Source organism: Idiotropiscis lumnitzeri, chromosome 1 (genome assembly GCF_059441095.1).
Source record: "Idiotropiscis lumnitzeri isolate Australia: NSW breed Sydney's pygmy pipehorse chromosome 1, RoL_Ilum_1.0, whole genome shotgun sequence".
NCBI lineage: Eukaryota > Metazoa > Chordata > Actinopteri > Syngnathiformes > Syngnathidae > Idiotropiscis > Idiotropiscis lumnitzeri.
In genome coordinates, this window is record NC_142391.1 from 23,618,195 (window position 1) to 23,678,581 (window position 60,387).

General features: G+C 40.7%; 5 protein-coding genes and 1 pseudogene across 6 annotated transcripts; 3 read left to right on the top strand and 3 right to left on the bottom strand.

Moving 5' to 3' along the window:
* Positions 1-373: 373 nt before the first annotated feature.
* On the bottom strand, positions 374-26,980 carry nf2a (NF2, moesin-ezrin-radixin like (MERLIN) tumor suppressor a). Its single transcript, XM_088290221.1, has 16 exons — positions 26,496-26,980; positions 25,078-25,203; positions 24,817-24,939; positions 23,406-23,489; positions 17,417-17,485; positions 17,253-17,335; positions 15,051-15,126; positions 14,508-14,642; positions 12,386-12,460; positions 11,832-11,945; positions 11,560-11,682; positions 9,842-10,059; positions 7,269-7,371; positions 5,544-5,662; positions 4,516-4,675; positions 374-943 (listed from the first exon to the last, which is right to left on the bottom strand). Exons 1-16 carry the CDS (start codon positions 26,607-26,609, stop codon positions 893-895), a joined length of 1,773 nt encoding a protein of 590 aa, XP_088146347.1. The 5' UTR covers positions 26,610-26,980; the 3' UTR covers positions 374-892.
* Positions 26,981-28,631: 1,651 nt separating this feature from the next.
* On the top strand, positions 28,632-38,806 carry fbxo21 (F-box protein 21). The gene is made up of 12 exons (XM_088290275.1): positions 28,632-28,912; positions 30,614-30,749; positions 31,239-31,348; positions 31,570-31,691; positions 33,046-33,192; positions 33,270-33,409; positions 34,162-34,298; positions 34,368-34,547; positions 34,788-34,920; positions 35,924-36,114; positions 36,202-36,359; positions 37,369-38,806. Exons 1-12 carry the CDS (start codon positions 28,656-28,658, stop codon positions 37,551-37,553), a joined length of 1,896 nt encoding a protein of 631 aa, XP_088146401.1. The 5' UTR covers positions 28,632-28,655; the 3' UTR covers positions 37,554-38,806.
* On the bottom strand, positions 38,644-41,720 carry LOC148343835 (uncharacterized). The gene is made up of 2 exons (XM_088290468.1): positions 41,567-41,720; positions 38,644-40,042 (listed from the first exon to the last, which is right to left on the bottom strand). Exons 1-2 carry the CDS (start codon positions 41,580-41,582, stop codon positions 39,039-39,041), a joined length of 1,020 nt encoding a protein of 339 aa, XP_088146594.1. The 5' UTR covers positions 41,583-41,720; the 3' UTR covers positions 38,644-39,038.
* A 564-nt stretch (positions 41,721-42,284) lies between these two features.
* Positions 42,285-44,912, bottom strand: LOC148343836 (uncharacterized; annotated as a pseudogene). The gene is made up of 2 exons (XR_015842513.1): positions 44,577-44,912; positions 42,285-43,986 (listed from the first exon to the last, which is right to left on the bottom strand). The product of XR_015842513.1 is annotated as an uncharacterized LOC148343836 (transcript).
* A 575-nt stretch (positions 44,913-45,487) lies between these two features.
* LOC148343837 (uncharacterized) lies at positions 45,488-49,502 on the top strand. The gene is made up of 2 exons (XM_088290454.1): positions 45,488-45,732; positions 47,674-49,502. The coding sequence occupies exons 1-2, from the start codon at positions 45,636-45,638 to the stop codon at positions 48,636-48,638; spliced, it is 1,062 nt and encodes a 353-aa protein (XP_088146580.1). The 5' UTR covers positions 45,488-45,635; the 3' UTR covers positions 48,639-49,502.
* A 644-nt stretch (positions 49,503-50,146) lies between these two features.
* Positions 50,147-53,236, top strand: LOC148343838 (uncharacterized). Its single transcript, XM_088290338.1, has 2 exons — positions 50,147-50,482; positions 51,025-53,236. Exons 1-2 carry the CDS (start codon positions 50,305-50,307, stop codon positions 52,152-52,154), a joined length of 1,308 nt encoding a protein of 435 aa, XP_088146464.1. The 5' UTR covers positions 50,147-50,304; the 3' UTR covers positions 52,155-53,236.
* Positions 53,237-60,387: the final 7,151 nt, after the last annotated feature.

Sequence of the window (60,387 nt, forward strand, 5' to 3'; positions counted from 1 at the left end):
ACCTAACCAAAGAGCCAACCAGATGAAAAAAGAACCCGCGCAAGCAAACAAGCGAGCATAATGATTGGATGTGATGGTGCATTTTGTGTTTTGCAGCGCTTTTGTTTTCAGACTCTTCTCAGATGAGTGCCAGTCGTGTCATTCAACTCTTTCACAACGCCTGTGACATTTTGCGTGACGTCAAGCACGATCCCCGAGACGATCGGCGCGCTTCCCTCCCAGCATTTTTGTCACGATTCCTGGTGTGCCCAAATCACAGACTGCTCTGATGTCACTGTACCTTTGCCGGTGGAATTGTGGCGAGAGGGTGGGGGGGCATTCCTGGCCCGAGGGAGCCTATTCACAGCAAAATAAACACATCAGTCACCCATGGTAGAGACACGGTATTTTATTTGAAAAATGGAGAGTATATGTTCCTGCATATATGCGCACACGCACACATGAGCATATGTACACTGTACAATTCAAGGGCACCCTCGTTAACTAAATAATGCTTCATTAATACCGACTAAAATGTCGTACAAGATTCATGATGAATTGTTGTTCTCTGTGTAATATACTATTTTTAAAATCTTACTTTTTTAAGTAAACAGGCAAGCAAGGCACACAATTTTATTTATTTTTGTTTTTCTAACCTGATCCCACCCGAAGGCATCTCCTGGAGCTAGATGGTCTTTGTTGCCCTGTACGTCGGTCAGCGTTTATCCATAGATATGCATTTGGATTGTTGTTGAATATGAAAAATATCATCTATAAATCCCAAATGAAGTGCAGGAAAATGAGCGTCCATGTTTGTGCGTCGTCGTGCTGTCGCTCTAGTGGTCTGGATTTTGTTGCAACCTACCAACTCAGCAAAAACTCAGTCGGTGTAGATGGACTGGAGACGACTTGTTTAGAGTTCCTCAAAGAAGGCCACTCGGGACTTGGTGCTCTGTAGTGTCAACTGCGGAGGAAATCATACAAAGTGGCGCCATTGCCAGCACGTCGCAATCAGTCACTGGTTTCTCGTGTTGTTATCATGCGTGAAAAGCTGAAATTGTAAAAATTGCGAAGAGTGATGACCCTAACGTTGTTTTAATGAACCAAGTGTCGATGACTTCCAGTAGCTTCAAAACTGTATTTTGAGCAGATCATTTCCAATGTCTGCCAGGATGTTCAAGGCTTGAACTTCATTTCTTTTCATTTTTTTTTTATTTTAAAGCAAGCAAACAAGCAACCAGCCGATCAATGCTACTTTGTTTTCATAAACCGAATTTAGTCGACCATGGTTCATGAACAGAATGTTTTGAATCATTTATTCTTGATTTAAGAAGTCTTAATGAGTAAATGTGACGACATGCAAAGAATCTCCAAAAAAGAGTCGATCACCCTCATTTTGTTTCAACGAACCAAGTGCGGGGGCCACATGCGGCCAGTTAAACGTTTTAATCCGGCCTGTCGAACTTGAAAAAAATTAAATGAATAAATCTTGTTAATGTTATATTTTTTAAATACTGAGGTTTTTCAAAGACATATACATTGTTGTAATGCTTTTGTTCACTTTCTTTTAAAATGAAATGTATTTTTTTTCTCCGATGAGGTGAGGTTACCAAAACACTCCATTCATCTGTTCCTGGTCCGGCCGCACTGTCAAATTTTAGAACCCATTGTGGCCCGCCAATCAAAAAGTTTGCCCACCTCTGATCTAATAACTTAATTTTTAAGTTCTGAAACGCTCACAGCTGTTCAATATATAAACTTGCTTCCTTTTAAGACAAGCAAATACCTTAAGGACAAAAGCCTATTGTCTGTATTTTGTTTGAACAAAACGACCACGGTTAATGTGCATGATATTTTGAGACAATTCTATAAGGAGTATCTTTGAAGACGAAAGAAGGCCCGACGAGGAAAGACGATCATGGGGGACCCGATCGCACTTACTTAGTTTGAATGAATCAGCTGTTGGTACCTTGTGAAAGTGAATGAGATATTTGATATAATAATTTAGGGACCGCTTTTTGAAGATGAGTAGAAGCAGTCGAGAGGAAACAATTATTTTGTTCTAACCAACTGAGTGCAAGCAGCCACGGAAAATGACATTTTGAGCAGATGATTGAACGAGCGCAAACATGCACAAAGTGCAACCGTAGTGAGTATGTTAGTGAGCTGAGCGAGACCCCACACGCGTGCTTGGAGGGTTCGCTTAGCTAATCAGAATAAGCGATTAGAAAATGGAGGATAATTGAAAGACCTTTAGAGCATTTTGGTGGGTTTACCCGTATTGATCGCCTCGAGGATGCAGACGGATGTACAATGTGGAGATCTATAACTTCACTGAGCAGGACAAGGACAGAAAATATTGATGGCAACCATCTTCACAACGAAACGCGACAGAACACGAAACTGTTGTGGTCACTGTCATGTCTAGTTGAAGTTTGAGACGAAACATCAAATCAAGAACTACACGATGTATAATTGAACCAAAGCTAGCAATGCTGTGAATGTGTGATATTTCATTTGTTGATATATTTACGCCATTCATTTATTTAATTGTTGTACTTTAAAATGACATTTTACTCAGACGTACCCTGAAATTCATTTTGCACGTGATTATCTTAAACAATATCTTGTTTCTTTAATTGTAAATGATTACCTATAGTTATTTTGAGCAGTTTGTAATTATATTTCTTTTGCATTTTCTCACATTTAATTTATTTAGTGAAAACAGAAAACAAAAATGATAATTTGCTATTTTTTTACTTTAAAATGAATTAAAAATGAAAATAGCTTACTTGCAATTCGTATTTATGTTTGTTATTTTTTAAATAAAATTCTGACGATAAAAAATATTTTTAATTTACTTGAATATAATAAGTATGTATTATTTTACTTCTCAAGTATATGCCTTGATTCTTTTGCAATATTTTTAAAAATGATTATTTTTATTATTGTGTTAAGATTGATTTGCATCATTTAATTTCAAAATTAATTGGGGAATTTATTCATGGATTAAACATATTTATGTGTTTCTAATAATTAATTTGACCAATTCATATTGTTTTGGGTTTTTGTGTACAATTTTTAAAAAATGTTTAATTTGACTTCAATTTCGACAGTGGTGCTTTCCGACTGTCCTGAGTGGGGCATTGGGCCTTGGAAGAGGCCTTCATTAATCATCCGGAGCGCTTGCCTGCGGCTTTGTGCTTTGTTCCACTTTTGTTCGTCTTCGTCTTCCGGACGTTTAACTCATGTTAAAACGTCACCGGTCTTCTAAGAGAGCAAGTTGAATGTTTGCCGCCTGCCTGCGCTTGAAATAAATCAACTTGCGCTCGCGCTAATCAGCATGGATGCAGAGTTTCTTTTGTCTTCTTTTTTTTTTTGTTCCTTATTAGATAATTGAGGAAAATGAAGTTAGATAATCAGAGCGAGAAGATAAAAGAGAAAAAAAAGCATAGCTTGCAAATTTGTCACAAGTTGGAAATAGAATTGACTTTTTTTTAAAATACTTGATTAATCGCATTGCCACATTCTTTTATTGTTCACTTTTAAGAGCAACAACTTGTTCTGAGTCGTTAAATAAGCAATATAATCACTCGTTAACAAAAAGTATTGTTGAATGTGCATTTCAATAATGTGGATTGACAGCATACGGTGCTCTGTTGGCATTTCAAGCAAGCATCAAGCGTCGAGTTTGAGGCTATTTGCCGGCCAAATTGCTAGGTAACTTCTCAACAAAGTGTGTTTTGAAAGTGTTTCAAATCATGAGCCTCAAAAAAAAAAAAAACATTTTTTTTTTTTTCAGGAGAAATGAAGAACTGAACCGCAACCTGGTTACAGGAATTAATAACTTCATTTCAGGGGTCTAATTGAATGATTTGTTTAACAAAAGAGGTAGCTGATTTTAGCACAGGTAGACAGCATTCTGAGATGAAAAAAATATTTTGGGGCAAAATATGACTAAGGCCAATATGGACGATATTTCAGTCCATCTGACAAGAAGGAGCACCAAATAATTATGTAGACTGTTACATTAGCATCTCTTATTAACTGAAAACAAAAGGAGAGCAACTATAGATGATGTTATCTTATTGCCCAGTGTCATAAATTGACTGTCTCAGTGGCTGAATTATTGCTTTCGCCACAAATGTTCATTTCATGCTTTTTGTTTTTAATCCATCAATTTATGTGTTCTGAGTGACCACATACTGAAGACTACGTGCCATGCTACATTAGCATCTCAAGCCCACTGATGGTTGGCAGCCAACAGTTGATAATGATGTTCAGTTACCACTATCAAGATGTGATTATAGCATAGGCTCGCAAAACTTTGGCAGAGGTCGTGACAGGACATGGTCAGCTGGCCAAAATAGTTTAACGGCGCACTTTCCACTGCTACATGTGTGCAGAGTTGTTAAATTGCTAAAAACAGCGCGCCGCCAGTGTAATCGGATTAATCAGCAGGTAATCAGATTAGTGGAGGCGAACGCACACAAACAGTTAAAAAGCGCCGAAGTCGTCGCATTAGCGTGAGTATACCTTCTTAAAGTTGCTGTGCTTGCTAGCTCCCTGCTCGGCGTTGTGGTCGTGCACAACGTCCAACGGGGTCTGGCGCTCCTTCAGCTTCAGGCTCTCGATTTCTGTCTTCAGCTCATTCAGCTGCTCTTGGAGGTGCTTGCTCTTCTCCATGTACTCCACCCTAGCACAGGGGAGATGTCTATGAAAGAAATGGCCGGTGGCCACAAGGGTTGCGCCAACTCGGTGTTCTTAAAAAGCTGATTAAGGCTGCTCTGCGTCGACAAATCAGTGTAGCGAGTTGCTAAATGTGATTTGTGTTTTTTATTTTGTTTTCTTCCGAGGATTGGGGTGCAGCAACTCTGCGGGTGTATTAAAGCGGGTGCACAGCAGCTCTGTAATGTAAAATCAATATAGGTAAATGTCAAACTGGCTGCATTAGGCATAGAGGTGTGTCAATTTTAATGGAGTGTTTAAGAAAGTATCTGTTTATAATATGCACATGAATTAATTATTTTTTATTTTTTTTTAAATAAATGCTCCAAAAAATTCACATTTGGACAGGGCTTCCAGTGGCATGGTCGCTTCAGAGCATCTTCTTGTCAAGGTGTGAAAAAGCCCTGCGACGACTCCATGGGATATGTCACAGCCGCTAGGGACTTTTGCTCATATATTTTTGCGTTAGTTATGTGTGGCATATGAACGAGGCTAGATGAAGCAGCAGGTTGTACGAGTGGTGTTTGATTGACAGCTGTCAGTTAAGCAGCGCAAGGTTTCAAGTTATTTCGCGAAAACATCCGCAGCACATTCGACACCAGAGATCAAGGCAGGATTTTTCATCATTTGTCTTTTTCGCCAAGTCTTGTTTTATATACTTAAAAATTTTTGAAAATTAAAATTCCAATTTGTCTAGGTTGTTAAACTCTCCTCTCGAGTGTCTCACATTACAAGATTTATTTTCATTTTACAGGGACTGGAAACGTTATTTCCCATTGTTGTTATCAGAAATAATGTGGCAGGTCGTCGTCCTGCCAATGTCGTCGGTGACTCACTTCTCTTTCTCGATCTCCATGGAGAGTCGCTTCATGTCGGTATCTTTAAAGTCAAAGCTCAGGTTCTCCTTGCTGAAGCTCAGCTCGGGAGGCATGCAGTCCACCGGCAGCCCGGGATACTGGAGAAGGAGGAGGACGAATCACCAAAAAGACAACCACAATAGGATATGAAAACACACTGAAAGCAGAGTGGATGAATATTGGAATTTGCGCATAGGCACGCACGCATGCTAGGCCATGTCTGCTCCTAAAAGACAATCTAAATGGAAATCCTACGCTCGTCAATGCAAAGTAGCGGGCAGGCGACGTGAACGCATCCTGGCAGAGCATGAGAGGACAATTTGACAGCCAATAGTGCGTGTGCCGCGTCACACACATTTGACTGCATGTGGAATGCGTTTGTGTGTGTGCGTGCGTGTTCTGTGAGAAAGAGAGAGAGTGCGTGCGCGTGTCCATGAGTCTTGGAGGAAAAAGGACTTTTATTTCTCTTCCGTGACGGCAGTGCATTTGAGTCCATTTTTTTTTTTTATTAGGTTGACTATTAGCGTCTGTGACTAGCCGCCGACTGGCGAGTTCACTTGTCAATTAACAAAAGATGAAATGTTATATGAGTGAAATCGAACTACAAAACATCAATCTTATTTTGGTGTGTGACAATTTTAATCAGCGGGGTCAAATATGTTATGATGGCACTCTGTAATGTTAACATCTCTTCACACACACACGTTGACAAACAGTTTATCCCACGGTTATAATAGTAAACAAAAAACAAAATTAATTAACATTTAATGTTAAAATTTTTAACAAAAAAATAGAAACAAAAATGCCTTAAAAAATGAACTGGAACTACAACTTAGGTTTGTAAAAGTAGAATTATTTGGTTTATTGCTTTAAAGGATATCCCTTCAGATGAGGGTGTTCGTCCAACACATACAAGTAATAATATACAAAATAAAGATCAAAAATGAATTCACCATAAAATATGAAACCACAAGTCAAATAAACTCACACCCAGTCACTCGCACTTAATGCTCCCTCCCCTATGTCTAGCCTCCCACCAATCATAACAAAAACATCCTTTGTTTTCAAACTTTTTCCGGCAACATCATACATGAACTTTGAGGGTTCATTTTAATATTTATTTTAGTATTTGCTGTGTGACCGTCCAGGAAACGGAAGGTCAAACAGTGCAAATTGTCGTTGACTTTATTACAAAATACCCCCAAAAATGAAAAAAAGAAAGAAAACAAACTAAAACAAATCATGTTCAGAAAAAATGAAAACAACAAAAAAATAAAAACAAACTATAATGAAAAAATTCTAGACTATGCTAACCTTGGTATTGACCAACTGTTTGTGAACAAAGGGCTTACTTTATTAACTTTAACGTGACTGTAGCTTCCACATTCAATTGTCGACTGCTCGGTTATGTGTGAATAAAAGGTTGTGTACAATAAGCGCGAATTGGAACGAGAGCAGAGGTTCATGTTGTGTGACAATTTTCATTGAATCGACCAACTATTTGTGAATTAAGTTAAGTTAAGGTTATTATATTGTAAACTGCTACGTTAAAATCTATAGCTAGCCGTCGACCGGTTAGGTCGCTTGTGAACAACAAACGCTCGATAATTCAATGTTTATAAGACGGTGTCGACCTCCTGATTATGCACAAAGTACTTTGATTTCCCGTTAATGTCTTGATTTTCTCTTCAGTAAGCGCATTACCGTGTACACCCTGCTGGTGATCTCCAGAAGTTTGTGCTTGGCCCTGTGCTCAGACTGCCTAGCTTCCAGCAGGTCCTGCTTCAGCTGATCCGCCTCCTTGGCCCTGCCAAAAAAACAAATTATTACCAGCGAACTTTGCGTATGTCACCGCTCGAGTGAAACAGGAACTGTACCGCCACAGTGGCACCAAAGTCACCGATGCACTTTCACATGTTTATTGAGCAGAACAAACTCACAAATAGAAAATGAAAACATTCACAAGGAGCTGCACACATGTGGAGTAAGCAGCCGGGTTGTGTTGTCACTCACTAGACCACTCCCCTTAAAGGCATACACATAAAACACTATAGAACAGGCATCACCAAATGGCGGACCGCGGACGGATGGTTCGGACCGGACCCATGGCCAATCTATGATGACTTTTTTTCAGGGCGCATTCGCAAACGTTGGCGCTGCAATTCTAGTAAATACGGAAAAGGCGTCACTGATTTGAGCCAATCAGACTCCGTTCCAACCCAGATTTAAGTCACTGGCAGGGCAGTCACAAACTCATTTTTCTCATTAAGAGAAGTTAAAAAAATATTCAAAAGAAAAAGTGGTGTCAAAGCTCATTTTGAATTAGTTTTTCACGAGGACAGCCATTTTTATTGATTGTGTACTGAACATGTTGACCTGGTTTACTTGGATAATTAGGCTTTCCGTTTTTTTAGGCTGATAACTCTTTGATTTAAAAAAATAAAGGGAAAAGATGTTAACTCAATGCTTAGCACTTGATATATTTCTGCAGGAGATATTTTACTGTTTTTTTCTGGAAGTGGCACCCTTAAATTCCTGGAGCCACATTTTCTTGAATGTGAAATAAACGCCTTATATTTGTTTGACTGGCAAAGGTGGTTAATGTGAACATTGCTAAATATTTCGTATATAAGTGTGCTCTGTTGACAATGACTAAATATGGAAACTATATAAAAATGTGAACATAGGCTAGACATTTCGGGAAGTTGGACTTTGGTTTGGACCTTTTAATTGGAAGAAATTTTAGTCATGGACCTCTGTGACTTTTAATTGAATACCTCTGCTATAGAAGTTGTTACGACTTTTGGCTCGCCCCAACATCCAGTAATTACACTTTTTTATTTTACATTCTCTTTTGTTGATTATTTAGGTTGAGGGCTGTCTTTCTCTATTAAAGACACATAAGCAAAAATGTGGTGGATCTTTGGGGGGCTGAAAATTAATAAATGGTGTTTAATATTTTTTTTCAATGGGAAAAAGTAATTTGATATGCAGTATGGGAAACACAACACGAGTCAAGGTACCACAACCTTAAAAGATGTTAAATGAATTTGGATTATTTGATCACATCTGAAGTGTTCATGTACATCCAGCGACCACTCTCGTTTATATTCCACTAACAGCCCAGTTTAAACTGAACCAAACCCCGGCGCACAAAGCTTATGTCTCACTCAAGATCGATCACTTGACGAGACATCTTCGCCACCAATTGTTATTTAGACCAAGCGCTTAGGTTTAAGTGGGGCTCTGGAGGGGGCACTTGCATGTGGAGTGGTCGACAACACTCCGAAAAATATTATTAACCGGCGAGTAGCTAATGGCGACCGATTAAAAATGATTGCCCTGATACAATTTGAAGTAGAGTGATATGGCCACAGTCCTGTCGTCAAAACACTTGAAAGCAGATATTCCCCACTATGTGAATGGAATGGTAATGAAAAAGTGCGTGCGTGTGTGTGTGTGTGTGTGTGTGTGTGTGTGTGTGTGTCGAAAGCCAAAGATGAAAAGTCATTTCAAGCCTGGCGGAGTTGTGTGAGGCAACACACATGATGCGATGAGAGCGAGTCGTGCTGTCAATTCATTTGATTAACCGGCGTAAAAGGCCGCCACTCTGACCCACAGCAGCGAGCGGCGGAACAAAAACAACGAGAAAGAACTGGTCGCAAAGGCGAGCGAGACGTTAACCTTGGCTGCATGAGATGAAGGATGTGCTTTTTTGTTCTTTTCAACACGAGTTTCAATCATGCGCCTATGTGGATGGTCAGACTGAAAATTGCATAATGTGGATGTCAATGGATATTTTATTTACAGTGAGTTTTGTGCGAGTATGTGCGAGAAAATTGCACATCAGGGTATGTGAATGGACGGACTGAAATTTGCATGCTGGCTGTGCGACTGGACAGATTGATAATGATATCGTGTGTATGTGAATGGACTGACATACTCTATGTTTACATTATGTGTGCGTTTACATTTTATCCAGAGTAGACGTGAATGAATAAACATATGTTACGATTGTGTGTATCCAAAACTGAAAGATTTCAATTAGATTAACTCGGGCTGTGTACAAATGGGTGGGGACTCGAATCGAGTAGCGAATTGGTTGAACGGCGATTCGGAATTTTCCCGTTCAATTCAGAACGCGTCATAGCATGTTGTCGCCAGAGAGGAATGTTTGGATGGCACATCAGTTGTATCGACACAGTTTATTTATCATTTTCATCTAATTGGATTCCCATTCAAGTTGATTTGCAATTACACGTAAAAGCAGCGGTCACCTGCGTTGGGACTGGTCGGCCATCTTGAGGGCCATTCTGTCGGCCTCCAGCATCTTGTGCTCCATGAGTCTCCTCTCCTCGTGGCCCCGCATGGCCGTGGCCTTGATGCGCTTCATCTCCGCCTCCGCCTCAGCCGCCTTCTGGGCCAGCAGCTTGGCCTCCTCCTCTGCGATCTGGGCCTTCTCGGCCAGGAGGTCCGCCGTCTGCTCCGAACGTAACTGCAGAGGGTGCGCGCGCACAGAATTGCATTTACAGTACTGACATGTTCCCTCAAATGCACTCAAAAAGCACTGCGTCATACCCTCGCAAAATGAGCCGCACAACATCAAATCGAATCGTAGTCCAACCGAATCAAATCATTACACTTTCAAATCGAACCATTCTTAAGTCATTTCCCACCGCAGATATCGAAAACCATATTGAAATCGTCTGTTATGGAGACATGGGCACACCTAGTGTGCTTAAAGATACTGAAATACGACATAAGAAATTTGCTGACAAGCTCACTAAAAGTTATCTACATTATCTTAAATCTAGAAATTACTAACTAAAGGTTACCTACTCTTAAATCTACAAAATACTCTCTGAAAATTACATACTGCTGGCATCAGCCCAAACCTTGTACTTTTCAGGAGACCCCAAAAACGGCGCGTTTGTTCAACCATTGAGATTGTATCATCAAAAGAGCGCGAGCCATTTTCACCACTTAGATTGATCAATCATTTGTAGAACTAACACGCGCGCACGCGCACACACACACACACACACACACACACACACCCCCACACACACACCCACACACACACAAGCATGCCGCATGCAGTCAAATGCGTGCAACATGAACACACACACTATTGGCTGTCAAATTGCCCTAATTACCCCACACTGCTACATTAGCAGGAAACATGATTAAAATATTTCCTCTGCTCAACTATAATGACAGGCATTCCCAAATTGTTAGTCTGTAACTAGCATATAAAGTAGATTTGCACTAACAGTTTCCATGTACGTAAACAAAATGCCAGTTTTGCTATAGTGGAAGTCCCACCCATACGTCACGTAAAAGCTCATGGGGCAAAGGAATAAAGTGGATAGATCTTTTTAAAAAATATTACATTTACCAAATTGTGGGGCCAGAAATATATACTTTTACATCAACTATAATAATCCCAGCAAGTTACCAAAATACGTTTAAATCGGTTAAAGTTATTTGTTATATTGCACAGAAGAGGGGAGCGCTAAAAAAACTCAATGTACACTGAGTACAATTACAATAAAGGGCATTCTGATTCTGATAGCTAATTACTCCTAAACTATCAAAATAGTCTCTAATAACTACCTAAATACTCCTCAAGCTACAAAATAAACTCCACCTGAATACTCTTAAAAGGGCAAGTCACCAAAAAATGGTCTTTACAAAAATATGTTTATGCAGCCCCACTAGTGTAAACACAGAATTCTGATTAATACTGCGTTCCTGGAATCTGAGTTAAGTAACAAAATCCACCCGTCGTCAACCATCTCAGGGGGCCTTTTTGCCACTTGCTTGAAAATGACATCATTGATGCTCAGGGCTCAGGAAACTACCAATCGTCACCCGAGCCCTGAGCAACTGGGATGTGATTTTCAGTCGAGAGCAATTGTCAAAATGGCCACCTCCTGAGATGGATAAAAATGGGTGGATTTTGCTTTGATTAGGCCAGTCGTTTGAAACCTACCAGGGCCTCGTTGGCCATGCGCGCTTCATCTTGAAGCCGAACGAGCCGTCGCTCCAGCTCGTCTCGAATGCGTTCCGCTTCCTCGCGTCGCTGCTTCTCCTGGTTCAACCGCTGCCTCTCCATCTGGACAGCGCGGGTGGGCGGAGTCAATGCCACAATGAAACCAAAGATGCTCACGTAGAATACAAAAGGCCATCTACTGGCTCACACAATGTACTTTAAAAATAACAAGGCACATATTTTTCACGGAGCGCGTGGTGTATTCTTTGTACCTGCCTGCGGGCCCTCTCCTCCCTGGCCTGAGCCTTCATCTGTTGCACCTCCAAGGAGTCCACACGACGTCTGCGCATGAACAAGTCGTGGCTCCCCACGCACAGCTGCAGGATCTGCGGAACGGCGTTCCGATCCAGCTTAGTAGAGTTAACCAAAACTATTTTTTGATTGTTTGTGTCATTCAAAAATGTCATTTATGAAATAATATAAAAATGAAAGTGCTTTAGATAGATGGTAACTAACCCAAACTGCAATATAAGTTGGTAAAACTAACTGTCCTTCATTTGTGTCCGTGTCAAATTAAATAATTTATGAGGGGCTTATTTGAAATGAATTTGAGTGTGGCTGAGCGGCTCTACTAAAGGACTTTAAAAAACTCAATATATATATATTCCAAAAAATAAATTAAAAAAATAAATCAAGCAAGCGCAAATAACAGCAACAGTAAATGAGTCGTTTCACAGCAGTCATCAGAAAAACAAAACACTCAAGTAAAGTAGAGAAACAAAGTATTTGTACGAGTTACTTCCCAGTAGTGGCGATCGCAACTCACCAATTTGTTGACTCTCAAGCGTGACGAGTTGAACTTGAAGACGTTGGCTTTCTTGTCCAGAGGTTTGATGGTGAACTTCAAGCAAAAATCACACCACAATAATGTCACACATTTAGTTGTTTTTTTTAAATACAAACAGAAATAAAAGCTTAAATAAAGTTGTAGCTTTTGAATAGTTCTGTGATGTGTTTGGGATTCATATTTTCTAAGAATGAAATTTGTATTTTATTTGGTGAAAAAGTTGCCGTTTTACATGAAAAGGCTTTTATTTTATTTTATTTTTTCAAGAAAAGTTCTGGATATTTGTGCAAAAACAATGATAGACAGTATAGTGCTTGTGGAATAAGTAAAAAAACAAATAAATAAAAATCACAATTTTCAGGACTAAAGTTTTTTTAATATGTTTCTGGGAATTTGGACAACTTGAAAAAGAAAACTAATGATGAAGTAATTTTTTGTATTTTCAATTTCTTTCTTTGCAAAAAAATATGCCCTTTTTTCTTTCATATTGGACCTTATCGTCAATGTTGGTCATTTAAGTCAGATTTTTTGCAAGAAAAAAAGTCTGAAAAAAATATATTCAAATCTTTTCAGAAAAAGCCGAAATTTTGCACAAAAAAAGTTTTCCGATTTTCAAAAGTTGCAGTCTTACAATAATAATGTTTAAAAACTTGAAAAACTATGTTGTAATCATAGCCATTCAAGTAAAGTTTTTGCAAGATAAAAAGCTAAAGCTTAGTCTGAAAAAAAGTTTAAAGAAGTCTAATCTAATGCATAAGAAGCGTTTTTTTTTTATATAACAATTTGAGTTCTGTTTGTGACAAAATTCATATTTGACGAGGACAGAATTTGTATCTTGTGAGAACAGACATTTTCTACATGTCTACATTTTCTAAATGCAAATTTTACATTATCATATTAAAAAAATTAAGAGAAAATTCAGCCATTGAAAATTAATCTATTAAAAATAGAACTTAATTCTCTCACTATATTAAACTAGGCTTGCGGGAAAACATAAGGTCAATGTGTTTTCCCATTCCGTGTGGTGTCCAATTGGAAGGTGCGCTAAAAGCCTGAGAACACGCTGGCATAATTGACTTCAGAATCAAGCGCAGGGGGTGGCCAAACTCGCTGATAGGGATTATTTCGTTTGACCTTTTGCCAAAAATGTCGGCGTGCACAAACCGCCGTTATAAGGCCGCCAGTTTGAAAAAATCTGCAGCCGAAAGGCGGAGGACGTCATTTTCATTAACATTTGATGAGGAAAACTTGTTACAGTGCGACCTTGACTTAGATTTAAATCCAATGATTTCGCTTAATTTAAAACAGTCCAATTCATCTGAATTTCAGCCTCTCAATGATAAATATTCTCCAATTTCTGTTGTTCTCCATTTTATTTTGGAAAATAATAAAAAAAAATTTTTGCTGATTGTAACCGTAGAAGTGAATCTTAATTAATTTGTTTGTACAATTTTTCCACTGTCAATTTGAAATGAGCTTGCTTTTTAACATAGGGAGGAAAATTAAAACTTTTTTTTCAGATTCATCCATTAATCGACAAATTAATCAATCATTAAAATAATTGTAAATTACAGCAGGAATTTACAAATTGAAAAATCTGAGGATAATAAAAATATGAAAAACTTCTATTCAAGAAAAATGTTCAATTTTACTGAGAGGTTCCTTTGAAAGTCATATGACAAGAAAAATGTTTTGGGTTAAAAGGTAGATTCACCCAAACATTTTTTTTTTGTTTTTTTTTCTCTCAGAAAAAAGTAGAACTCATACAGACTACACTCATAATAAGAGAATCAAATAATTGTAATATGATATATATATATATTTTTTTAACTAATGTTACAAAGTCAGACTTTTAGAAGAAAATTTACAAATCAAACGGCGTAACTTCCACTAGCCTAATGCTGACAAACAATGCAAAACGCAATTGAAGGGCTAACAAAACTAGCATTGATGTTGCAGTACTAAGACCTTGGGGAAAGATGATTTGGGGAAAAAGGCGTGTTTGAAGGTACAAACATGATCTTTGAACAAATTCAAGTCGTATCATTAGGTACAATGATTGAACAAAGAAACGAAAAAGGAGATGACGCGGCGCAGGCACCTCTTTGTCGCTGTACGAGATGTTACGGATCTCATTCCAGGGGAAGGAGCACTTGGGGGTCAGCCTGTTGTCCGGCTCGTATATGTGCAGGCCCAGGGCGTCCACACCCAGCAGAAGATCTGTTCCCTTTTTATTCTAAAAGACAAAAATGAAAGCATTTTTAGAGTAAACATGGAACAGAAAATGGTGCAACACACATTTGTGTCTTGGCTAATCTGTACAACAGCCCTAAAAAAAACAATAAAGATAACATTGCGTTAAAAATCCTGCTTCATTCTTGTAAGGACACAGGGTTGGCACTTTTTTCCTCCCCCCCCAAAAAAACTTAATGAAAAAATAAATAAATAAAAAAATTAAAATATCCTGGCACCCGACTATCTGTGAGCAGGCGCCATCCCCCCTCGCCACTTTGCGACTCCTCGATGGCACCTGGAAATGTCCAGGCGTTTTGGAGCACACATCAATCATGGCCAAGGGGAAGGCGACAAACCCGCTGGCCGCGGCGGTTCACTCCGATGGGGAAAATAAAAGAGAGACGCTCACCCGGATTGAGAAGTAATTGACGCCGTACATGTCCAGGTCCTGAGCGATCTTCAGGTACTCCATCTCAGCTTCCTCCCTGCCAGCAAGAGAAACGATCGCATCACTTCAAGTTTGCACTAAAACAGAAACTCCAAGACGGCCTTTGCCCGAGGAACACGGTAAAAAAAAAAAAAAAATCCAGCAGGAAAATCAAATCACTAAACAAGAATAGTTTGTTTGAGGAAAAAAGCCCTGAAGAAATAATGCGGCGAGAATAAAGGTGAATTAAAAAGTCCATTTTCTTTTCCCAGTTTTGTATTAAAAGATAAAATAAGTAATAAATCCGAGAATAAAGTCTGGGAAAAAATTGGAAGGAATGTTTTTAAAAATTTTCAACTAAAGTAATTTGACAATTAAAGACTTATTTGCTTCAGAAAATATGACCTTGATGAGAAAAAAAAAAAAATTCCGAAAGTAGTACATTTTGGCGGAGGGGAAAAAAATTTAGTAATTAGAAATATAAGTCCGTTTTTAATGTAATTTTATTCACATGTTCATTTCTTTGGAAAAGAAATGAGTCCCACAAATTATGCACATAAAGTAAAATAATTTTTTTTTCCAAGAAAAAAGCCTGCCTGTTTTTCATTGAAATCACAATATTATTATTGAAGAACCCGACGAATGTTGAAGCCATGGCAGAGGTATCCCAGCTTGTCATGGACATACACATGGACTGAGACATGACTGTGGACACACACACACACACACACACACACACCGGTTCCAGTGCGCTGGGCTTGCGGGCAATCATCTCCCCTTTGTGAGCGTCTTTCCAAGCAACGAATGGTATCATCAAGTGGAGAATGGAGAGTCTTCTCCCCCTCCACAGCCTTTGAAAAGCTGATGGATCAGCGCCAGTGACTGACTCAATTATTACGGCCGGAATGGGCTCGCCCAGTCATCCGAACCCAAAACCACTCTACCGCACCTCCACCTCCGCCTGGTCCTCGTCCTCCCACTCGCCTGCCGCTTCTCGTTTCGCGGCTCATTTTGGAACGCATTCGTTCATTTATTCATTCCGTCATCTAACTGGTGGAAGCCATTCAACCGTTTTCTATGATCACAACAATCTCTGTACACCTCCGTTGCATTGGATGGAAAATTCCGCCACAGCCCGTTTAGGCGGCTCAGCACGTTAAATTAGATTTTTCAAGTCTGAGATTAATTGCTGTCATATGAGCAATCTGGATGAGACGCATAACAAAGCGCTTTCTGATACTTTGTTTGGCTTCCTGCTGCAGCCCGTTTAGGCTGCCTTGCATGTTGAATTGGTTTTAAAATGTTTAATTCCAAACGAGCATTCTGGAGAATATCTACATCACACCCTCTTCCTGTAACTTCCTTTTTAGATTTCTCCCACAGCACATGAAATTAGTTTTTCTCAAGTTCAATTAAAATTGCTGCCAAATGCGCATTGTGGATGGATCACAGCCCACAACAAACACTCTCCCTCAAACTTAGTTTTTATATTTCTACCTCAGTTTGTTGAGGTGGCACCACAAATTAAAATTGGATTTTGCATGTTCCATCTGAATTGCTTCTGGATCAGATGTGCAACAACGCTCTTCCTGACACTTTATTTTTTGGCTTTCTGCCACAGCCTGTTTAGGCAAACAAGCAGAGCATTCTTTTCAAGTTCAATTCCAAATTTTCAATTTGGAGAACATCTACACCACACTTGCTTCCCACAAAACATCACGTTGATTTTTTCAACCCAAATGTAAACTGCTGGCAAATTTGTCATCTGGATCACATCTACAGCATGACAAACACTCTTTTACTTCATTTTAAAATTTCTACCACAGCCTGTTGAGGCAGCCACACTAATCCAATTGGATATCGCATGTTTCATTATCCATTACTTTGTTTTTAAATTCCTACCACAGCCTGTTTAGGTTGTTAAATTCAGTATGAATTGTTGCAAAATTTACATTTCATTTATGTACATTGATGTATATCTAAATTTATATTTATATTATTCCTTGTAAATTATTAGCTGGTCTACCTACTGCGATCAGACCATCAATTACTACTAATTCTAAATCGTCCCGTTTAAGCAGGTTCGCATGGTGAAATTCCACTCGCTCAAAATGGATTGTTCAGACCCTTCATTAATTGTAAGCGTGCAGATGATATCACTGCGACGCATGCGAGCACACGTGCCTCGTCCGCCCCCTGTGCTCGGCGTAGCAAGCGGCGATCCTCTCTTCCCACATTTCTGCCGTCATCTGGTACAAGTTGATCACCTGCAAAGCATGCGCAAAAACCTTGATCAGAACCACAATTGCGTTGATCACACCCAATGTGGACGGGAGCCAACCACTCACCCTTTTAGGCAGAAGCTCCTCTTGAGCCAAAAAGCCAGGCTTGTGAACGTTTGGGTTGTAGTCGCCATACTGTAAAATAATGTGAGGTTTAAATGTGTTTTTCTTATCAAACAAGGACAATGAAGTCAATCGCCAGTCATCAAATCATCTGATTAAACATTCCAGAGCTTGGAAATGAGTACATTTTGGTGACGGACACTCAGACGGGAAACCAAACAGTAATTTTCCTCTTTATATCGGCTACCTGATATGTGACTTTTAGATGTACATTCTGTCTAAGCACAAGACCAACCTCTATTCCAGTGACGTCATTTCAGGATTCCTACCACAGTCCGTTTGGGCAGCTGCACACATTGTATTGTATCTTTTCCCCGAGTAAATATCTGAATTTGTAACAGATGGTTGGCAAATGCCGCATTGATGTGAGCCTGGTGGTGGGCGGGGAGTGTTCGGGGGAGGAGGGTCGAAAGAGCAATTTTCCCTCTTGCTTGAGGGCAACTCCACTACCCGAGTTATGCCACTCAGATTATTTCGTTGCCCCAGGAGAAAATCAGATTCAGAGCCTAACCAAACCTTCTCCCTGTTGCAGCATTTTAAAGATTTCTTCAGCAGCCACATACGTTTAAATTGCTTTTTTAGGTACGCCATTCAGATTATCACATCCCCTCTGCATACAAAAATTTGTAACATTCCAACTGGCATGTGACTGTGAAAACCTCATTCCATCCATCATTTATCACACTCACGCTCTTTTAAAATAATGCACAAGATTTACACACCCAACGGGTCCCAGGAGGCAAAAAGGCAAATGAATGACAATTAGCAGAAATGTGTTCCTTTCAATAAAATAAATAAATAAATAAATAAATAAAATGTATAAAAAGCTGATTTCACATTGACAGGTAACCTGCAGTCGCTGCCCTCACTAAACGGCATTCACAAGTTTATTTTAAACCAACCAAAACGTGACAACTAACAACACAATAAAACTTTATCGCAACAAACCAAAAACACAAACTCGGCTCAAAATGAAAATGGAGAAAGCAGATCTTATTGTATCATTATCTGTTCCTTCAAAGAAAAACAGCAATGCAACAAAAATTAAAGTCATACTTATCGCTCTCTGAAATCCGCCTTCCTCATGGCAACAACAAAAAGGAAAAAAGGAAGAAAATTAAAAAAAAAAAACATCGCTTGAAACAACCCCAAAAATATTTGTAATGTGTTTTTCTTTCCTACACGAACAATGGCACTCAATAATATTATAATTAAATCATTGCATTAATCACAGAATTAAATGCAAAGCAAAATCACTTTTTTTTTGCTTCAATACAAGGGACTTTGCACTGCACTTTCTGGTGGCCTTCCTTGGCCACATGGGGGCAGTATAACACAGCGAAACAGATACACATGGGATTATTTTCTGTTCTTTGCAGATGATAAAGAAAACTTCCACATTTGTAATGAAATAACCGTTGCTTTAAGGATACTACATTGCAACGCTGAAGCAAATTATCTGGAAGTTCCCATTATATGTTAGCAAAAAGCTAGTAGGCTGAAATGGATGTGGTTATTTTAAACACACAATGTGTAACATTGTAAATTTTAGGGTTTTAGGTTTGCTTTGACTGCAAACTCCAACTGGGAGTTAATATATCTCAAATTTTTTAATTGGCCGAATGACGGCTCATATCTCGAAAAAGACAAGTTGGCTGACTTGTTTCTAAAGGCAGCACTGAACCATAATTCGACTGCAATAGGTGAAGAAATCGTGCCAAGCCAAATGTTCCTGTTCTACTGAAAGATAATTTTGCATAATAGATTTTCACTCCCTTATTCTTAAGACTCGTTCTTGTGGCGTAAATGCTTTAAAAAATAGTGGATTAGTATGATCAATGCAACTCGTACGGTAGACTAATCCAATGGCTCTTTTTGGCAGTACGGACAGAAGGAGCAAGCTTTTTAATTTTCATTAGGGAAAAGGTCGCTGCTGACCACAGTTATCAATAATCATCTACCGCAAAGAAATGAAGAATTATGGATTAGAACACCAGAATGGAATCTGCAAACAAATTCAGTCCTCAAAAACGGTTTCACTTAGCAATAAGAAATTTGGTAGGCATCTCCACCACAAGGAAACCGACAAAAAAAGTTTCAGAAAACTGTTGCAGGCTTCTTTCCATTTGTTCTTCAAATATGAAGGGCTTTTTTTTTTTAATTCAGCCCCTGAAGCCTGTTTCACTTGGCAACATGAAATTTGGTAGACGTCTTAATACGAGTAGACTCACGAAAAAGTCCAATTTCACTGTGGAACGTGACATTAGGTAAGCATGTCTATCATGAGGAGATCCACAAAAAAGTCTCAGGAAGACATATAATATCTGACATTTTCTTTTGGAACCGACATTTGAGGGCTAATTTGTTCGACTTGACTGGAATTATTATCACTCTTATTTTGAGTGGAATCACAAAAAAGTCCACAGAGATTTTGTCTAAATCAAGTCCATGAGACAGGTGATTAAACCTGACAGATGGATGACGCAAAATTGAGTGGCAGAGTATGATAGACCCTGGAGCAAACCTCCCCGGCCCAAAAGGAGAAATTCTGTCAGGAGCGAACTGCTAATTGCTTACAAAGCGCGGATGACACAGAGGCCTCTGACTGCCTGGTTTTCCCCTCCGACTTCTTTACATCCTCACTGCGTCCCCTTAGCTCATCACCTGTTGCCAACAGCGCTAATGCGCCATCACCTGAGCCACATTGTGATTCCACACCTTCCCCCTACTCCCACTTACTGCAGACAACATTACGGGCGGTAATTGATCCAAGGAGGACCGAAGCATGTCCCCGTTTGAGCGTTTTCCAGACTGCACTACGCACTTTGCCCAGGCTAAAAATACAACCAAATGTGTCTGACTTGTGACTTGAGAACTCGGCGTCTCACTTCAGAGCCCGTCGTCTCGCTTCCCACTCAGCCGGACTCGTCCAGCTCACGCTCGACCGGGCCTCTGCGCCAGTGAGACGATTCCCTCTGTATTCCCACCCCCACACCACCCCCGGAGTGGCTTTATCTCCAAAGCGGCCTGTCAAAATCCACTTGTGGCGCGGTGCACTCTTGGAATACAAAACAGCAGAGCAGAAGACACTGCGGATCCGCTGAGGCAGGATGAGCGTAGTAAGACAAAAATCGACCGTCTTATGTTGCTGGAGCAAGACTCTTTGCCGCAAAATACTATGTACAAACATTTTAGTCAGCCACGCACTTACTCTAATCACCATTTTAATGACATTACAGGTTTGTCTTAAAGGAGACGACATACATACTAATTTTTTTTTTTTACATGTCACAAAGGCTAGGTGCACACTGCAGGCAAATCCAAAAGCAGATCAGATTTTTTTCCGCCCGTACGCGACCTGCATCTGATTTTTTTGTTTTTTTATTCGACTGAACGAACGGCTCAATTCCAATTTTTTTTTTCATATCCGACCGTGGAGGGCCACTTTCATATGTGATCGGATATGTATCTGATTTTTATTTATTTTTTTTACAATGTGACCGCAGTCTGAACAGCCAGGTCGCATATATCAGACCTAGACGTCACTGAAAGTCCAAGATGCGCTCCATGCAGGAACGCGCTTGGGAGAGAGATTGACTTTTGACGTTTAATTGTCCGTGAATTTGCGAAGTTGTTTTGCGTAACAGTATCATTTGATTTTAATTCATTCCCACTTGAAACATGAAGCATAAAGTGGACATTTGTGGTGATAGTAGTACACAGACAAATGGGTTCGGAGAACGAAAAGCGTCACCTCATTTCTCCAAAATAGATATACCTCCTCTCGCATTGCTCCTCTGTAGATATGAGATGATAAAAAGAGAAGGCCCAACATGCTGGACCAGCGTAAACATTAAGTTGTGAGTGACATCGTTGGTCTTCAGCGCATGCGGGTCACTTCGGGAACACATATGTTCACACACTAGACCAGGCGTGGGCAAACTACGGCCAGGGGACCACATGCGGCCCATTAAATGTTTTAATCCGGCCCGCCAAAAAATTAAATATATGAACCTTGTTAATGTTTTATTTTCTAAATACTGTGGTTCTTCAAAGACAAATATATTGTTGTAATGCTTTTGTTCACTTTCATTTAAAATTAAATGTATTTTTTTTTCTCAGATGAGGTGAGGTTATCAAAACACTCCATTCATCTGTTCCTGGTCCGGCCCCTTGGTCAAATTTTAGAACCCATTGTGGCCCCCCCAATCAAAAAGTCTGCCCACCCCTGCACTAGACAGCCCAAGCTTGCATTAATATGTAATGGGAACTCTTACATTTAAAAAAATAAAATAAAGATTATGAATTGAGCATTAAATCCTGCTGTGTGAACTAGTCAAAAATCTAAAAATCTTTGGATCAAAGTGACACTTTTTTTTCATGTATTTTCTCCGCTGTTTGGTCAGAAACGGTTGTTTTTGCAGAAACCAACCCATGTTGTCAATCTGATTACTTAAGAACGACAAAAGCTAGAAACAAACGTTTCTCTGGTAAAAAAAACAAAAGCAAGTGTACGCTTTATTTCTTTCTGTAGGTGCATATGGAGACCTCTGCATTGAAGAAAGCAGGAAGTGAATGATGAATGATGAAGCCGCCTTCCTCCATAACATAACTTCTGGTTCCATGTCATCACAGTACCCTTCTGTGATGGCATCAGACAAAAAAAAAATGCAAAGGAGAATAGCTCAATACACTTACTTGCTATTGATGTGCAACAGCGTGTAGACAGCATGTCTTTTTACGATCGCCTGTGAGTAATGCGCCACTTTCGGCAATGAAATTGTGTTCCTGTCGTGTCATGCAGAAAAAAAGTCTTAGAACGCACTTGACGGCGTCTTCGGGCTTGCCTAATGATCAGCGAGCACCGGCCAAAGCTTGCAAATCAAATGAGCGACATTCCAGCCAATGGCTAAACAAGGAGGTGTTGACACAAAACGTATTCAGCGCCTCTAATCAAAGGCGGCTGCTGCTTAAAGCAAAAGCGAGTGCGGAGCCCAGACTTTATGCTGAATCCTGACTGTGGGCAGCACAGAGCTTATGTGCTTTTTTTTTTTTTCTTGATCCGCACTGCAGCTTCTCTCAGGCCGTTAAATTGGCGAGGAGGCGAGGGGCAAGCTTCTCGGGGGTTGTTACCAAGGTAGAACTCACCGCCTCTCTGGACCCTGTCCACTTGTCAAAAAGATACTCTTGCTGTCAATTTAAGCCAGAAGGGTTCAGTCAAGCCTTACATCTCCATCGCGGAGGGATTGAAGTAAACTTTTCTTGGACTTTGGCAGTTTTTAGATTTGAGGATCCATTGATTTTCAAACCACAGCCCGGCAAAGTTTGGCAAGATGTGACTGAATCAATGAGAGATTTCACCCAGTGGGTTTGAAGTAACAGGAGATTACTGAATTGTGAAATATGGCGCTTTTGAGAGGGGGGGGGTACAGGTTCAAAACATCGAAAAGCATCTGTCAGCAGTATGACATGTTTTGTGGGGTGATTAGTTTCAGCCACTGCTCTACTAGCCATTTAAAAGTTGTCCGGTTAAGAACACCACCTGTGCTGAGTTAATTTGCCTCTTTCAGTAACACTTCCAATTCCATCACCTCAAACTTCATTTTGCCCTTGGAGTGCTCGCCTAACTTCACCCTGGTGAAAACTAGGCCCACTCCATTTCATATTAGGTGTTTTTTTTTATGACCACTTGATCGGCAGATTTTTTTGCCAATTGTAGTTTTTTTTTTCTTCACACTTTAACACATCAGAAGCCAACAACATTGATATTTGCAAAAAGTCAAGCGCTTGAAAGTGCAAAACCCTCTTTTAAACGTGTCAAGCGGTCTTAACCACTTTTTCACCTTGAGCCAATTGTGAGGTAATGGCTTGGAGTCAACACGATCTTAGTAAATCAGGCCCTCGGAAAGTAACGGTCCGAAGCGATCCTGACCTTGGCATGTACGGCGTAGGAGGCCAACAACACGGAGGCTTCAGGAGGACAGTGAATCTCCTCCTCGAGGATCTTCTTCTTCACCTGTGAAGTGATTCAAAAAGAAATATGCAGTAATCCCTCGTTTTTCGCGGTTAATTGGTACCGTTGCCCCCCCCCCCCTCAATTGGTACTGTTTTATTTTTTTGGAGGGGGTTGTCGGGGGGGAATTAACGCCTCTATTACGTCATTATGTGAGTGAGTGAGTGAGCGAGCGAGCGAGCGTAGAACGCTTGTGGCTAATCCTTCTGTTGTTGTGGCAGGAATTAATGGCGCAAAAGGGAGACATGCTTCTACCCCCCCCCCCCCCATCCTGAATAACGAGAAGTGCTGCCGAAGGGCGGATTAAAAGCTACACAGGTGCCACTCTCTACTCGAACTAATCCAAGCACAGAGGGCAGGACGTGACGCGACTCCTGTGGAGAATATGTTATTAACGGAAGCTATAACACAGCCGGTAAAGCCTAATTGGACAGTGATGAATTGAGAAGGGGACAGGGAGGTTGGTCACCCTCAGCTACTGCAGCTACATTTTGTACATTGACTCCACTTGGATGCACACGAATAGGTGGGGGAAAAGGGCAACCTCGCCCCCTGCAGGGCAAAGCAGCTAACCACTGTTTATTTGGGAGAATAATACATTATACATTATAAATAAACATAACGTGGTTCAGGGCACCCAGTGAACCCACACAAGGTTTTTTATACCGACTACAAGTACTTGCCAATACTTTATAAAGCAGATGTCTTTCATTTGTGATTAAACAGTGATTTGTTTAATCAAATATTGTATAAAAACACCAACAAACATACTAAAGCTGCAACTATCAGTTATTTAAATAATAGATTTATCTCTTGACTATTTTGTGACTCATTGGATAAATCTAATTTAAAAGTTTTGATTTCCATTGCTTTTTTAAAAATTGGACAATTTCTAATTGACTTCCACAAACACTTGAATCATGATCCAGTTACTCGTCTGATCTGTAGCATGTCAGCAAAAATGCAAAACAAAAAATTGACCATTCTTTAGCAAAGTAAATGTCTTTTTTTTGGTCATTTGCATGTATGTGTTCATTAGTCTTGTGTGAGTGAATGAGTTTCACTCAAATTGCACAATTTAGTGTAACCACTTGTCATGCCTGACATGTTAACGTCCAACTGAATGTTTTTTTTTATAACACAAGGCATTTTAGTGACGTGACATCATTGTATGAACACAAGAGGGCACCGTGGATAAGGAGTCCATGGATGAAAACAAGTAGGAATACATATGCCATATGGGCAGCAATTTGCGTTGTGTTTTGTTTTTAAAATTTATATTTATTATAAAAAAAAATAAAAAAAAGAAGAAAAAAAATTCTTAGCAAACCTGCAGGAAGAAGAGATGCTGCGTGATGTCCTGCACCAGCTCCTCTTCGACATTCTCCGGGTAGAACTTGGCCAGGAAGTGGAGTGTGATGGGCTCCTCTTTGGGTACTTCCTGATCCAGCACCTGACACACATAAATTGGCCATCAGCCTTGAAACGCCAAAGCGGCTTTGCTAAATAGAAATGGGAAATGTGAGCTCCTTCTCTGACTCGAGAAGGGGAAATCGGGTGTTAGGACGTTGTTTTTGCGAGGCCGCCTCACCTTCTTGTCCATCTTGAGCCAGGCGACTGTGTCTTTGACGTGGTACCTGAGGCCAAAGAACCAGGTCTCCCTCAGGCCCAGAGTTCTGCACACCAACTCCAACAGCTCCTTCCCCTTCCACTTCATCTGCATCACACAGAGCAAAAGGCATCCACGCTCACTCATAAAGGCGCATGACAGAATACTTTTGTCAGTTTGGCGTGACAGCTCGCCAGCTCATAACTGGACCCGAAGGGATTATTTATTAAAGCTGCACTCAGCAGGACAGGATTTTCCCCCAAAATATTTTGACAATAGCCTTTTCATTTGCTCATTTATGACTCATGTGTCTTATAAATAGCAGATTAACACTTCAGGTGTTCATAATGCATATTCTTGCAAGCCTCTGGTCATAATTTTCAGACTGGAATCGGGTTTGAATTTCCCGCACTCTTTCTGCGGATGTGACGTCATCGCGCTCTTGTCATTGCAACCAGAAATTTGAATGGTGGAGAAGTACTGAGATCGGACTTGGGCTTGAAAAGCGACGCACAGATGGTTTTCTTTCTACTCCAAAGGCAAGAAGTTTGATATTGTCGCTTAGGACGTGGAGCGTGCAGGCGAAGGAAGGAGTCTGCAATTTCATTTTTTGGACGCAGGTTACAGTTGCGATTAGAAACTCAAAATCGTGCAGAGGGCAGCTTTTACAACAAATATTATATCATTTATTCAAATACCTCTGCAAGCAATGTATAGTGACAGGTAGAATAACTTGATGCCTTTTTCTACAGTTTGATACGTTCCTTGTTGTTTCATAAAAAAAGATGGAAAAACTTCAAATCATTTCTCTTGTTTAATTTCATTTTATTGTTGCTTTATTTATTAATTGCAATTACATATTTTATTTAATGCACGAACATTGATTCTGTTATGGATTTAAACACATGAAAACGTCAAATTATGATGATGTGACGACAGTCTCTTAAATTGTATTCCATATGTTATATTTTTGTGTTCAGTGTATATAAAAACATGACACAAATTTACACTTTTTAAATAGTGGCTCTGTTAAAAACTAATGAAAACATGAAGCAAAGTCATGTTCATCTCACATTCATTAAAGGATTAGTTTGTTAGTTTTATTCTATTTCTTTCATTTATTGGTATATTTAAAAAATCCCTCATGTATGCAAAACAATACAATCTAAATATCTACTAACTGTGTAATGAAAATTTATCAAGCAAATAAAAACATGATTGAAACATTTGACGTGTTTAAACATTATTATTATTATTATTATTATTATTATTACTACTACTACTACGTCCGCAGCTTTCTGCTGCCATCTAGCGTCTTAACATGACTTTCCCCACAGTGGCGAATTCAACCGAGTTTGTGTTTTTAATTGTTTCTTTTCCTTCTACGTCTGGCCACTAACCTCGCAGCTGAACTCCATGTCCGACTCCATGGTGCAAATCCTTACTTTGAAGCTCCTGTTTTGCTTCCTCACCAGAGAGTTCCATCCCAGTTTGGCTGCCAAGTTGCTCGCCATAGCCACGAAAGATGTCACATAAAAACAAACAACCACTCAAGAGTCCCCAGCGAGTCCAAGGTGGCCGTGAACGCACATTCAAGCCATTTTAAAGCACATTCCGGCGACTTCGGTGTGGGGCAATCCAGGTTCCATACATGCTAATTTCAAGCTAACAAACCAAAAGTTGGAGCAAAATTGAGGTGAGGTTGGCACAATCATAATCCAGGGTTAGATGTCCAACATAATATTATCAATATTAAAGGGTTTTCCGCTTGTGAATGTAAACATATTCCCCGCAGACAATGTTAAATGTTCATTTAGTTTTAACAAGCGGGCAGCAAGCTATCATTTTGCTAACCATCTCCATGTCCAACTTGGGGAACACTGCCACGTTCAGGTACCCTCGAAAAATGCCCATACTACGCTGACAAAAGGCACAGTGAAGATGGTAAATGGACGCATAGAGACACGAGTTAGTGAATTATGTTATAAAATAAACCAATAAAATGTGTTGTCGTTCTCACGTATTGTTCTCGTGTATTGTTTTGCCTTTTAATATCAATGAATTTTAATTGGGGATAAGTTTTATGAATTCCGGGGTGAAAACGCATCGCACATTTTCCCGCCCTCCCTCAGTAGAACGAGCAAGCAAAGCAGAAGCGTGTGGCGTTCGATGACCGTCGAATTATTTTACAAGACAACTTTATTTATATAGCGCATTTCGCGACAGTCAATTAAAATTTATTTATAAAGCATTTAATCACAGGGAAGTCTCAAAGGGTTTCACATACCCACAGTTCACAAATATTAACGACATTCCCCAGGAGGAAGAAGAAAAACTAAAAAGAAAAAAAGAAAAACATGCCCTTAAACGCTAAGGAGCGAACGTACTATTTTGAATTGAACATTACAAAAAAAAAAAAAAAAAATCGTACATTGTATAACTAATGCAAATTTGAATCCACGATCTAAATCAGGAGTGTCAAACTCATTTTTGTGGACGGGCCACATCGTAGTTATGGTTTCCCTCGGAGGGCCGTTATGACTGTGAACTCATCTAAATGTATGATCATCTTGCGTTATCACATACACTCAACAAATTGATGCAAAGCCAGTTTTGAAATCAGAAGCCAGTAAGTAATTGTTTATTCAACATTTTTTCAATTTATTTTAAAATGGGGGGGATTGGTAACAAATAAATGGCAATATCTCATATCTCAATGTTGTTAAAAGTGAAGAAAATGTACTACAAATGGAAAGTTGACACATATGATTTGCCCTTCGCGGGCCACATAAAATGAGGTCGCGGGCCAGATCTGGCCCTCGGGCCTTGAGTTTGACACCAGTGATCTAAATCGTACCACACATGCTTGTCAGAATCAGAAATCCCTTTATTGTCATTGTACTCAAGTGTGCAACGAGATTAGAGAGCTCCCCTCTCCAGTGCAATACAACAATAATTCAATATAAATTAGATAAATAAGAGAATAGTTAGTGCAATGGAAAATAATACTGAATAGGATATATAAAAACACATCACGTTGCTGTTCTGCAAGGTAAGGGTGGTCGTGTGTGTGTGTGAGAGTTTAGAATGGAGATGGCTCTTGGAAAGAAACCGTTTCTCAGTCTAAACGATTTAGTAACCACAGTACTTAGTTTAGAGTCTGAAGGCATCATGCCTCACCTTCTTTTGGCAAACAACCAATCGAGGAATAGCCCTTGTAAAATGGGTTGGTTCACCTATATGACGTGTACAACGACTGCCAGAAAACATTGATGTGTAAAACGTACAATCATTCCATTTTAAATAAAAAAAAAACTTATAAAAGAACAATTGTCAAAGCATTGTTGATTGCTGGAAATTGTGCGGCACATTCTTGTGTTTGAACTGATTAGGTCTGCTTTGTATTCAGTCTCAAGTCTATCACTACATCTCGTGCCGCCTCCTTCCTGAAACAACCAATCAGAAAATCTAGCTCGCCTCCGCCCCGATTTCTAGCCCAGCCCCCTGCGCCATAAGGGGGCGGGGCCAGGGCGATGAGGTAATCTGGGTAAACAGAAAAGATGGCGGTATGTGTTGCCGGAGAAAGGCTATCGAGCCCGACCGGGACCAGGGCCGGGAGCGGCAACGAAGCCGGGGCCGCAAGTCGCGACCGCCGCGGCGACAAGTTGACTGATTTGCCTACCGAATTATTGGAACACATTTTGTGCTTGCCGGTGCTCGAACACGTCGACATTTGTAATGTGTCCTGCTGCTGCTTGCGCCTGCGCGACGTTTGCCACGGCCGAGGGAAGGTGTGGGGGCACCAGTACAAACTCAGGTCATTATTATTATTGTTGTAAGATGATTATTGTACATTAGTAACATTATTATCATCATCGGTCATGTTCTCCATCTGAGGTGTCGTCTAAATGTCTTCTACCTGGTTCAGTGCCCAGTCAACTGTCATTGCTTTACTTTTCGATTATGCTTCACTTCATCACTATTATGGATTGATTAGCCCTATTTTTAATAATTAAAAAAAATATATATATGTATATACTATTTTAAATCCCATTGCAGCCAAGTTTTACACAATATAAATGTTTGACCTTGAATAACAATCACTTCTGAAATAATCCCTCCATTTCAGATGTGTGCTGGTTAAATTGGTCAGACAGTTTTTATGAGCAGATAATCGTCATCTTGCATCCCCCTGCTCCTCTATACAGGAGCCAAAGAACTAAATAACCAAATTTCAAAACATTCTACGAAATATTATTCACACCAACAAGCTTATTGTACATGAAATACAAAGGAAGCCAAAGGTGCTTAATTAATTAAAAAATGCTCAGATTTTGCTTCTCAATTATGAAGAATTATCTTTTTTTATGTCACATACTCAAAATATGACCTATCACAGTGAACACACATTGAAAAGGGGGCTGCTTAAACTGCCCAGGAGGTAGTTTGGTGTATCAGTGTCTCAAATACATGGCTTGAACCGAGGTCCATAGATAGATTCCCCACTCCCTCCTCACTAAACCCAACTCTTGCCTTGTTACATAATTAAATTGTTTTCAGTGCAGCCCGAAAAGTCAGTTTGGAGATCCAGAAGCTACAGGTCGCTTGATTAACATTTATCAGGTACACACAATGACAGTGGGCCTATTTGTGTTCTGCTTTTGCCCCTTCCTGACCAAGGATGCCCAACGCCCGACTTTATGTCTAAGATATAATGTTTTCCTCATCTCTGAGATGTGTTAAGAGTGGATTTGATCTGATAATAGGGTCCAAAATGAGTCATGGCTCGTCAAGCAGGCCACACACAAAATATACTAACCAAAAGTGATCAGTGCCTGAGTTTCTATCTTTATTTCTTTGTGTTATCATCTCACAATTCAAACATCTTTCAAAGAGGTCATACTCTTTTGTTATACTAGTTGTGACACTTTTATAAATTGATACATATGTGAGAAATATTTGTTTATTCTTAAAATTAGTTTTCCCTCTGCCTTTGTGTGAATTCCAAATGGCTGCCTCATCCTGGCACTGCAGATCACAGGTCCCTCTGGTGTATTGCAACATCATGAGGCTGAATCCAGTGGCATTAACAGTAATTTGTAAAAGAACAAATGACCAAAAATAACTCTTACGACACTGAGATGCATTTGCGTTAGTTGTCGTGGCAAAGGCCTTTTTGACAATAGAGGGGGGGGGGTTACGGTTACAAATTGTGCATCATCACAGAACAGTTATGACATTTTGACTTAGAAACAATTATTACACTTTGAATAATAACTGCTAATTATTCAAATACTAATATTAGCAAAACTGTCATTCAAATGGAAATGTATTGGTTTATGTCTTTATTGTTCTGAATTCAGTTGTATCGCAATGACCCAAATACATTTTCATTTCCTCAGTCCTCCGTGAGGGCATTTAGCAATTTCCTCAACATTTGCCTTTTTGCTGTTAAAGTTTTGACTTCAAAGTTGTAGGTTTCATTTCACCATTCCTTTCTCACGACGCCACTTTTCAGATGGCCGCGGCTGCAGAGGTTTTACCCGCAGAACGAGAGCTGCGACTGGCTGCGCGAGTACAAAACGCGCCATCGGGTGGGCATCCAAATCCGGAAGACGGTGGGGTCCATCTCCAAGCGCTTCTTCATGGAAGTGGTGAGTGGGCAGTCAAGAGAATTCAACTTTGCAAATGTATATACTAAACCGCATAATAACAAACGTCCACAAACTTAATGCTAACGTATAACTCGAAACGCCAGAGACGGGCTAACACAAGTTAAGGTAATTGTACATTTTAAGCAACTGCTTCTTGAACACACGTGGAGCAATACCACACACAAACAGAACATACATTAAAAGAAAATTAAACACTGTTAATTAACAACCAAAAAGATTTTTTCTTCCAGTCAAGCTCAGTTCTGCCTGGCAAATTGTAGCACATCCTGGTACTACACTGAAGGTGGAAATCTCTTAATTGGGACATGTCTGAGATAAATGTAAAAATAAAACCCAAAAAATGGAAAACAATACCTTAAAAATCCAAGACATTGCAAAACTAGAACTGCGGGGGGGGACGCTGTACTTCCCTAAACATGAGTAAAAATAAGCAAAATGAGTCTCTTGAAACCAATTTTTGTGTTCCAGCCATGCATTGGCCAGGTGCTGGGTGACACTTTTGCCGAGATCGAGTCGCTTGGGATGCCCGAACATTTCTGCGAGGACGAGCTGGTCTTCATCCTTCACGCCGAAAAGAGGTTAGACGGCTCTTCATGTTTCTAACCAGCGGCGGCAAGAGAGCAATTACAAGTACATTGGTACCGTATCTCGGCTTATGAAAGTGCTATTTTTCATTATTAGAAACAATTAAGAAAATTCATGGTTGTTGTTTAAGAAAAAGAATATTACGAGAGTATTTGTTTCAACGGGCATCTGCACTCTGCCTCCCTCTTACGCCTCTTTGTGGGTGTCCATTAAGAAAAAGCCTGACGTTGAAGTACTATGCAAAGAAGATCCTTTACTTCCTGAGACAGCAGAACATCCTGCGTGCTCTCAAGAGCTTCCTCGAGCAGCCGCCGGAGCAGCAGTCGGAGCTCGCAGGTGAGAAAACAACCTTTGACCAAGTCTCAAGAGGCTGTGACCGAAAACACTCGGGAAGTCAGACATTTTGTTTAAAATGTCCATTTTAGAATCCATTTCCAGAGGTACTACCATGGTAAACTCCCCCAGGTGTGTTTTTGAAAATTAAGCCCCTGCATTAGTCACGATAACATGACCGAAATGACACAGGATGTTGTGAGCCATTTTGCTTTGAAATTGCCATTTCACAGGTGCCTTATTTAAGATGCGATCCTTCAAGAGTGTTTTCAAAAATTCACGTCCCCGATAAGCTGTTTCGCTTTGACATTTGTTAGTCGTGTCTATCATATCATGAGGAGACCCACAAAAAAGTCTCAAGATGCTGAAAACATGCAGAAAGTCAGACATTTTTGCTTTGCTTTAAGAAGCCATTTTACGGGCAGGGGTCCGATCAAGAAAAACTCCACCTGGCGAGTTTTTGAAATTCAGCCCCCAAAGCCCATTTCACTTAAAGTCGGTAAAAATTCATTAATCGTGTGTAGAGCCTATTTTGCCCTTCTATCCTCCATCCGCGACCGGGACACCCTTCCGCCATCCTCCCTCATATCCTTATTCATCAAATAATCGTCCTTTCATTTCATCAGTCTGTCTTTCAAGTGCCCATGCTTGAAAATGGACAGCAACATGCAAATTGCTTGTCATGCCGGTTGTAAGTACAGTCAACTAAAAAAAAAAGACTCAGAAAGCCAAATTACACAGATAGTCTTCCATTTCGTTTTTAAGGGTCCCCTTTTTCATTTTCCAGAAGTGCAACTAATTTGAGTCCTCAAATCTAGTTGCATTTAGCAACATGAAATTTGGTATATGTGACTATCATGAATTGACCCACAAAACAACTCAAGAAGCCTTGCCCTGAAAATGCACAGGAAGTCAGTCATTTTTGTTTGCCGCAGCTGTTTTACAGACCCTACCAAGACAAAGTCCTCCCAGTTTTGGAGAATTCAGCCCCTAAAGTTTATTTCACTGGACAACCTGACATTTGGGAGGTAGATGCGCACAAAAGTCTCAAAGAAGCTATCACTGAAGATGGCATTTTAAGGTCATTTTCCAGGTGTCTTTTAACCAAGACAAACTCCCTCAAGGAAATTCAGCCCCCTAAAGCCCGTTTGAATAAGCAACAAGAAATTTGGTAGAAATGTGAATCCTGAGTCGACTCACCAAAAGTCACTAAGACACATGAATTCTACTTCTTTGTTTTGACCATTTTTTGGTAATTTTCCACAGTTCCTTCAATGGGGAACCCCTCCTAAAGGGGACATCTTACTTGTAAATGACAAATTGTAATCCTGCAGCTACAGTATGCACGTGTCTCCAGGTGCTGTCCTGGTGGACCAGTACTGCAACCCACTGGCCGACATCACGCTGGACGGGATTTCGGCACTGTTGGACGACATTGCGGAGAAGGTCAAGAAGACGCTGCGGGTGAAGAATCCATCCCACCCCAGCCTTCGCGTGGCTTCAGGTGACTTTGCAAAAACAACAAAAAAATCCCTCAAAGCATCATTCTTTGGTTCTGATGCCCACTTCTTCGTTTCGCAGGGGGTGAGCAGCTTCCGCTGGAAGACTTTGAGCACCAGCGGCAAGTCTTCTGCGCCCTCAACGCCGTCTTGTACGACCAGCTGCAGTACAAAGGCGACCAATTGGACTACTACAACCCGCTCAACTCCTACATCCACCAGGTGGAGTTTCAGACATTGGAAATTGTTTAGTTTAGCGTCAACAAAAAGAGCTTTCAAGCTGTGTGTCACTCCCAGTTCAATTTTCCTGTCAAACTACACATCAAACCAAAGAGCACATTGCATACACGTTACGTACTTCAACCGACCACACCACTTTGCCCACTAGCTTAAGGCTAACACAAAATGCAAAATCACATAGACGCGCTGACAAAAAGCATTGACAGGTTCGGTTATAATCCCTTTTATCAACAGATATTTGTACACAAACGATGCATCAACACATGAAGACGGACAATATAAAAATACTCAGACATTTTCTTTGTCCTCATTGGGGGGAAAAAGGCGAATCTATACAGCGGTTTATAGAGTCGCTTAAGGTTGTCAAAGTGGCAGAGTACCCATACGGGGAAACCAAGAATGATCCAAAAACCCGGCGTCCGAACCGAAACTCTGTTTCGCTCCCGGACCCACACCTCAATGAATAGAGGTGTAGGCATACGAAACTTACTTAAGTGTTTTTAGTTTGTATCTTCATGACTGTATTACACTGCCCCCCGGTGGCCAAATGGTGTGCACTACAAAGATTTCAAATATTTCTATTTCTATTTAATGAAGTTATGTTCATGAATTAATATACATGATAAAAACCACTCCTTTTATTAATTGGGTAATATATATATATATATATATATATATATATATATATATATAAAATTATTTAATAACATTTGACCCAGTATTTTGTCTTGCAGGTGCTGCTCCGCCGCAAGGGCATCCCTATAAGCCTCTCAGTGCTCTACATGACGTTGGCCCAGAGGTTGGGCGTCAAGTTAGAACCGGTCAACTTCCCCAGCCACTTCCTGCTGCGCTGGTGCCAAAAAGAACGAGGGTACTTGAAGGCAACACTTAGTTTCCAGCCAAGTTTTGCGCTCTTTTAACATTCAGCGTACCCCCGCAGGAGCAATGATATCTACGACTATGTGTACATCGACGCCTTCGGCAAAGGCAAGCAGATGACAGCCAAAGAGTGCGAGTACCTCATCGGGCACCAGGCCAGTGCCGACTACTACGGCGGCATCAGCACCACCGATGTGCTGCTCAGGATGGTGGGAAACCTGCTCAACATCGGGAAAAGAGGGTAAGTGTTCACTTGACTGCCTACGTTTCACGTGTGTACACTAAAGCAACAGGGGGCACCATGACTATTGTCGTAATGCAGAATTCTAGCCAAGGGGGTAACACACGAATTGGGAAATGTAATTGGGAAATGAATGTCCACCCGCTTCCTTGCCACAAGAGGGAGCCGTGTCCCAGTAAAACTCAAACCTGAACATGTTGAGAAGGAAAGAAGACCAGATTGTTTGTTTTGTTTTTGGAGGGAAAGCAACGAGAAGTCGTATCAGCTCCTGAGGGACACGCTGGACCTTTTCCTCACCATCAACCCCGACAATGTCCCCTACCTTCTGCTGCAGGCCAGGCTCTACTTCCACCTCGGCATCTGGCCCGAAAAGGTTGGGCGCCCTCTCACACATCATTTCTACTTGAACGCGGTCACTCTCACTTTTGCACACCGCATTTGTTCACACGCTCCCTTTGTCTCCTCCACACTCACATACATACTCCCTCTCGCTCTGTCTCTCATTCACACACTCTCTGTCTCCATTAAAAAAAAGATGTCTCACATAGTCGCTCAAGCACACTTTCTCACACATGCCTACATTCACTGTCTCACAGTCCCGCATTCACGTATGCTCTCAGGAACTCTCGCTCATGCATACACATTGTTTTCACACACATACACTCACATTTACAAACACCCTCCCGCCCGCTCTTATGTTAAGACATTTTCACACTCTCTCAAACACTCACACATGCACTCCCGCTCTTTCTGTCACCCTCCCTTATTGTCTCTGTTATTAACTCACTCTTTCTCTCTCTCACTCATATGCAAATGCACTCTCACCGTCACTCTTAAACAAACACACAATCTCCCTGAGACTCACGCTTCGTTTCACACAATGTTCACATCCTCACACACAATCTCAATTACATTTTCTTTTCCATACGCCTTCCCTTTAGCTCTCTCACATGATCTTTTCACTCTCTTTCTGTCAGACACTCTCTCTCATGAAAACTTTCTTTCACATATCTTTCTCTCTGTTACACACACATAGACATACAAAGTTTTTCTTTTTTGACAAATTGTCACCTTTTCGCAAAAGTACAGACTCTCCCTTTGACACGATGGTCTCACTTTCACACTCAAACACACACTCTCTTAATCGCTTATGCAATCGCACTCACACACACACATGCCCTCCGTCTCACTTTCTTGCTCACACAGTCCCCCACAAACGTTCTGTCGCTCGCTTCCATACACAAACACTCTCGTCCTTCTCATACATTCACACTGTCACTTTCTCACTGTGACACACTCTCATAGCTTGTCACACAGCTCCTTCCACACGCTCACGCACACATCTGTCAGTAACATACCTCTGTCGATCCCGGCAGGTTTTGGACATCCTGCAGCACATCCAGGCGCTGGACCCGTCCCAACACGGCGCGGTGGGTTACCTAGTGCAGCACACGCTGGAGCACATCCAGCACAAGAAGCACCCCGGCGCCCCCGAGGTGAAGCGGCGCGGAGCGACCGACCACCGGGACGTCCGCTACTCTGTGGGCCTCGTCATGAAACACAAGAGGTGCGTTCGGGAACAAAGTCCATTCCCACCACCGCCGACCCCTCCAAGCCCCAGACCCATCAATTTTCCCACCTTCCTGCATCACAGATCAGGTTACAACTGCGTTATCTACGGCTGGGACCCCAAGTGCACCATGAGCCAGGAGTGGATCACCACCATGAGGGTCCACCAGCTGCCCGATGGTGCCGAGCAGCCCTTTTACAACGTCTTGGTGCAGGACGGCACCTGCCGATATGCCGCGCAAGGTAAAGCTGACTCATTAAACCCTAAATCATATTTCATGTCATGTATCGGAACAATGTCACGCCTTGGAGCAGAGTAGTATTTTGTGGACCTTTGGTTACGTGGCTATCCTTATTAATTTTTTAAAGCGAAACAACACGCTGAGTATTTCATTGGTAATACAATTGATGACATATTCAAAAGCTATGAGCGCAATGGGGACAAAAATGATAAAAAATGTTTTATTCCAAAACAGAAGGAGGGTTTTGTTTTCCTCAAGAATTTAATTTTAAAAAAATACAAGCTGATTAATAATAATAATAATATTCCCTTTATTAGTCCCACAATGGGGAAATTCGAGATTCGAACCCAGGCCTCCTGGGGAGACTGGGTTCTGAACGCGGCGCCTTAGACCACTCGGCCATCCTAATGAGGGTCCAATAGTGAATAAAACTTTTGAAAAATAGTTAAAATACAAAATTATATAGTTTTTGTTTAAAAAATAAAAAAGGCAAGTTGGTGGAGACTTTAGATTCATGACATTCATTTTTTTTTTTAATTGGGGAAAAATTAAGGACTGTCATGAAAAACATAATTTTTTTTTTCCTTTTAAAAAGGAAGTCTTATTGCTGTTTTTAGTTTAAAACATTTTTACCGTGTCATGTGAAAATAAATACTTAAAAAAATATTGATTAAAGAAATTTGAAAAAATAATTTTAAAATGATTAGACCATGTTTTAAACACTTTAAAATGAATAAAATGACATTTTTTCATTCATTAATGAGTGTATCTTCTGGATTACAATTCTGTATTTTTGATTGGAACAATAACACAGGCATGCTATTGTGAAGATTTAAAATCAATAACATGAAATTAGAAAAAAAAAAAAAGAAAATTATGGATGTTGTATTGTCAAGACGTTTTTTGGGGAGAAAGATTTATAATAAAAGAATGGTCAAGACTATAAATGTACCAAATGTACATTTTCAAATTTATAATCCTATTTGCTTTTGGTTGTGAACGTATTCCAGAGAATCTGGAGCCCCACTCGACTCCCCTGGAGATCGGGCACCCCGAGGTGGGCCGCTACTTCTGCGAGTTTGCCCACACGCACTACGTGGCCAACGACGAGTTGCGGACGCGCTATCCGGACGACTCGGACCACACAGGGGAGACGGCGCGCCACCTCTACCCGCACCCGACCACGCCCATGTAGCCTCAACGTTTGCCGTAGAGTCAGGTTCAACGTGGAGATAAGAACACTCGCCTGCCACTTTATTAGGTACACCCTCGCTGGCTCATGACGTCGTCCATGCAAAGAAGTCTTTGTTTGGTTTGTTTTGTAGGATTCCTTTACCAATGCGGTTCTTTTTGTTGTTGCAAGAGCTTGTTTTTAATATTCTCGTGTAGAGAAATTAGCAGCCAAAACATTAGGAACATCAACCGTCGACCATCAATCATTAGTATTCAACATTTGTGCCGCTGAGTATGGTTATGGCAATTTTGCATGTATTGGGTTTTATAATGTTCAACAATCAGAATTACAGTAATTCTTTAAAAAGAAATCTTAACCACATTTTAATTATACTTATTATCCTTAAGGCAAATTAAAAACAATTATAATTATTTTTTGTGTTAAAAAAAACTTAACTAAAAAGGGTAAACAATTAAGTCATTATCTTAATTGTAATCCTGAAGAGAAATTCAATGATAATAGTTTAATCATACTTCATAATTATTAGCCTAAAATGTCTAGAAATAAGTTGATTATTCTTCATTATTTTAATTGTGATACTGAAGAAAATATATCTGATTATAATTACCGTAACATAATGTTTAAAAAATAAAATTCATATTTTTTTTTTTTAACTGCATATAAAATTTATTTAAAAATATAATTTGGATTATTGTTTCTGGAGTGAAATTTTAGGATTATATTCAGTATAATGAGTTTTAAATGTGAATTAAAAACTGGAAATACATTTGTAATCATATTGAGTGAGTATTATTAAAATAAATTCACGGATTATGAAAATATAAAATTGCAACAAATATATGTATGCGTATGCATATGAGCCATTGACCCTGTTATGCCGGTTTTATAGTCAGCGCTTGTTTACCAAATCTGCCCTACAATGAACGCGATAACACGGCATTAGTAACAACAAATGCACTGCAATCCAATACACTAATGACACCGTAGAGCCCATTGAGACTATGCAGGTGTACCTAATAAAATGTTTTGGGCAGTGTAGAATTGAATGCAAAAAGACAATAGTGTTCCAAACAAAATGAAAAGAGGACAGTCGATTCCAGGTGCTGTTAATCATCTTAAAAACAAAACAAAGGAATGCTTGTGGGAAAGCATAAAAAATTGTTTGCCAAATGACTTTTTCCCATCCACATTTTTATCTGTGACATCATCAGCCTAGTACGGAAAAAAAAACAATAAAAACATGAAATGACAAAGTGACCTTTCTATGGAAACCCTTTGAGCATTTATTCCATATTCTTGATAGAGAGGCTCCTAGTGTGCGTGCATGTGTGTATTGTCTACTAGTAGGTCAAAAGTGGCATAACTAGTGGGGAAAATGTCACTATTAAGACAGTTGCTCTACCAGGGGCAGAATTGCATTTCAGGTCAAACGACAGACTTGGGGGAAGGGGAAAAAAAAAAAACACACAAAAAAAAAAAAAATATTTAGTCTCTTTTGTTGTGTGTCCTCATGTGTGTCATAAAACTGTTCCGATTAGTATAGCTTCTGCCACAAATAGAGCAGCTGAAGGGTTTCTCTCCAGTGTGTGTTCTCATGTGTGACTCCACGCTGGTCTTTCGAGATAACGTTCTGCCACACACGGAGCAACTGAAGGGTTTCTCTCCTGTGTGCTTGGTCATGTGTCTCACCATATCAGACTTCTGCGCAAACTCCTGACCACAAACGGAGCAACTAAAGGGTTTCTCTCCTGTGTGTGTTCGCATGTGTATCGTCACATACGACTTTTTATTGAATCGTTTACCACACAAAGGGCAACTAAAGGGTTTTTCTCCCGTGTGCGTCCTTGTGTGTGATTCCATATTTTGTTTATCAGTGAATTTTTTACCACACACTGAGCAACCGAAGGGTTTTTCACCAGTGTGACTTCTCATGTGCTTTATCATCTTTGCCTTTTCAACAAATGCTTTTGCGCAAACTGAGCAACTAAACGGTTTCTCTCCTGTGTGTACTCTCATGTGTTTGACCATATTGGACTTTTGAGTAGCTGTTTTACCACAAACTGAGCAGCTGAAAAGTTCTTGTCGTGTGCGACGTCTCCCGGATACTCGAGTCTTCTTTCTGGAACTTTCTGACTGTTCGTCATCACCTTCTCCAGCAACATCACTCAAGTCTTCTGTGTCATCAGCGTGTGACAGTGGCGCTAAGAGTTGGTCTGGTGACGCTGCTCCGTGGTGCTCTCCGCTCGGACTTTGACGAAGCCGTGACCACTCGGGTGATTCGTCGCCATCGTCTTCACACTTCACGACGACGACCTTCAGTGACAACTTGCTCAATTGCTCGTCTTCCTCTTGAATGGAGATGGGCTGTGGATCCTCTTCTTCCTCTTTCACACAGAGGGGCTGTGGACCACTTAGCTCCAAACTGGAACTTCCTCCCCCTTGCGGATGATGGGGAAGTTCTACCTGGCGACCAATGAGTTTATGGGTGTCTTCAGGACAAAAGGAAGTCATTTCGGTTACTACAGTGCAATTACTGACATACAGCAAGATTATTAACAAAAGCTACTGAGAAAGTTTTAGTTGTGTACCCTTCAAGGACATCAGGGATGGCTAACTTTAATGCTGAAGGGGGCCACATAAGACCACAGACTTCCTAACCACATTAATGACAAAAATGCCATTTTCAATAGAAAAAACATGTGCAAAATAGACACTCTTAATATATTTCATTTCTGACAGTACATTTCTCACTGCACGTATAAAAGATCCATTATCCTAATCAAACAACAAAATAACCACATACTGTTATTTTTCCAGGCTATCATGCATAAAAAAAAATATTCAAGGATGGTGCAAAATTGCTCAACAGCAAATCAACTGAAAGACTTCCATCCCTTGCCTCAGACATCACATAAGAGACAACCCTGCAAATTTAAGCATATCAGTAAGGGTAAAAAGAAAGGTTGGTTGATAATTTTATTTCTTGTTACTTGGCTTTTTCTATACCCATGTGACCTTCTTGAGGGAGTTTGTGTTTCTAATTTGACTTGAATTGTTGGATTTAAGGAAATGAATCACTGTTAGTGGGCAGTTTAACAAAAAAATATTTGAATGGAAAATCGTCTTTTTGATTGAAAAGATGGGTGTTTTGAATTGTTCGACTTTCAAATATCTCAAGATGTATCGAATCATCATTCATTTGACAAAGATATCATTGGGAATGGCATATTTACAGAACTGAGTATTTATATGTATATAAATTACAACCAAAAAACCATTGCATCGCACTTTCTCTGGTTGAACCATGCCATATCTAATCAAATCAAGTCAAACCGAATGGAATCGTTTCACATTCAAAGCATCCTTGAGTCTTTTCGCACTCACGGATCCTTAACAAATCGTCTTTTGCAGTGTGACGCACACCCCTAGTAGATAATTTAACATTTCCAACGTCATACATAAATATATGACAAATACTGTCAAATTATCTGAACTAATAACTTTTAATGGACGTTTTTTTTATTGTGGCCATAGCATGGTTATTGCAACAGCAATAAGGTCGTTTTGGGATGTAAACGTTGGCTGGACGGGGAGCGAAGCGAAGCTTACTGTAATACCGTGATCTTTTGACACGATAAATATTTCGTGACCGAACTGAGATCAAACCAAACCATGCCCCTTTAATATCATTTAATCTCTACTGACGACATAATATTTTTTTGTAGGTGAAAGCAAGGTTTGTCTAATGAAAATGTAATTTCGGCTAGGGATAAAATTAACCGGGCTTTTGAAATGTGCCAGAGTACCCTGAGAAAACCCACACAGGCGCGGGGAAACATACAAACTTCACGCAGAAAGGCAGGAACCCGGATTTGAACCCGCAACGTGTGTACAGCGAGGCCGACATGCTTACAAAACGCCCACCGTGCCGCTCGTTTTTTTCCAAACACAATAAAACAATGTCGATATAAACTTCAATCCGTAATATAAATCGCGTGAGCACAGATAAATACCTCGTAGGCTGCACATGCCCCAAAGGGAAGAGAGTCCAAAAGTCCAAAACTGATACGAAACAAAATCACAACAAGAAGGAGCATCCAAGTACCTTCGACTGAGTGGTTAAGTGCCATCAGTCACGCGCGTGTAACCGGATGTGCCCTAGCTAAACTTTCCCCACTTCCTGTGTAGGTAACCTACGAAAACTGTTCCTCTTCCGAAACTTTTTCTTTTTAAATCTTGTTTTTTTTAACTACAATTGTTGCTTTTATCAGAGAGGAATACAAAACGCAAACAACAACCAGTATACAATGTAAAATAAAATACAATTACAAGAGAAAAGAAAAAAAATCAGCTCGGGCATTTCACATGACGTATTTTTCAATTATTCAAATAAGATTATTTTTTTTCTATTTGTCATAAATCTGAGGTCCATGGAAAAGAAACAAACTTGTTTTACATATGCGTACAAAAAGATTTCCAAGAATAAGAAGTCTTACCTCGATCGTCATTATTTGTATCTTTTAAAACACCAAAAGAAAAATCTAGAGAAAGGTTTAATTGGAAAACGTTTGGATGAAACCAATTATGTAAATCGTACAATGTTTGTGACCACATACAATTAAAAATAAATAGATGTACAGTCGTTTCCACTCCATCCGAAAAAAAAATTATAAAGTGAGAATTTCATTGAACAACATCTATAGGTTTTAACAAACATATGACATAAAATGATAGTTTTGGCACACGTTTATTTCTTTGGTTGCATTTGAGACAATAATATAATAGCTTGGATTTATATGGCGCCATTCACAGAAACAAAGGCAGCTTCACACCCAGACGCCGGCACACTACTCCAGAAAACTTAAATACACAGAATGAACTGTTAGTAAAAACTAAAATGTTACACACATAAATATTAAATGGAAAAAAAATATTAGTATTCCACAAACTGAACTCAACGGTTCTTTGTAAAAAAAAAAAAAAATTTGAGGAAAAAAATATTTCTCCGTTTTTCGTTTCACGCCTTACTTTTTGCAAAAAGCCTCATGCCCACAACAATAGCTGCCCTTGAAAACATGGCCCCACGTGTTGTGTTGTTTTATAATTATTGCTGTTTTGTTCTATTTTGTCACTGTTGATCTTGGGAAGTCCACGTATGACTTGTGGACATTCAAGTTGAAAGTCGAGGTCCTCGGATGGTGCAGAACTGCAAGGGGACTTCTGGAAAACATTTACTATCCACTGAAGTGTGTCCGCATGTGTGTAATCAATCTGCTCCAGCGTGCAAATTTTTCACCACAATTTGAACAACTATAAGGTTTTTCTCCCGTGTGTTCTCTCATGTGCACAACCATTTCTGTCTTTCGAGTGTATGCTTTACTGCAAAGTGAACAACTAAAAGGTTTTTCTCCTGTGTGTACTCGCATGTGACTTTTCAAATGGTATCTCCGAGAGAATGATTTAGCGCAAACTGAGCAGCTGAAGGGTCTTTCTCCCGTGTGAGTTCGGGTATGGTTCACCAGATCCAAATTACGAGAGAACTCTTTACCACAATACGAGCAACGATAGCGTTTCTTTTGTGTGTGTTTTCTCAAGTGTGATTTCAGTCTTTCTTTTAGGGAGAAGGTTTTCTTGCAAACCGGACAAAGAAAAGGCTGCTCTGTGTGTATTCGCATGTGTAAGTCCATATATATCTTCCTTGAGAATATTTTACCACAAGTCGAGCAACTGAAGGAGTTTTCTTCTGTGTGTGTCTCCATGTGTGACATCATGGCTGACTTTTGAGAGAATTGTTTGCCATAATTTGAGCAACTAAAACGGTTTTCTCCTGTGTGTTTTTTCATGTGCAAAATCAAATGTGTCTTTCGGGTGTAGGCTTTACTGCAAGTTGAGCATTTAAAGGGTTTTTCTCCTGTGTGTATTCTCATGTGTCTCACCAAATTTGAACGTTGTGCGAACCCTTTATGGCAAATTGAACAAGAAAAGGGTCTTTCGCTTACACGCCTTGACATATTAGCACATAATGAAGAGTCGGGATATTTTTTAGGTGTTTGCAAGCTTTCTTGGTTGGTAGGCGTTGTTTCCTCTTTGGAGCATTCTGACTGATTGTCATCACCGTCGCAGTCTGCAGAGCTCTTCAAAGTTTCTTCCAGGTTGTTGCTGTTTGACAGTGGAGCCAAGATGTCATCTGGTGGCGGACCTCCATGGCCGTCTTCACTTGGACTATGGTGATGAAGCTGTAAACACTCAGGTGCTTCATCTTCAGGCTTCACAGAGACAGCAGTCAGTGGCAACTTGCTCACATCGACTTTGTCTTCTTCTTCGTCTTCTTCTTTAATTTTGGGGGACTGTGGAGCCGTGTGCTCAAACTGGGAGCTCCTCGGTTGCTGCGGAGGGGGAAGTTCATCTTGATGACCAAGCAGCTGCTGCACGTCTACAGGACACAAGCAGCACAAACAAAGTTTAGATCCATAAAGGTATTTCTTTGTTTAGTTAGCGTCAGGTTGAGGTGGCAGACTTTTTGCCTTATTGACAATTCTGAGCATACGTTAAAGTGACGTCAGAAGTCAAGATGACGGTCAAGTCGGGGAAAACTAATTCTCCGCTTATTGAAAAGCATTTGGGTTGTTGTCTTTTGATTAGTGAGGATAATTGCGATTTCAAAATGAAATGAAATGTTTGACTACAGACACTCAAAAGTGTGAATTTAACAGAAATCGGACGTGATTGGTCTAACGTTAGATGAAAGTCCTTACTAACAGCCAAGAGACACTTGGAGAAACGACACAACTAAATCTAAATGTGATTAACAAATATGTCATTGACATACCAGGTATTTTTACGACATTAATATGACAATTTTAATTAAACATTTTATCGTATATTTATTTAATTTTGGCACTTTCGGTCCTCCATGGCCCGTACTTATTACCGCAATTGGAACCAATAATAACAAACCAAGTACTTCAATATAAATGTAAAAAAGTTACTTTGATGAAACGTTGCAAATGTGAACAGACAGACCTTGGAGGCGTACGACAACTTGAGTCTTGCAAACAGCTTCGAGTTGTCGCCGGTGACGTTCGGTTTCGTCTCTCGCCCGACAAAGTTGCTCTTCGTAAGACGCGATGGTTCTTTCAAACAGGTTGAATATTTCGTCGGCGGCTGCAATGAGTCGCTCCCTCACCAACTCCTTCAACATTTGGACGCTGAAACGTTCAACAGGCACGGAAAAAGTCTCGAACCTTGCCCTTGTCCGATAGCAGCGATGGCTGGATGGCTATTCTATGCTATGCTAACCTCCGCGGTGTGCTTTTTAATTCTTGTGTGATTTAGCGGCTGACATTCATTGTTCACGCGGCGCTTTACCGCCACCTACTGCGCAGTGTTGGTCACACCATGCAACTGCGTTACAGGCAAAGCAAGGCAGCTTGATTTGATTGATTTATTTTCATGGGCCAAAAATCACTGGCAGCGCCGCTGTCCATGTAACTGAGAGTTTGTCCATGTAATCTGAGCACCTTGTTTGTTGTTTTAATTTTAAACACGTGTTAAGTAACCACAATTTTCATCAGTACTACGGATTAGGGATGTGGGGACACACGCACTTCCTCACCAGATGTGTCAAAAATGCAATTTTTAATATGGACAAAATTCGTCCTGTGCTGCGCTTATTTCATTCTTCATGCTTTCATACAATATCCTAACCTAAACAACAAAGTTTGAACGTGAAATAAACAACAGTAAACCATTTTTGCAGCAAAATAACATTGTGTCGACACAATTTTCAGCATTTTTTTTACAAAACCCAACTCACTCCACATTTTAATATGTATTCCCTCCTAATTTCTTGTATTTTCTGGAATGTGCGCTGTACATCACCTGAGCCACACTCCCGCACAGCAGGTGTCGCTAACGCACGTTAATCGCTAGACGCCAAGACGCACAAATAAACAAAAAGAAGCAGAAGGAAGGCGAACGTTAGCCAAGAGGCCAAAAGAAGCGACACAACACTGCTGACAAAAAACATATGAAACGCCAAGAGTTTGGAACAAAGCAAGGCAAAATCTTTCTGAAAGAACGATGGCTTGCCACGGGGAGCAAGTTTGTCGCGCTACAGACGAGACCGAGTGGCGACCACGACTAGAAGATGCTGCTGAGTCAATGCTGCACAATCTAGGTGGAAGCTCGATCGCATTTTATTTCATTTCTCATTTGAAGGCGTTTTTTTCTGTTTCGCTCTCATGCATTTCTTCGGACATGATTGTCTTGTGTGTGCAAGCAATGACACAATGATGTTTAACTAATCCTTCCAAATGTAGACTGATAATGTATATCATCAACCGTTGAAAACACATTCCAGGTGTCCTAGAAACGTGTTTGAGACAAATAAAATTTAGTAGTAACATGTTAGACTTTAAAAAAAATAATCCAATCCAATGTCGTTCACAAGGGAATATTTCGGTCCCCTAAAAGAATTATTGGCGGGTTAGAGTCTTGTATTTTTCGTAAACTCTATTTCAAAAGGAAAAAAACATCTTTGTTATAACAATATGTGTATGTATTTTTACAAGATTTAGGTTTTGTTTTGTCAGGGTAAAAAAAATCATATGGTGTAAAAAAAAGTTTGAATATTCAACAAATATTTGGCTTCCGCAGACTGTTGCATTTTTTTTTTGTTTGAAATGCATTTCCGGGCCTTTTCTGCAGCCACTTTCAGTTCTTGTTTGTTTCTGGGGGATTCTTCCTTCAGTCTCCTCTTCAAGAGGTCAAATACAGGCTCTATTGTCTAAGACCTTCCCCTCATCCCCCCTGAAGTCCTTTGCTGTTTTGGCATTGCGTCTTGGTTCATGACAAAACTTCTAATTTGTTTGGGTGCATTTTTCTGTCAGTTCCCTGGCAAAATGGTTTTATAGACCTCAAAATTCATTCTGATGCTACCATCAAGACTGACTCGGAAAAAATGGTGATACAGTAATACCCCGGTTATCACGGTTAATGGGGACCGAGACCACCCGCGAAAACTGAAAATCCGCAAAGTAGCGGCGCACCATCAAAAAAATAAATAAATAAATAAAATACTTATATATACTTCACACCTATATATATATATATATATATATATATATAGGTACGAAGTAGTGGCGCACCTTCAAAAATGCTTAAAAAATTTTTTTTATATATATATACGGGTAGAGAGAGAGAGAGTGAAATTCATGTTATACCAAAAAAAATATATATATTATTAAAACTTATTATTTTTTTATTCCCCAGCCATTATTTTTGTATTTATTCAATTACCTCTTTTTGTACTTATTTATTTACTTCAACTTTTACCTGCTGGTACGCCGTCCGGTGTGCCCTGTGAAATGAAAGGTGGCATTTTTCATTTATTTATTTATTCATTTATTCATTCATAACTGACAGCCTCGCGCTCCCCTCATGCCCGGGCGGAAGTTGTTCCTCTTCGGCTCAACTGCCACGCACGCCGGCCTCCTCCGGAGCTCTGGTACGGTCTGAACCGCGCGAAACGTCGCCCCAAATCGTGTCCGGGGGAACGTGCTCTTCTTCGTCCACTCTCTTCTTCGTCCACTCTCCTCTTCGGCGCACGCCGGCCGTCTAACCGCTCCAGCGCCCCCTCGTGCCGCTCGGCGAAACTACAACGCCCCCGAATATTTTTTAGACCCACGAAGCTCTGAAGCCGCGAAAGGTGAACCGCGAAGTAGCGGGGTATTACTGTATATCGAATTGCAGTATTGAGAGTGGGAAAAAAATCTTAATGAAATTATTTTTTCAAAATTTTTCCAGCCATACTATTCAGCGCAATGGAGCAGCATCCTTTGTCTCTTGGTTTTCCTACTATTCACACACTTTTAATTTGCTGCCAATTTTGCCCCTTTTAGATTAGCATCGTCGTTAGCAAGCAGCTCAAGGAGAGTGTCATATCTACCTATTCATATCTGTAACAGTTACATAATGAGTACTAATAATGTCATAAGTAGTGTCACTTAATGGTTGATCTGTCAGTGGAAAATTGAGAACATTCATCTCAAAAACGAATTTCTGAAATATAGCTCATGTGACTCGATTCACATTAGTTTGTGTTGCTTGTGTCCTACAGACATTCAGCAGCTTATTGGTCAGCGGGAACAACTAAACCCTCATCTGGAGGTGGGGAGCTCCCATTTGGATCTGTCCCACAACGTCAAAAAGGCTCCACCCAACCCCCACACGATATACAAAGAGGAGGATCCAGAGTGCTTGCACGTTAAAGAGGAAGAGGAGGAGACCGATGTCAGCAATTTGCTACTGACCGTTGCCTCAGTGAAGAGTGACGACGACGACGCACCCGAATCGGATCAGCCTTGTTGTCGCCTTGGAAGACGGCCGCCGGATAAACTCTTAGCGCCACTGTCAGACAGTGACGACATGGAAGATTTGAACAAAGCGCACCGTGAAGGTGACGGCAAAGCGTTGCAAACCTTCGACAAGAAGATGGGTGGCAGCTGCTCAGTTTGTGGTAAAACATTTGCTCAAAATGGACCTCTGATAAGACACATGCGCACGCACACGGGAGAAAAACCCTACACTTGCTCCGTTTGTGGCAAAGGATTCACTAATAAGTCCGACATGGTTCGACACATGAGAACGCACACAGGAGAAAAACCTTTTAGCTGTTCCCTGTGCGAGAAAAGATTCTCTCACAAGGAAAGTTTGGTAGCGCACATGAGAACACACACCGGAGAGAAACCTTTCGTCTGCTCCGTTTGCGGTAAAACATTCACTCAAAATTCAAGCATGGTCGCACACATGAGGATACACACGGGAGAAAAACCTTACGGTTGCTTGCTGTGTGGCAAACGATTCATTCTCAAGCCAAACATGGTATCACACATGAGGACACATTCAGGCGAAAAACCTTACGCTTGCTCGCTGTGTGATAAAACCTTCTCTTTTAAGTCCTGCGTGGTGACGCACATGAGGACGCACACAGGAGAAAAACCTTTCCGTTGCTCGTTATGCGGTGAAAGATATGCCCAGCGGGCCAATTTGACTGCACACAAGCGAATACACCACACAGACTAAATGTTTGCAAGTAATCCTCTGGGGCCACTTTTTTGTTCAAAAGGGAATCTGTCTGCATTTTTCTTATTGGATTTGATCAAATTTTGAAAATAATTTGTCCAAAAGAGAAGAAAGATTGGATCATGTAATCCCATTCAAGTTTGAATCTGAAGCCAAACCTTCAGTTTACATTTCAGTCGGAGCTAGAGAACTTTGAGTAAATAGTCTTTCACTTGTATGATGCTTTGACTCCTGGTAGGGCACTCAAAGCACTTCACACTGATTCGCATTCACCAACTGATGGTGCAGCATCAGGAACAACTTGGGCTTCAGTATCTTGCTTATGGACACTACTGAAAGGCAAAAAAATGAGTTTCCAAATCTGAGTCATTTTAGTCCAGGTTACCTTTTTTTTTCTTAACAACTGGCCAGTGCTGCTATAGTCCACCACGCCAAGGTTTCATCCCCACTTGTGTTCTCCCAAAAAACATGTAAATGTTCTGTTGTGCTTTGCACTTCCCTGCAATTCATAGTTGTCGTCTTCATCGTCGTCCTCGTGGAATTTTGCTGTTTTCACTGCTAAAAATCAACATGTTCTCTTTGCAACTTCACCAAGATAGTTTTGAGCTGCTGTTTTGATTTTTAAATGTCAGTTTAATTTATTTGACTTCAATGACCGTTGGCAGCAGTTTCTCTGCACAAATGTTATGAGCTCACCAAACACAGACTGTTTATGTGCCCTCGTTTGCCTCGTGTAATGACTCCTCAAGCGCCTTGGAAATGTTCTGCTCTTTTTTTATTATTATCTTTACTTTCTCAATTTTCCTTTCTCTGTGATGAAATGTGTAGTTGTTGTTCCATCACCATAAACTACCAAAACCACAATTTGAGTGTCAGACTTTAATTTGTTTTCTTTCTCACATGATTGTTCAGATTTAGAATCATGTCTAGGACATAGACCCATTTAGATACAGAATCATTGAGCAGTGTGAAAACTGCCAGGCCGAGGGAAGAAGCTGGAAGAGGTGGTGACCAGGATGAGGAGGGTCCTGCGTTGATGTTGGCCTTCCACTTCAAGTCCTGAGAGGCTGTACTCCCCATGATCTTGAGGGTCACAACGGCTGACACGAGACAGTTGGATGGCGCGAGGGGCAGGTGCGGCATAGGACGATTCCTGAGGTCCACAACCATCTCTACAGTCTTGAGTGTGCTCTAGGTTGTGTTGGCTGCACCAGTGCGCCAAACACTCCACTTTCTGTCAATTACGTCATTGATGAGGCTGATGAATGTGTTGTGATCTGCAATATCAAAATAGTTTGGTACATATAACTACATTTTCCAGTATGACACAATTTTTGTGCAAGTCTGATAATTGAATCGACAGTCTTTGAATGTTCGCCTTGCTGACTAGCAGAAACCAAACAACAAATTGGTGTTCTTCTCAATAATTAATTAATCGGCATTACTCGCCATCTGTGTAATGACGTCGATAAATTGACCTCCTGCTTTTGATTTTTACTCTCAGTCGTCTTTAATACAACCAGGGGATGGCAGTAGCGAAGTCCCTTAAAGGCGATAAGGTCGCCTTGAAACAATCGAAGAAGAAAAAGGCGGAAGTAGCAACGCAAGTAGGCCACCGCAGAAAACCTCGAAGGCGACAAAGTGAAACAGAAAGCTAGCAAGCAAAATGTTGAAGGAGTTGGTGAGGGAGCGACTCGCTGCGGCCGCCGACGAAATCTTCTGCCTGTTTGAAAGAACTATCGCGTCGTACGAGGAGCAACTTTGTAGAGCCAGAGAGGAGAACGAAGGACAACGGCGACAGCTGGAAGATATTTGCAACACTCAAAAGGCGCTACACGGCCATGGTTGGTTTATCATTCCAAACAAACACTTTAAAGTTACCGCGCAAGAAAACAGCCTCGTTGACGTCTGGTTGCCACCAATGTGATGGCAGTGGACACCTGGCAGCCCCAAAAAACAGATGAGTAGGCTGTGGACTTGCTCTAAAAAGATCCCACCAATGACGCGAAACAGCTTTCTTCGTAATGTTGTCGAAATTATAAAATGTCAACACTTACAAAGTGTTCTAGAAATAAACTCTTACATGTTGTCATTTATGTGTTTACTACCTCGTTAATTATAAATTCTACTATCAAAGGTAATTTGAGCCAATTTCTTATTTCCAAAGTGTGTATCAAACTGGGAGCCCGTTGGCGCCGCCTTCTGTATAAAGATTTGGAACTGAACTAAAAACCTTAAAATGAAGTGAATCGATCAAGTATTATTTTCATTCCATTTCTATATAATGATTCTCAAAACCAAGTTGACACTTGAATTTTTGAAAGTGTTGTTTTAACCGTAACTGCATTTGAGCTATGTCCTGTTTTTTGTTGCTTGTGTCTTGCAGATGCGGGGCAGCTGATTGGGCAACAAGAAAACTTTGCCCCCCAACTGTGGTGGGAGAGCTCCACTTTGGAGCATCCACAGCCTCACCACGTTAAAAAGGAAGAAGCAGATCCTGAGCCTCCACGCTTCAAAGAGGAAGAGGAGGCTGCACAGCCCCCACACGTGAAAGAAGGACAACAGGAAGAGGCTGACGTCAACAAGTTTCGTCTCAATGTTGTTTCTGTGGAGGGCGAAAACGATGACCACGACGCACCCGAGAGCTCTCGGCTTCGTCGTCACGCTCCAAGTGAAGGCCACTTTGGAGGTCCACCAGCAGACAGGCTCTTGGCTCCACTATCACACGGAGACGACATGCAAGATACAATCAACGCTGATGCTGAGGGTGAAAAAGAGACAACTCCTTGGAAGGAAACCTCTCAAAAAGACGGGAGACCTCACACTCACAAGGAACATTTGCGCTGCTCCATTTGTGGTCGAGGATTTCTTCACGAAAGTACTTTGAAAATACACGTACAGAAACACATGGGAGAAAAACCCTTTTCGTGTTCACTTTGCGGAGAAAGGTACTCTTACAGGTACAATTTGAATGTACACATGAAAAAACACAGGGGAGAAAAAGCTTTCAGTTGTCCAGTTTGTGGTACGTTTTTTACCCAAAAGGAAAATTGGACTGCACACATGAGAACACACAAGGACGAAAATAACTTAAAATGTTCTGCTTGTGGTCAAATATTCCTTCATGAGTCCATTTTGGAAACGCACATGAAAACACACACAAGAGAAAAACCGTTCACATGCTCCATTTGTGTTAAAAGCTTCTCTCATAAATATGATTTGAAAAGACACATCAAGACACACACAGGAGAAAAACCCTTTAGTTGCTCAGTTTGTGGTAAAGGTTTTATAACACGGCCAAATTTGAACGTACACATGTGGAAACACACAGGAGAAAAACCTTTTTCTTGTGCCATTTGCGGGGATAAATTTGCTCAGAAGATCACGTTGATTGCGCACACAGCAACGCACACCGGACAAAAACCTTTTACGTGCTCAGTTTGTGGGAAAAGCTTTTCTTATAAGTACAGTTTGACCACACACATGCGGAAACACACTGGAGAGATAAAAATGTAGTTGTGAAGGCTTTCCTTGAAAGCAGAGTTTGAGTTTATAAGTTTGACCATTTCTCACTTGTGCTCTCGCGTTTTCACTCAGGACAAAACTTCAATGCAACCACAAAACAAATGTCAAAGCCCCAGTCATGTGATAATAAAGATAGCATTAATGAAACAAACCACAGATTAGTTAACAACAAGCCTGCCAAAAGCCACCCTGCCGAACTATCACTCAAATCCCATTTGTATTATGTCTGCAAATAATTACCAGTACATTTGTCACCGCCACAAATAGATTCCTTTGAGTGGCTGGAATATATCCCACTGGGTTGCCATTGCCACCTGCAGGAAAATAACATAGTTCTGACTGGTACTGGATGAGAAAGCCTCTGATGTTTTTTTTTTTATCTTCCTAATATAACAAGAGTATATTCAAGGCAGTTCAGAAAGATGTAGAGTTGTGCGTTATCTGCATAGTCTGGATAGTGTCTTTTGTCTTTTTCTATTATCTGAGCATGTGGACTCTTGTAGATGTTAAACAGAAGAGGGAACAACATGGAACCTTGGGGTACTCCACAAGTCATTTTGGTCTGCTCAGATTTGTAGTGGTTCTCTATTGATAGAAAATAAGCCCTGTCTCTAAGAAGGAGTTTGAAGATGTTTGATTAAAAAAAGAAAAACGAAAAACAAGAACTGTGCCAGACAGTCCCACACAGTTTTCTAATCGGTCAGGTATGCTGTTCTGAGATCTTGTGCGACTAAGACAGGTTCTACCTTGATGCATTCCAAAACCTGACTGGAAGAGGTCTAAGCAGCTGTAAATCAATAACAACAACAAGTTTGGCTGTTGAAGCGCAGCCTATACAAGCAATTCACTTAAAGATTTGTTTTGGGCCTGTATGGTTCATTCAGGTATTTTCTGGACTGTTCTTTTTTAAGAGTGGCTTAATAACAGCTACTTTTAGGATAGGTGGGAAGACTCCTAAGATCAGAGACCCGATTACTATATCTACCACATTGGATGCCTATATGGAAAAAAATGTGTGTAAAGTATTAAGACTGAAGAAATATGATACTACTTGATGTTGATCATTTGTCAATGATTACAATAAACTGTTTCTTATATTTTGTGTCATAAGATAAACCCTTTGGTGCTCCTTAAGGCTTTCTTTGTCACAATTTGAAGACTTTACATTTTTATACTTCAAAATCCCTCTACAGTGAAAATAACTTTAAATTGGACACACCGCTGAGAAGAGCTTTATTTGTTATTTGGCACAATACACATGATTAATTGACATAGATAGATTAAACAAATAACTTTTTTAGGGGGCGCCTTTATGCTTGCAACAATAAGCATCTGAATTACAGGCAGATCATTTGTCTGCTTCACAATTCTTTGTCCTATTGAATTTTAAGGGGATGTCAACCACCAAATTGTATTTCCAATGAAATGTGTTATGCAGCCCCGCTAGTCTAAACGCAGCGTTCTAATTAATATTGCATCTATGGAACATGCTCGAGTTAAGCAGCACAAGCTACCTGGTTTTGTCCGCCGCCGGGGATCCATTTTGCCACTTGCAGTCGACGGAAAATGACATCACAGTTGCTCATGGCTCAGCTTCAGAAAATACCCCAAAGCAACTCTAATGCCATTATCATAAGACAGAAAGTGGCAAAATGGCCGCCCCACGAGATGGTTAAAAATTGGTGGATTTTTCTGCTTAACTCATATTCCACAAACGCAATATTAATTAAAATGCCGTGTTTACACTAGTGGAAGTGTATCGAACATATTATTGTAAAGAACATGTTAAATAATGTTTGACAATTCTCTTACAACACAGAGAAACATCTGAGATTTTAAAAATATACATGGATATTTCAACTCTTTAATTACGACATAGAACATACATAAGGCAACAGTTAGTTTTTAACTAATTTAAAGTTGTGCCAAGGAGCGCCAGTCGCCATACACAAAAATAAAATATCGAGCCAACTCCCGCACAAAGATGGCTGCCTTGCCATAGCACGTCCGCCATCTTGCGAAAAGCCACCACCGAAGAAGAACAAGACGGAAGTTGACGTCAGAAAACAAGTTTGAGTTGAAGGCATGCTGCAAGCTTGTGGCCGCACAAAAAAGGCGACAAACTGTTGAAGTGGTTGCAAAGGAAACTAATGAGAAGATTGGGACTTTTCGTAAGAGGACCAACTTTGTCGAGCAAGCGAGCAGGACGAGCGTCAAGAAGTGGAATCTGTTCCAAAAACTGGTAAAGTGTTGAACAGACAGTATTGTGCAGTATTGAGCAGTCATTCATTTAACTTTTAACAGTTTGCAGTACTGATCAAAGTAAATAGACTCTGAGAAAGTAATGAGCGCAGAACCAGGAAGCGTTGATGTCTCAATTCATGTCTAAATTTCGCTCGTTGGTTAGCGTCTCCAGTCTGGGACCTCACGGGAGGAGGCAAAAATTAATGTATCTTTCCTCAATGTGGTCTTTTTATGTAAAGCTCACAAATGAATGAATGTTTACTATCACCACAAACTTGTACATATGTTTGTGCTTCAAGTGAAATTTAATGAAATATAACTCAGTTACTCTCCGGTGAAGTGATTCCCTATTCCCCATTGTAAGACAGGAAAATAAAATGTCACTTCCTTAACTCTATCAGCATTTTTATAACGGGCACAATTTTTTGTCTCTTTGTGCTTTAGTGAACCTTTTTTAAGTAATTGATAACATGTCATCAAAATGTTGATGGGAATCGACTTGCCACTTAAAGCACCGGTGCGCAAATCCTGTGCCTATTCCAACATATCTCATTCAAATGATCAGTTCATTTGCAAGGTTTGTAAAAGCCCGATAAGGATCCTGACGGTCTGAATCACGTGTGTTGCAGTAACAATGCATCTCAAACAGGTGAATGATATTGTTGCAGTATCATCTACTGTCGCCAGGTGGCAGCAAGTTTGTACAAATGCCGTAAACTACGATCGAAGAAGCTGTGGAAGCGTGGACGACGGATAAAGGGAAAAAATATGTTTGTGGTTGCTGCAAGAAAAACGTCAAAAGGGGCGAAGTGGTTTGTTACCAGTCGAACTGTTTGGCAGAACGATGGCGTTGCACGAGGAGCAAGTTTGGAGAGAGGCGACCCAGCGACTCCCACAACAACAGGACGCCATTTTCGTCGGCCAAGGTCTGTCATCCTCATCCTGCAGGGAAAACAATCGATCCCAGGCATGTCCAAGGCGCCAAGCAGAACTGCCATGATTAACATTACCGTATTCACGTAACGTATTGTAATATTGTGCATGCAAATGTCATAGTTGGGACAGTAACATTTTTTTACTCAGTACTAATTTCAAACAGGCCATCAGATTCAATCCATATAATACCGATTTGCTTTGTATCCGTGTCTAACAAGTAAGGCAGCAATATTTCGTGGTAACAATTTGTTTCTTATCTGCCTTTTGACTGTCGTGGTGACCACAAGCGACAAGGCTGATTTGTGCATGGAAACAGTAAAAGTGTGGCCCTGGATAAGATTGCTGGTATGCAGTCAGAAATGTGCACAAGAAGCCCCGGCGCAGTTTATTTAAGGCCACATGAGGGTTTTAATGGTTTTGCATTTTTCATTAGAGTTAGTTATTATTCTGTTTTGACTATTGAGTATTACATTCAATGAATTGCAATGTAGAACATATTTTTTGTTTTAAGCTTGGTGCACTTGACATTTGTGGAGCTTCACCATGCGTTTGTGTTTCTTGTGTCCTGCAGACGTCCAGCAGCTGACTGGAGGGATGCCGAGTTTGGAGTGTCCGCAGGACCCCATCGTTAAAGTGGAGGAGGCTGATGTCAGCGACTTGCCTCTGACAGTCATAGTTGTGAAGATCGAAGAAGAGGACGACGGACATTGGACAGCTCCACTGACAGACAGCGACAACTCGGAAGAGATGACCGATGCAGACTTGGAAGCGGACCGCAAATATTTGAAAAAGGCGATGACTCTTAACAAGAAGAAAAAGTCTGAAGCACGAAGGAGTCGTGACACACGTAAAGATTGTTTGACATGCTCAGTTTGTGGTAAACAAATTCCTTACGAGAGTACTTTGAATGAACACATGCGCGTACACACGGGAGAAAAACCCTTTAGCTGCTCAGTTTGTGGCGAAAGTTTTGCTCGCAAAGCCAATATGAATCGACACGAGCAGACGCACACAGGAGAAAAAGCTTATGTTTGCTCAGTTTGTGGTAAAAGCTTTTCGTATAAGCACAGTTTGAATGTCCACATGACAGAACACACCGGGGAAAAACCTTGGCGCTGTTCAATTTGTGGTCAATGTTTTGCTCGAAGGGAACGTTTGCATGTCCACGTGAGAGGGCACACGGGAGATAAACCTTTTCATTGCTCAGAATGCGGGAAAAGTTTTGCTTCGAAGCAAAATTTAAATGTTCACACGAGGTCCCACACGGGAGAAAAACCCTTTAGTTGCACAGTTTGCGGTAAGAAATTCACTCAGAAGTTTTATTTGAATGTACATGCACAGAAACACAATAATACATAATTCCTGTTGGTGACCATTTCAGTTTTGAGAAAGTGATTTAAGACACAGTGATGTCATCAGAGAGGTTTTGCGGCAAAGATGTGGCGATGTTTTAAATACTGCCGCAATAATCCCGTGTCATGCGAAATACCGAAGTCCGAGAAAAGGTGCGGTCCACTGGGGTGTGGGGTGTAGTTGGGTGGGCTGCTCCGAAAAGTGGAACACCGCCCCCTGCTGTAAACTTTGGCTGTTCTAGCTCTCAAAGCAGCAGACTTGACATTAATTTTGAAGATTGCTGAAGCAAAGCGCGTTTGGGCCCGTTGACTAATGTTTGTTGTTACAATTTGAAAGATATTCAACTAAAAATAATGGCTTTTAATCGTTTATAATAATTTGCTTGCATCTTGAAACATTTAGAAAAATCCCCTTTGTTAGTCGTAAATATGATTCGACCATTTTGAGAATTATGTATTTTGTGTTCGATTGCAAAATGTGTTTTAATTCTTAACATTCCAGCCGATGATTTTTTCACACCTGTTGTATTCCTAATTTTTAGACAATACTTTTATACAATCCATTGGCCCTTTAATACTGTGAAGATATCAGAGAAATGTTGGTTTCATATTCAAATGAACACATATTGACTCCAAAAAGAGGGAAACAATAGGAACCGTCACAAGTCAAATATTTCGGCTGCTCTTTTTTGCAATAAAAACGGTTCACTGACTGACTTTAGCGTCCATTTTTCTTTTGGGAGTAGTCTTGAATAGCTTCGCAAGGGGCAGCCGCGCAAGATCACGGATGCTTGGCTACTGTAAAGTCACCGTCGAAGAAGAAAAGGCGGAAGTTTGCCTCCCTAGTCGGCAGTCAGGGTAACGTTGAGCTCGTGTAAGGCTGATTCTCGCTCGAATGAAACTTGAAAATTGTTGAAAGAGTTACTAAATAAATACTCGGACTGTTTGGAAACGATGGCGTCGCACGGGGAGCAACTTTGTCGAGCGAGAGAGGAGAAGGAAGGACAAGCACGACAACTGGACGCCATTTTCTCGGCCTCCGGTGCTGCACTGCTCAGTCGAGGTTTGGCCACTTGTACAGATCATCGATTTATTTAATTCAACACTAAAACATGTATCAATAGTTTGAGTAAGATAGATAAGGTTGATTAAAAGAATAAAAAGGCAATACAAAACATTCGTTAATTCCTAAAACGATCAACGAGGAAGCCGTATGTTATTCTTATATTACGGAACGAAAAGCACATTAAATTATTTGAACTTACTAAATTGTCCAAGGTTCCTAGGCTGTAGACATTGGGTACTCTTTCACATGGGCCCAGGTAGCTTTGAATCGTCTTTTTTTCTGAAATAAATCAAGTCAAAATTTAAAAGGTGCATTTTATGTTGACCTCGGTTTTATTTATCCGATATTTGTTTAATCTTAAACATTAAAGTGGGGAAATCAGGCAAAAAAATAAGGATTGCACAAGAAATCCCTTTTCTCAGCATTCACAAAATTCTGATATGATGGAGAGCTCAAAATAAATTCTGTCAGCACAATGAAACTGCGTTGAAGTCAGCCACCACTCGTAAAGTTTGACGCGTGTGCTCAACTTTTTTGTTTTGCTTGGGTCTTGCAGATGTCCAGCAGACGATCGGTTGTCGGGAAGAATATCCAGAGTCCTGTCGCGTTAAAGAGGAAGACCAGGATCCGCAGCTGCCCCACGTTAAAGAGGAAGAAGAGGAGGTCAATGTCAGCGAGTTGTCACTCAACGTTGTCGTTGTGAAGAGCGAAGACGATGGAGACAACGCAGCTGAGTGGTCGCGGCTTCATCGGCGCAGTCCGAGCGTAGACCGCCGCGGGGGAGCACCCGCTGACTGCCACTTAGCTCCGTCTTCACACGCCGGCGACGTGGAGCAACCTTCAAAGAGCTCCGTAGATGCCGGAGATGATGACAGACGCTTGGGAAGCACGGCAAAAGAACATTTGACCTGCTCACTTTGTGGTAAAAGCTTCTCTTGTAAGTACAGCGTGAAGGAGCACATGAGAACACACACGGGAGAAAAGCCCTTCAGCTGTTCCGTTTGTAGTAAAACATTTGCTTGCAAGTCAAACATGGTGAGACACATGAGAGCACACACGGGCGAGAAGCCAACTTTTCATTGTTCTGTTTGCGGCGACACGTTTGCACAAAAGGGCTCGTTGATCGTGCACATGGCAACACACACGGAAGAGAAACGTTTTGCTTGCACAGTGTGTGGGAAAAGATTTGCCAAAAGAAAAAATATGACGGTTCACATGAGGACACATACAGGAGAAAAGCCTTACGGTTGCTCCGTTTGCAGCGAAACCTTTGCCAAAAAAATCTCTTTGATTGCTCACACAGCCACTCACACCGGAGAGAAACCTTTCACCTGCGCCGTGTGCGGAGAAAGCTATTCGTATAAGCGGAGTTTGAACATACACACTCGGACACACACGGGGGAAAGGCTGGTTAGTTGCTCGGTTTGCCGTGAAAGTTTTTCTTACAAAAAGAGTTTAAAAGCACACATGCGGAAACACACTGGAGAAAAACCTTTCACCTGCTCAGTTTGTGGGGAAAGATTTACCTATAAACAGACTTTAAATGCGCATGTGAAAAGGCACACAGGAGAAAAACCCTTCAACTGCTCAGTGTGTGGCGAAAGCTTTACTTATAGGCCGACTTTTAACGCACACATGAGAACACACACGGGTGAAAAACCTTTTACTTGCCCGGTTTGTGGCAAAAGCCTTTCTTACAAGCACAGTTTGAATGAACACATGCAAACGCACGCAGCGAAACGCTTTAGTTGCTCCGTTTGCGGGCAGCAATTTGCTCAGGAGGCTTCTCTGAGTGCGCATGGAGCAACGCACACGGGAGAAAAACCTTTTACCTGCTCTGTTTGTGGCGAAAGCTTCACTCAAAAACAATACATGCTCAAACACACAAGAAGACACACAGGAGAAAAACGCTGCACTTGCTCAGTTTGTGGGAAAAGTTTTGCCTCTAAGCAGCATTTGAATGTGCACATGTGGACGCACACGGGAGAGAAACCCTTTAGTTGCACAGAATGTGGCGAAAGTTTCACTCAAAAACAATACATGGTCAGACACATGAGGAAGCACACCGGGGAAAAACCTTTCATTTGCTCCGTTTGTGGTAAAAGTGTGACTTCCAAACACAGTTTGATTGCACACATGCGGGGGCACACCGAAGAGAAACCCTTCACGTGTTCTGTTTGCGCCAAAAGATTCACAAGCAAGAGAAATCTGAATGTACACATGAGAACACACACAGGAGAAAAACCCTTCAGCTGCTCAGATTGTGGTAAAAAATTTGCTTTCAAGCAAAACCTGAACGCTCACATGCAGACGCACAACAAGGAATAAATATGTCAAATCAGCATTCTAAACTGTTTGGATAAAAGCAACCCAAATTGGGTTGAAAAGGGACTAACCCGACTATTTATTTAACTGCAAAAGTTGGCTCAAATGACTAAGCCACAAAATGACAATCTTGTGGGTTTTGTGCAAATTAGCACAATGCTCTAGGTTGTTTGGTGGGTTACTCGTTTCAGCAAACTTTTTGGGGTCAAATAAATAAATTTCTTAGTTTAACCCTTAATTAATTTTTTTTGTAGTCTGCCCCTTGAAAGTTTTGTGGTCAGCTTAGAAAATTCTCAGTCTG

What these genes read in the sequence shown, in the direction of transcription:
- nf2a (XM_088290221.1), bottom strand. Translation starts at nt 26,609, where the DNA reads ATGGCGAGCAACTTGGCAGCCAAACTGGGATGGAACTCTCTGGTGAGG. An exon ending in AGCATCTCTTCTTCCTGCAG is followed by an intron (nt 23,490 to 24,816) that starts GTTTGCTAAGAA and finishes ATCACTTCACAG; the next exon opens with GTGAAGAAGAAGATCCTCGA. An exon ending in AGCACAGCAACTTTAAGAAG is followed by an intron (nt 944 to 4,515) that starts GTATACTCACGC and finishes TTTCCTCCGCAG; the next exon opens with TTGACACTACAGAGCACCAA.
- fbxo21 (XM_088290275.1), top strand. Translation starts at nt 28,656, where the DNA reads ATGGCGGTATGTGTTGCCGGAGAAAGGCTATCGAGCCCGACCGGGACC. An exon ending in AGCGCTTCTTCATGGAAGTG is followed by an intron (nt 30,750 to 31,238) that starts GTGAGTGGGCAG and finishes TTTGTGTTCCAG; the next exon opens with CCATGCATTGGCCAGGTGCT. An exon ending in GCAGCAGTCGGAGCTCGCAG is followed by an intron (nt 31,692 to 33,045) that starts GTGAGAAAACAA and finishes ACGTGTCTCCAG; the next exon opens with GTGCTGTCCTGGTGGACCAG.
- LOC148343837 (XM_088290454.1), top strand. Translation starts at nt 45,636, where the DNA reads ATGGCTTGCCACGGGGAGCAAGTTTGTCGCGCTACAGACGAGACCGAG. An exon ending in GTCAATGCTGCACAATCTAG is followed by an intron (nt 45,733 to 47,673) that starts GTGGAAGCTCGA and finishes TGTGTCCTACAG; the next exon opens with ACATTCAGCAGCTTATTGGT.
- LOC148343838 (XM_088290338.1), top strand. Translation starts at nt 50,305, where the DNA reads ATGTTGAAGGAGTTGGTGAGGGAGCGACTCGCTGCGGCCGCCGACGAA. An exon ending in AAAGGCGCTACACGGCCATG is followed by an intron (nt 50,483 to 51,024) that starts GTTGGTTTATCA and finishes TGTGTCTTGCAG; the next exon opens with ATGCGGGGCAGCTGATTGGG.